This window comes from Protopterus annectens, chromosome 14.part0 (genome assembly GCF_019279795.1).
Source record: "Protopterus annectens isolate FY-2018-M chromosome 14.part0, PAN1.0, whole genome shotgun sequence".
NCBI classification, from domain to species: domain Eukaryota; kingdom Metazoa; phylum Chordata; order Ceratodontiformes; family Protopteridae; genus Protopterus; species Protopterus annectens.
Window position 1 is genome coordinate 309,814,206 of NC_056748.1, and position 72,089 is coordinate 309,886,294.

Consider the following 72,089-nt stretch of genomic DNA (forward strand, 5'->3'; position numbering starts at 1 on the left):
ATCCACACATGTAATATGTTTGTACACTGTGGAATATGACATGTGAGTGGATATTGCTAGTCATTCTGTCCTTGCTGTAGCTCTACAAAGTGTACTTCCATCTAAGTGATCCTGACATGTGTCCCCATGTTGTTTTCTTTCAGGGAAGATGTATGCATGATGCCATGCAGCCATACCTCTCAACCTGGAAACATCAAAAATCTGGACAAAGGCCATGAAAAATAGGTGCAAATCTGTGTGCTGATTAACATCTAATTTGCATACATAATTACATAACCCCACCCACTCCAGTGGATTTGTGGGATACCAACTTTCAAATGCAAACTGAATAATAGACAACCAAAATATGGTACCAGAGTCCCCCTGCAGCCATTCCAATGCCCCATTACCTGGCGATTTCGCCCCATTTACCATACACTAATGTGTGCATACTGCTTGACTTCTACAATGATTATTTGGATTTTATTTTTACATTTTGCAGCACAACAATGCACAAACACTAACAGGCATCTGCTAAACAAAGTAATACTGTCTCACAATGAAAATAGACTTGGCATTAAAACTTCTCTGGCCTTGAAACTCACATTCATTGAAATAGCATTGAAACTCAGGCACCACATCCAAAGAAAATGCATCTGGCCAGTGGTGGATAAAGATTACCTTTGGGCTGTTTTCAAATCATTTGCCCGTTGCACACAAAACAAGAAACATACATGTGTTCTTTTTTTTGATACACCTTCCTGACTGTATTAAGTTATATCCCTTGTATAATACAGCACACTTGTTAGACAGAGCACATTTTAAATTTATTGTTTGAACATTTTTCCAGTAGGCTGTACTGTAGACAATGAAACAAAATGCATGAACCAATAATGACAAAACTGCCCAATTCAGAACATTTCCATCATAAGTCTACTTCCACACCCACACTATAAATAGAATGACAGTAGTGTAAGCCATAGGCATCTTGCACAGCTTCTCGCACTTATTTTCAACTTCAGTTTTTTTTTCGAGGGGGCAAAAGGTCAAAAACCAGGGACACATTGGTCAAAAACCAGGGACACATTTTAAACATTACTTGTATAATTTTTAAAAGTTGCTAGAATAAAATGTTGTGTTACTACCATGCATGTCACTTGCACGTCTTGAACCTAGGACCCTATGCATTACAGTCAGAGCATACATAACACTATGCCAAATCAGCAGTTTCCTGAAAAAAAGGAAGACCAAAACTTAATGGCTATCATTTAGTGAATTAATTTCTCACTTCTCACCATCGCTCTCAACCTCTTAGCACAAAAAACCTAGACAAACAATGCCAATAATGGGGGAATACAAATTCGGTTCTCACTTCTCACCATAGCTCTCAACTCCTAGAACAAAAAACCTGGACAAAACTCACAAGTGGTGGTGGCTAGGGACTTACTAGGGACACATTTTAAACATTGCTTGTATAATTTTGGAAAGTTGCTAGAATAAAATGTTATGTTACCACCATGCATTTCACTGGTAAGTCTTGAGCCCAGGGCCCTATGCACTACAGTCAGAGCAACATACCACTATGCCAAATCAGCAGTTCCCTAAAAAAGAGGAAGACTGAAACTTAATGGCTATCATTTAGTGAATTCAGTTCTCACTTCTCACCATAGCTCTCAACCTCTTAGCACAAAAAACCTGGACAAAGCCAATAATGGGAGAATACAAATTCATTTCTCACTTCTCACTCACCATAGCACTCAACTCTTAGCACAAAAAACCTGGATAAACAACAAAGCCAATAATGGGGGGAATACAAATTATGTTCACTTCTCACCATAGCTCTCAACTCTTAGCACAAAAAAAATGGACAAAGCTCAGAAATGGTGGTGACTAGGGGCTTTATGCTCTTTTTACCCTGTAACAAAGGTACAGGGTTTGAGCCAGAATCCCTCTAGCCACAAGATGTATTACTTGGAGGGCATTCACACACACACACACACACACACACACACACACACACACACACACACACACACACACACACACACACACACACACACCTTGCCCACTTGTATCCGACTGGCTGATAGCCCTGACAGAGCTGACATCATTGTACGCATGATGACATCAGCTCCAACAGTGCAATATTCAAAAAAATAAAAAAAAAAAGAAAAAAATCAGAAATGAAGGGGTGCCACTCGGGAACCATGTCACCCCTTCATTTAGACCCCCAAACTCTGTAAAAAACAAGTAATTCAGTATGGTTGGGAGGTATGCATGCAGCTTTTATGGATGCAGAGAATTAATTAATTGCAGAAGTGCTCCATGAACACCTTGAAGTCCTACATTCCAGAGGGAGGCACAACAAGGAACAGTGGGAGGCATTGTGGGCTGACCTTGTCCATGATGTCAATTCCACTGGTCATCTGGGTAGAACATATGAGCAGGTTTGATGCTTTGCAATGGACATGATCAATGCTGCATGCAGAAGAGAGCAAATATAGCCAGGTATCATGGTGCCACCAGTGGAGGGCCTGCAATGGAACAACCAATCTCAGCCACTGAAGAATTCCTGGCAAATCTAGGAACAGCTCCCAGGCATCCATCACACCCTACATCATGGATGTGGCTGCCACACTGTCCACGGCACAGGTGCATGCAGGTAAGCTTAGTTTGATCAACATTGCAATACTGTAGCATTCTGTGTGTCAGGGCATACATAGTCTTATGTGGGTGACAGGTCTGTCTGCTTTTGGGGGATGGTTCACTGCAGTTTGACTGTCATGCCCAGATTTTTAACAATATAACAATTAACACAGTAACTACTGTAAATATGAGATACATGGAAGTATTACCTAGTGGTGATGTAACATGCAGTGGTACTGGCATGATTTCTCCCTTAACTTTTCACAGGTCCATCAGGTATTGGCCAAGCTCATGATCCTGCTCCTGGTAAGCATGACACTGTTTGTTATTGATGCATGCTTACAGCATTTTAATCCCTAGACTGTCATCCTAGGCCTGCTGCCTGCATTGCTGTACTGTTGGCATGAATGCCAAATGCACACATATTGTCTGATTGTACACATGTTAGACTCATACCTTTGTCTTGTAGGTGTGACCACACTGATAACTGTGACGCTATTGTCAGGACAGTACAGAGTGTCATATATGTCAACTGTGCAGAGTCTACACTAATGTCAGCAGTGTACCTCACTGTTGCTAATGAGATTGCAGTGTAATGAAAGTTTATTTACAAGCAACTACAGCTGTTAGTGGGAAGAGTGCATTCCTCAAGTCCTTCTATATGAGGTTGAGTTTTCAACAAGTCTGTCATAGTGACAACAGCGTAATATATCACAACATAGAACTGCAGAGTATAATAGTGCAGGTAGTAATGTACTGCTTTTCCCCTTCTTATCTCAGGTGACCAGGGGATGGTCTCTGCCCCCTAAACAACTTGATGTCAGTGTCTCCTCAGACTCTGATGGTGATGGTGGCCACAGCAAGGCACAGGTGGGGTTTCATGGGCTGAATCTTTCCCAGAGGTTGACATCAGTCATCTGCCCTCATTGTCACCACACACTGTCAGTATGCCCACACATACCCTGTCCCTGGACACCACAGATATTCGATAGTCAGAGGGTCAGGACATTGAACAGGAAAGTGTTGTGACTATGGCTGCAGTGAGTGTAGACACTGGCCATAGAAAAAGAACTGGCGAGGTCCCACACAGGTAGTTTGACAGGGGAGGCCTGCTGTCTGTCCATCACCTGTTGAAGGTGTCGCATCATGTCACTCTGCATATGTTTCAGGCCATCATGGAGGCACAGGCATGTTCTGAACAGAACACCAGATGTATGATTAGGCTTATGGATGGAGCACAGTGTGACATCCTTGACTGCCTTCACTGCACTGGGGACACCCTGGATCAGTTGACTGGTGCAGTGGACAGAAGTTAGGCTGAGACAATGCTTGTCTTGGCCCATGCATTGTGCTGCAACATGTGGTTGGAGTTGAGCACTGGACACCTGGATGTAGGTCAGCAACCCATCTGCTGAGAGTTCATGTGGCTTTGCACAATCATGCTCCTGTAGTGGCAGTACATCTGTCCACACCATGATGTGGCAGGCTATGAGCTCATGGTCAATGGCATTCTCTTGTGGGACATGGTCCCAGCAGACAGCAGTCACTATCAGGTACTAGCACCACTTCTGACCTTGGCCATAGAGGAGCCAGTGCAACTCCTGGCAGAGGCAGTTCCCATGTTCAAGGCCGGAGATTCTGAACTGTAAATTCTACAATGTACAGCCCAAAGCTGTCCATCATACACATGTGTAGAGCTAGCACTGAGCTTGACTGTGTACACGCACATACTCACACAACACTGTCACATGCAGGTCACCTACAGACACAGATGACACCTTTCCATGGTCCATCATACCTGCTTCCCTTACTGACTCACATACATGCTGTCAACCATTTGGGTTAGCATAAGCCTCCTTCACCCCCACACAACAGCTTGTACACGTGATGATATCTGTGTCACATCCCTGTTATGCTCACCATCGATGCAGGGAAATGAAGTTGTGTGTCTGATGCACAGGGTGACTATAACATGCACTTGTGTAATGCAGTGTTGTTTTTCTATGCCACTTGTAGTGGTTAATGACAGAAACTGTATGCTGAAATTTGTCATGAATACGCTACATACTTCTGTGTACTTTGTGTTTTGTGTACCTTATGTTGTATGATGGTGTAATGGCTGTATAGTTACACAATGACAGCTGTATCACAGACCTGTTTATTTTTTCTGTTTCAGAGGTCTGTTTTGATAATCTATGGATACACAGTGGCAATAAAGCAGCTCAGGAGAGCATGTCAAAACAGCAGACATATGTCTTCAGTAAGGTACAGCACTATAAGTGCATGACTCCATAGGTTTATATGTGTATAACAAGCTAACAAGTACAATGGCAGCATTCAGTGTAATCATGCATCCCTAATCTGTGAACAGGTCTCCTACCCATGATAAGTGTCACCAGGGTTTTGGGAACTCACACATCTACAAGCTGTGGTGATGGAGATGACTCATCTACAAATATCCTGTGTCCAGTATGGACAGTTACCTGACACCAGTTATGATTGTCATGTTCTGCATCACATTGTGAAACCTGCTCATGATGTGTATCACAGCAGATGTGTGCTTCACATGCATGGGGTCTGGTTCAGGTAGGATGGACTGTCTGTGTTACACACCTGTCTCACCAACATGTACTATGTATACCACAGTAATGTTGTAGGCATGTAGAACAGGTGAGACATGTGTTAGTCCTGTCATGGATATGCTAGAGGTACACAATAGGATTTGATGCCTCCCTGTGTGGAGCTATACACATCTCATCCAAAGCATGTAGGAGACAGACTACACATGTACAGTCATGACACAGGACTCCATAGTCCATGTTATTTACACTGCATACTGGTGTTTCATGGAACCTGTGTGGCTGCTACAGTTGTACAGTATGCCTATGTAATGACATAGCAAAGGTGCCATTGCACATGATAGGTGTGATGACTGCCACAGTCAGTATAGCAGTGACAGTCTGGGATTTACATCCCAAACCTGTTAGTATAGGTTATACAACAGTGAATGCATCCCCACATCTTACTGACCAGTGACAGTCAAAGGCTACATTGCTCTCTGTGTCCATAACTCCATGTATAATGGCTCAACTGTGTGTGATGTGCAGATACTACAATGTTTTGCAAGGGTGGATGATTTCCCACAGGATAGTATTATGCAGTCATTGGCATTTATTCTTTATCAGTGGCTCAAAGAAAAACTGTGTCTTAGGCCATCCTGGATAACTGCTGGTTTTGTGCGGAATTCTGTGACAGCTCTTGATATGCAATCACCTGCTAATGTACTCAGTAAGAGGTCACTGACAGTGGCTGTGGCTGCAGAGAGGGAATAGGTAGACAAGATATGCCAATAATGTACTCCACTGGTGACTTGCGTCATTGCAGCATAGGTCACCCAATGCTATCTTCCCAGAGTATGACTGTCAGACACTTGCCTATCCACCACCTGACATAACACTCTATATATGATATACACAGTTTCCAGCAAGGTTTGATGACCTAATATTGTCATACACCTTGTCAGGCCCCAGTTGGTGGAGTGAGACATATGTCTGACATCTTTTGTATAGTGTAGCCGTCAATGGGCTCCCCTGGTTATAGTCAGTAGGCATGATCTGGCCTTGAGCAAAAGTAACAGTGTTTGGTCCAGTGTCAGTAGGTGTACAACAGTGTTAGTGCTCGCATCCATATAACTCCTATCATGACATTTCAGGTGACATGACTCAGATCAGGTGACACCACTTGGCACTATATGCTAGTTGTCCTCTGTGCAAGTAACTATTGCAGTCACCTCCAGTGTGTTACAAGAAGAGAGTCATGCAAGTTGTCTGTACAGAGCACAGACAAACACATTAGGGAAGTGTAATATGTACACACTGCATTGCTTAGTCATGCTGCGGCTGACTTGCCCAAAGGATGGTCCAGGTCCCAACCTATAATCCCCTGCAGCAGTGCCATGACATCCCCACATGGGGAACCAATATATTGCATCATGTCTTTACCAATATGGGTGACCAGTACAGCTCCCCCAATGTCAGGTCCTCCCTGTTGGGATCTGACTACAGATCAGTCTCCTTAGAACTACTAGCATGTACCCCCGCTTGAAGACAATACAGACATATATGTCAAGAAAGCCATTTATTACCTCCTGTGGGATGGTTGACATAGCATGACTGCACCTCCATCTTCAGATGGGACAGGTATGTATGCAGAGGTCTACACTCATGCATTATGTGAGCAGCATTACAACTGAATGAACTCGGCTATATGTGACAGGAGGGACACAGGTTTGTCATTGCTCAGCAGACCTGACTGGCAGACAACTGCCATTAGCAGTCTGTACAATAACAGGTGGACAGTGCTGTGTGACAGTTGGGGTGAGGGTGCCCCCCCCAATATGGAGAGACTACCGCCTCAACAAAAAAAGTACATAGTGTTGTTGTGATGTTGTGTAGACATGGTAAGTGAAAACAGTAGCCACCCACACAAAGCAGATCCACAACACACAGTGTAGTTACATGCGTGACCTAAATGGACAGGCCCAGATTGTCGGTGACCTCATACATCATGATGCCACAAATGATGGGTCTGTATTCATACCTAACCTGTCCTCACAGCCTGTCTGTGTGAACTACACTCCCTTGTCCCCACCACATGTGACACATGACATTCCTAAAACCTGTCCAATAACTTCCATATTTACAGAGCAGTTCATAACTGGCCTCTCATTGGAAGATAACACAACATCTATTCCACATGCTAACATTCCAGGCTGCATCCCACATGTGATCTGACAAGGATTACTAACACCATTGGGAAAATGTTGCAATCATATTGACACCACTGGCTGCATGCCAGCTGAGTGGACAATGGCAACTGTGATACCCTTGCAGAGAGGTGGTGCATCCACTGGCCAACATAATGCACCTCTTTTTCTACATATCGATATCTGTATGCCCATAGGGGCAATCACATGGAGCAGATCAGCACACATATATATGTGATATGTACACAGTTGACTGTGCACAGTTTGCATGTGTGCCATGGAGATCATGACAGTTACACTTGGTAGACATTTCTAAGGTTGTCACCAAGGACCTAGGTGAGAGTACATCAGAGCATACAAACCCCCAGACTGAGCCAAGCCATCTGACTATATCCCCCACTCAGGCAACATTTATGAAGCACACACTTAGGCATCCAAGATACTGTGATTGTAGGGGTCACTAAATGGCCCATTGATGGCACACAAATGCAACATAGGGACATCTGGCTATAATAGCTGATCTGTGAGCAGCAGTGCTCAAAAGGGCACAGTCCTGGGTCCTCTACTTCTTGGAATCCATTTCACCACAATATATAACTACTGACTGACTGTGGCTAACAATGTTGGCTGATGCCTGCAAATTGTGAGGACTCATACAGTCTCTGTGGTATGTCACTATCCTTCAAGAGGGTATTGTGAAATCATGCCTGTTGACATACTAATGGTCATAAACTCCATGCAAATATATATGTAGTATCATTTCCATCAGTTAGACCTATGCACCTAGAAAGTAGCACATCAGTCACAACATTTGATGTACATACTTGGGGGTGAAAGAACTGGGCACACACACCTAACCACACAGGTTTACACCTAATGTGTCTCAGATCACCATGTCTCTGCAGTAGTATGGCATGAATCATATGGCATAGCTGAGGCCACAGTCACCTGTAAATGACATACTCATAACCTCCAAGTACTCTTCCTTCAGCATGCCAGTATCTGAGTGCAATGGCCATTTGTTAATGTACCTTTCCAAGAAGTACTGGCAAATGCACAGAACAGTATGGTCCCTCACAAGAACACTTCACATCTTCAGTATGTGTTCAGTGGGGAGCATCTACTATGAGTGTCATTGTCACCTATGGCAGATAGATTACTCAGAGGTGATCTGTGCCTTGCATATGGGGCAATGTTTGACCCTGATTGACTGCATATACAGCCTATCTTTAGGAGGCATAGTAGATGGATAACTCACTAAAGGACATTAACCTCATATGTGATGTTAGTACTACATGCTTGTGGGTGAGATTTGTCTAGCAGACTTAAACACACCCTTGAAACAGAACCCTGCCTAATGGCACACAGAGCACCTCAGCACATGCCATCTGTATAATTGACTGGGTGACCATCAACTCAATGCAGGGTGTCTGCCAGTGACTGTCATTGACTGGGGCAATATGTACTGATCCAGTAACTGTGGGTATAAAGATGCCTATGATTGTGAGGGCTGTATGGCCATTATGGTAGTAAAGTTCAAACATCCTATGGTTCCATAACATGATGTAAAATACTCTTAACAGGCTCATACACAAACATGGCAACATAGAGGTTATCTCCACTTCCAATCACTGCATACAGGAAACATCAAAGTATACACTTAGTGCAAGTTAGGTGTATGTAGATGAGAACATTTACCTATGTACTGGTACACACTACAGATAACAGTACATGATGTATGCAACACACCTCATGTTTGCTAGTAATATCAATTTAGGACATATTATGCTTGATGGCATCAGCAGGCCTTGCAGTGAACAGTCCTTCAGGGGCCCATATCACATGCTACAAATAAAATATTTAAAAACCCTACCTCTTTCTAAGTTAGCAAGGTGATCAGATTTATGCTATATGGACATACACACACACACCAAGTAGCCTGGAGTGCGATTAGAACCCCTACCTATATAGTATTATACACTGTAGCTCACAGTATTTATTGCATATGCCAGAGCTTAAGTCTGATGTAGCACTATCAGCTGGTAGTCTTAAGGTGGATGACATCATCAGGCCATGTAGAAGAGGGAAGTTTGGAAGCCCACAGCAAGTTACAGGGCCAAGAAGTGCATAATCATTGCAGCTGGATAGCCTATGATGGCATGTCAGTTATTTTGCAGGGGGGTACAGACACATGCACAAAGTAGCCTAGAGTGAGGTTAGACCCCTACCTCTCTAGTCTTACACACTGTAGCTCATAGTATTTATCACACACACCACGTCTTAAGTCTGATATGACACTGTCAGCTAGTAGTCTTACGGTGAATGACATCATCAGGCCTTGCAGAAGATGGCAGTTTGTAAGCCAGCATCAAATTACAGGGCAAAAAGTGCATAACTATTGCAGGTGGATAGCCAATGAGGGCATGTCATTTGTTTTTCAGGGGGATACACACACACACAGACAAGCAAGTAGCCTTGACTGAGATTAGAACCCCTACTATCTAGCCTTATATACTATAGAGCACAGCATCTATCACACACACTGCAGGTTAAGTCTGTTGTATATGTGATTGCAGGCACAGCACTTGAGCATTACACAAACTAGTCTTGTGTTGAACAGCAGCTGTGGCTGGCAGAGTTATATTGCTTCATACTATCTGCATCTAGAATCCTAGCAGGGAGATAACTGTTATTATCCTAGCTGTCTGCAGTTACCACAATGGCCATATGTGGCTGTTTCCACTCAGATAGGCAAACCTGAGGGCAGGAACAATGTACCCTGCCCATTCATGCATTGCCAATATTATACATTACACCACTTGCTCACCTGTGTCTATGTGGTGACATCCAGCAGGCACAGGTGTCTATTGGTAAGGGGATTATGTACTTCTGTGCCCTTAGTTTGGATCCTTTGAGCAACAGTATGGATGTGTGATAGTGCAGATTTATTCACCATTATTAAGGTGTGTTGGACAATGCAGGCATCCACACATATTTATGTATATAACAGGGAAGTATATATACATGTAGCTGTGTGTGTGCATGATATGTATATGTGTTATGCAGATATATGGGGAGAGTCTATATGTATCATTTTAATATATATAGCTATATATATATATATATATATATATATATATATATATATATATATATATATATATATATATATGTATATTGGTATATATGTATTTGACACTACATAGGGAGAGATATACTATGTATGTGGGAGAGAGATAGTGACAGACAGATATTGTATATGTATATGTCTGCATGCACAGAGATGTCTATACAGAACAGGTCATTTTAGTGACGGGGCAATGGAATTGCGCTCATTTTAACTGTGTGTTTGGGCATGCCCAGTGGGACTGTCAGAACTTACAAAGTGATTCCAGGGCACACCAACCTGTACTCCAGTCAGGGATTTTGTGTGTTACAAGCAATGACATCTGTCCCTGTTTATGCATTACTGCACTTCACTCAAAATGTCCATGGCATTCCCCAGCTGTGTGCTGTACTTAATATGTGACTGAGGGGACAAACAGCACATGACCTGCTGGGATAGACAGTAGTTAAAATATCACGTGAACCCACTGTTTAACATCTCCCTTGACTGATGTAGTGAATATTCCAACCATGTGGCATAGTGATTATTAGGGAACACATACTATTGGACTGGGTATCTGTAGTCCTATGTGGATGTTACTTCAGTCCACTTAGCTCACTTTATTTCCTTGTATAAATGCTGCAGATCCATATATACAATACCATATTATAGTAATCCTCACAAGTAGTTTGTAGGTTAGGGACTTACCTTGTGAATGCAGCAGTTGACAGAACTGTGTTCAAGGCTGACTCTGTCTGATGCAAGCAATACATAGCCAATACATCGATAGGCACAGGTTGTGTGTCTTGCCTTGCATCAACAATGTTAATATACGTATGTAAGTAGGAGTAAGGTGTCAGTCCCAAGGATCCTAGGTTGTCAGTGAATGTGCTATGCATTGTCTCTTGGCCAAAGCTAGGTTGTACTGGGCATGCCTACATCTGCCTATAGTGACATCATCAGGGGGGTCCTCTTTCGATTCCTCTTGTGACTGTGGTTGTGGTGACCTAGGGAGTGGTGGGGGGCTGTGTGTACCTTCCTTTAGCTGATCCTTCTGCAGCTGTTTACTCAGGATCATATTGTGTACCATGGGACATACTGTGAACATACATGCACATATGGCTGGGGAGTAATGCAGGTCTCCACCAGATATATCAAAGCACCAAAACTGTGACTTCAGAAGCCCAAATAGATGCTCTTTGATGTTCCTAGTTTGTGCATTTGCCTCATTATGGCATTCTTCCGTGGATGTGTGCGCATTTCTGATTGGTGTCATCAGCTATGGTTCCAGTGCATAGCCAACATCCTCCAGTAAATGGCCATGTCAGATATCCCCCCAGAAAACATCTTGAACAACTGTGATGCATGACAGATATGGGAGTCATAATAGCAGCCAGGGCTGCTAGCATACCAATTCATGACAATCTTCGGACATTGCACATGATCTTTCAGTTGATGGAGTGGTACCCTTAGTGATTGATGTAGAGTCTTCCCTCCTCACTGGATGGTGACTTGATGTGTACATGAGTGCAATCTATGAAGCCAGTACCTCAGGGTAGTGTGCTACATGGTAGAAGTGTTGCATATTGCTGGCCCTCAACTCAGGGGTGAGGGGAACAGATATGTACTCACTGGCATGTAGTAGCACGGCATCCAGGAAATGGTGGAGTACCCTGGATGCTGATGCCTGTGAGATCCCCATTATATCCCCAGTTGGTCTTTGGAAAGTCACTAAAGTAGCTAGTATCCTAAGGGCTACACATACCTTTGTTTCCAGTGTGATGGGTTCCCCTCTGTTGGCTCCGGGTCTGAGTTGAGGGTGGCAGAACTCTGTGAGTTCTTGTAGTATGTCTCTGTCCATCCTGTAGCACTCTACAATCTCCAGCTCATGTAGCTCCTGGAAGGTTATTGTGTACCTGAACACTCTTCTCCTTCTCTGTCTAGGCCTATTGTCAGATTCAGCATCAGCACTGACTCCAGCATCTAGCACATACAGATGTAGCAGACCTCCAGCAGCCCCTAGCATTCTCTCATTTAAAATTCCCAAGTCTGTACTCCAGTGGTGCAGACTATGGGGGGAAAATCAAATGGTAGTGTGTATACATACTTTATAGTGCTCTGCTGTAGGTGCTGACTATGTGACGCTTTCCACCTGCCTGGTATACTATTAACATCTTTTAATGGCCCTAGCTTAAATTAAGCAGGGGTCAAAAGTAATTAATATGTCATTGGCTTTTAGATACACTTAGCACTGTTGCGCACCACTCAAATACGTGCACCATAGGTAAACACAACTTAGGACTTAGTATTCACCCCCCCCAGATTTCCACAATCAGCAGAGCAGCACACTGCACAAACATGTGGAAACACACTCCCCTAAGCTAAAAAAATCTTAGAAGATAGTGCACATCCCCCCATGAAAGGGCACACTCAGCACGGTGGTAAGCAATGTAAACAGATGCAACTACCTCCTGTGTAAACACCAACATGGTTCTCTGCCTACAGAAAGGGGATATGCAGACACAAATACCCCTTTATGCTATTCAGTAACTCCACCTCATTTGCATAGGGATCATTGCTCACAGCCTGGAAACTACACGCCTGCTAGCTCTACCACATTAGTAACAGCACCAAATGCACCATTGTAGATACTTTATACAAAGTCCTGTAATACATTTCTGTCACATAATATTAATTTTATTTTTCCATTTTTTTTTTATTTTCATAAATCATGTCTGCACACTGTGGCCTGCCATGCAAACATGCCCAGATCATAAAAAAAAATTAAATCAATTTACCTTATTTCCTTTAATTTTTGAGACACACAGTAGGATAGTTTCGCTCATATCTATATGTGGTATGCCATTTCTGTTTGTCAGTCTACACTCCTGTACATGGAATTTTTCTGTGTACACTACAGAAACTGACATGGAGTCTGAAGGGCTATCTGCTTACTGGATCTCTCTACCTGACTCATTTGCATGAGATTCACCTGCTGATGAGGTGATTTGCATGCCGCAGATCTTCCCGTATTGGAGCTTGCTTGAACACTGCTCAGCAGTGTTACTGAAACTAAAAAATATATATAACCACAGTCTAAAGAAGAAGCCAGTGATTACCTTCAGTGTTTTATTAAAATACTCAATCAGCAACACAGAATCCAAAAAATAAAACTTCAGCAAATGCTCTGCCTGGTAATAAAAATTGTAATCCAAGTAAAACAGACACAATAATCGTCTCTCTAGTGCCTCAACTCAAAAGTCTTTACAGAGTATCTAAATCTGAATCTAAAACCTGTTTACTTTCATGTAAGCAGCAAGGCATGATCCCTACATGGTAAAAAAAGTGCAGGCTTTATTAAATTCCCCCTATGTTTTTTATTATTACTTTGATTTGTGCAAGATGTTTGAGTCAAAAAGTGTTCTTCTGGCTGACCAAATGTACATTTTTTAAAAAAGAATTATGAATGCAGGATATGCCAGTCAGCTGACCTAGATGCAATGTCATCGTATGCCAGAGCTGAAAGGAATAGAATCTCCACTGCAGCTGTTTTGTTTACTTTTTAAAGTCTAATATAAGAGAGCAGAATTCTCATAACAGCTTTCTGTGACTTTTAAAAAGTTCTGCTATAAAAGCAGGTGCTAAGTTAGTTAAGTTCAATTTGTAATAGTTGTAGTAGTAGTGGGAGTAGTAGTTGCTGTTTTCCAGATCAGTTGTTATTGCTCAGTTTGCTTTCCTGAGCTGTTCAGCAATAATAGTAAGAATTATTACTCAATTCATTGAGGACCAAACAACACTGAAGAGTGGACATAAATTCTTATCTTGCCTGGCAGAAGAAAGAGTATCATCATGCCTTTGCTGATTTAATTAGACTAGACAGGGACAGTTCATCTTTAGACAGGTAAGGAACTACAGTTAGATAGAGTTTTCCTACAGTCAGTGTGAAATATATCCTTCAGTGTTATTTTCATAATTCCTGTGTGTGAAACTCTGTGGTTTATTGAAATCAGTTATTCAGTATATATATATATATATATATATATATATATTTTTTTTTTTTAACATTTTATGTATTAAATATTTTACTAGCTTTTATTGTAGCCATTTATTTAGAAAGTATCCTGAGAGTGTTTATGCTTATTATGATAATATCAGGGCCACTCCAAAAAGCCTTATTGCTTGGATACATGCTATCATTTAAATCAATATTTATTTTTTCCAATGTAATTGAACAGTCCTTTTGAAGGGTATTGTGGTATTTGACTGGTGGCAGCCATTACCCTGTAATTTGGGAGAGGACTTAGCAGGTAAATCTGTGTCCATCTTTCCCAAGAGTGTTTGTATGTGTGAATATCAAATATTTAAGAGGGTGTAAAACTGAGACACTGTGCTCTGCGGTGGTTAGTGTGAAGACTAATTTGGAACCTGGAGTGAAGCATATAGTCCATTCCCAGGTTTGGAGTCTGTTCCATGTGTACACCTAGGGAAAATTGTGTATTTCTTTCTCTCCTTACCAGAGACAATGGTGAGGACTGAGGGTACTTAGTTACTGCCTCGGGTTTAAGTGGGGGCATCACAGCATGTGTAAAGATAAAACACCCAGTGTCGATTTAGCTAATGATTTGGAATAAATATTTCTGAATGTTGGTTTGGTCTCTAATCACCATGACAGGAAAAAGTGCAATCATTATTGCAATATTATCTTCACAGGTGTGCTATAACACATTCCTGCAGGGAACAAAAATAATGTATGGAATCAGTCCTGGTCTAATTCCAGTTCATTGTGCAATGCAAGCACAGACACACAGACACACACACACACACACACACACACACACACACACACACACACACACTGTACAGACATCTACAGCCAGCACGGCTGGTCATCAGTCCTGCTTATCAGCATGCCACTGGGATGTGGAAGGAAAATGAATACACTCAGTCATAGGAAGAAAATAAAGGCTTCATAAAGAAATAATTCCCACTGGGAAGTGAACCATAACATGTGGAAGCAATGCTAACTGCTGTATCACTTAGCTTCCCCAGCGAGAAAAAAAATCTTGTAAAGTCGTGTTTTTACAATATTAAAAAAACACCTTATGCTTATAATGTCTGTATGAAAAAGTGTAATGATTAACAGTGATACTGAAAAGTTAAATGCATTAAATTTATACCTGCTAATAAACCTCCTGCCATACATTTACAAAATTGATTTTAGCAAGATTCTCAAACAAATAAACTCAAGCAGCTGAAACTAAAATGCTGTTTTCCCACTGAAATAAATATACCTTTTATATAGGAAAATAATATCTGGTCAGAAATTCAAAAATGGAAGTTTTTTTTCTGAGATAATATACAGAATTTGACACCCTGCACATTTAGAGATGAAGTCAGAACTATAAAGGATAGAATGGTGTATTTATATACCACATTAAACATTTATACACTCCCTGTTACTTAAATATTTTGTAACATTTTATCATGTTTTCTGAGCCCAGGCTGTTCCTAGCCCAAGCCCTAGTTCCTTCCCAAATGAAGACTTCTAAATGTGGCTACATAATTTATTATTCTGACACATCTCTGATATCTTTTACACTATCCTTATCATCGAGTCTCTAAAACAACATTTTAAAGCATTTGCAGTCAAAATGATATATAGATACTTTTTTCAATTCTCTCTGATAGCTGTGTCACTTTTTATCAAATTACAGCCCTCCTACACATGCATGCACACATACCCCCCCCCCCCCACACACACACACACACATACAAGGTGCATGTCTTGTTTATATTTCTTGCAGTGCTGATACTGGTCATTTGATCACATATCATTGTCACTGCTCTAGGAACTTTCTGGAATATCTATATATTCCTTATTTCCTATGGGAATTAATAAAAAGTTGAATACTGGTGTGCACTAATAGTGAGGAGGGGATTTTGGATACCTCAGATAAGCACAGATGCTAGGTTATTTGGGTGTGCAAAACCAAAGCTCAGGTTTAAGACAGCAATAAGATCAAATAACCTGTGTAATGAGTACAACACATGATTGCTTCATTCAGCAAGTCAGGACAATGACTTTTGTTGCTGTATTACAAAATAGAACAGAGTACACTTAGTTTTAAACCCTTTGCTCTTACAGGCCATTTTAAATACTACTAAGTGGGTTATGAGGGGACAGCTATGATGTAGTCTGCAGACTACATTTATTCTCCATTTCTTTATTCCATTTTCCTTTGTTACACAGTATGACAGCTTTCTAACAATATGAAAGTCTGATAAGTTTCTGATGGCCATCGTCAGGAAAATGATGATCTCAAAGCATGTCTGACTGTATCAGCTTTGATCTTTTCAAATACAAAAGAATACATACTTGCAAAGAAATGAGAAACATAAAACCCCATGTCTATGGCTCTGATAATGTACTGCTGAGCTTATGATATTGTAATCTGCAATGCGCTCTGAAATTCTTCTTACAAAATCTTTGAAAAACCAATGCCTATCAATCATCTAAGGAAGAAGAAATGTAGAACATTCAATGTGCACTCACACAGTTATTGCTGAAGCAGGCGACACACTTCACTGGTGTTATTAGCACATACAGGTGGCTTTCTGCCATGTATGAATCATTAATTTTGATAACTTCTAGTAATACATTTTGATTATTTATCAAGAGAATTTGATTAAATGAAACAGATGATTTTTTGTGGTTTAAATATTATGAATGGGATTACTACTGTTAAAAAACAGTACTTCTATAAGGCAGATTTGTGGAAATGTCACAGATTGCAAACCAAGCAAAATAACTTTTGGTTCATTTTGCCTTATGCATTTGTCTGCAAGGCAGAGAGATGTACAAATCAGTAATAGAAAATTATATAAGATCACAATCTATTTTTGTTAAAAGCATTACTTCAACAAAGAAATACATATCAAGTAGGTATTCTCTATAAAGCATGGATTTTGTATATGAGATAATTTAAAGAACAAGCATATTAGCTTAAGGCATTTTGTACATTAATAAACTGGTGATGGAAACTCTATCATTAATAACGGGGATTTGTTGCCTTTGACAAATTCTGCCAATGCAATTCCCACCTTTCGAGGTATGTTTCTCAGCCACCACCCCTATCAAATGGGACAACTTTCATTCATTTCATCCTGTAGCTGTTGTACCTTCCCTACCCCACTGTTCATTGTGCCTGCACAGTAATTTGCACAGGTTTCTTTCCTGAGTGACCCCCCCCCCCCACCTGGGATTCACTGCAAAATGCAATTTCTACCTCCTCCACTGAAGCCGGCTATCTTAACTAAGTAAAACCTCTGGGAACAAAGAACCTGACTCCCTCCAGCTTTTCAATTGTAATAGTTTGCACGGGTTTCTTTCTTGAGTGACCCTCCCCCCATCTGGGATTCACTGCATAAAGTAATTTCTACTTTCTCCACTGAAACTGGCTCTGGGAAGCAAGAACCTGACTTCCTCCAGCTTTTCAATTGTAATAGGTGAACTACAATTTCATTGTTGTAAACTGTTGAGGCTTAATGGTGTATGCACAACAACAGTGAAGGGATCTAGCCAATTGTCACTAGATTGGGCTATACTGCTTTGAATCAGCCATACACTCACACAGTATTCCAGTCCTAAGCATTTACTTTTTAATTTGGTAAAGTAATTTTGCTCCCTCATTATTGACTACATTTGCTAGTTTTCCCCTAAGATCCAATTAAAATTAAGCTGAAAACTGGTGTAAAATTAAAAAAAGAATAAAACAAATTAAAGTACAGCCAACAACACTGCTTACATACAATCATACAAACCAAACCAAAAGCCCAAGGTAACTCTCAGAGTCAGTGTTAGCCCTGCTCCGCTCCCCTCCCTGCCCCCAAATCTCACCCGCCCCCACTAGTGCTAAATTTAAACCAGACTTTGCCAATCCCTTGCCACTTCCTTCCTGCTAAGTACCAATCAGCACCTCACACATCATTGAGCAACCCTGTCCCCTTAACCCATTTCCTTCTCGCTCATACTTCCACACCCTGTTAGCACAGTCAGCCATCAAATTTGGCTCACCTCCTATCAAAATGCAAACAAGTAAAAAAACACTAATTACCCAAATGCCTGTACTGTTTCTATTTTACCATCTCACTGCCTATGAACAAACACTTGACGATGGTATTCACTACCCAACAGACACCCACGACTTCACATATAACACCAAACACTTTACCTTCCCCTGCACACCGAATATACCACCCTGTATAAAATACCACCCCTGTACAGCCACAAAACATAATCCTAAAGACAAAGACTATATAAAGCTTATAAACAAACTCCTAAAGCTCAGAATATCCTGTCACTATAATCTTATAACACATAGAGACCTTCATCCCAACCCTGGCCCACCCACACCCAATAACCTCTACTCCCCTACCACAACCCCCACATTCAAGCTACCCATGAATACTCCCACTAGTTTCCTCCTAGCATTTCACCTAAATATTAGAAGTATTAACAATAAGATTCCCAACCTGCATGCCCTCCTAGCAACCCACTCCCCAGACATTATGTGTCTTACGGAAACCTGGCTAAAACCCAGTACTACTGACAATGAGATACTACCTCCAGGATACAATATTCACCAGTTAGACCATGCTACAAGGAAAGGAGGTGGGATAGCAGTCCTTTACAAAAATACTCTAACCGTTAATAGAGACACCATTCAACCTCCCCAATTCAATAAAGCAGAACTCCTCTTAACCAAGCTACAGATTAAACAAAACAAACACTTGAACATCGTCTGTGCATACATTCCACCAGGCAACAACCTAAATACCCTAGAAGATCTCCTTTACTGATTATCCACTACCTATCCCCGAGAAACCATAGTTCTTTATGATTTTAACACCGACTGACACCCCCTGCTCCTCTGACCCCCCCCCCTCACTCATATAAACTTATCTGGGTTTAAACAGACCACAACCTCTCCCACTAGAATAAACAAACCAACCAACAAGGAAAGTATTCTAGACTGGATCCTAGTTAATAACCAACCCCAACTGTACACAGCTTGTACTCTCCCTGATGACCTCAGCGACCATTGTCTAACCTATATCATAAAACATAAGGCAGGAAACCCTCACCAGCCCAAATATAAAACATTTAGAAACAGGAAAAACTTCGATGCTGCTATATTCCAAAATGAATTAAAAGCAGTTGACTTGTCAAAACTAAAAAATCTAACATTAGAGGAGGCCATATATCACTTTAACCCTAAATTCCTACATATCCTTGATTCCCATGCTCCAGCACGTACAATAAAAACTAAATCAAATACAGCACCATGGCTCACAAAAGATACCAAAGCAAAACTCAAAACCAGAAACAGAGCCTGGGCCAGCTGGAGAACAACCAAAGCCCCACTTGACCATCTAAAATATCGTCAAATCAGGAATGATACAAAAAAAATCTATTTCACTGGATAAAAAAAGCTTCTGCCAAAATCTCCGACAAAAACACCACAACAACCCTCAGAAGTTCTGGGCAGGCTTAAATCAACTACTTTGTCCAGGTCACTCCACCACCCCATCGCCAGCTAACTACACCCATAGTTCCCCAGAGACAATAGCTAGCACCTTTAATAACTTTTTCACTGAAACAATCCAATCCCTAGCAAATCAACTAACCCCCTCTAACTTAAACCACATGCCTAATCTACCTAAAAATCACCCAGAATTTGGCTTCCAACCAATATCCACTAATTTTATCAAAACACTTCTAAAAATCTAAAACCTACCACCCTCGCTGCTGACCTCCTCCCTGCAGAGTACCTGCAAATAGCTGCAGATGCCATTGCATATTCCATATCTATCCTCATCAACAGAACCTTATCCGAAAATGCTATCCCCTCCCTCTGGAAAATATCTCACATCATCCCACTCCATAAAGGTGGTATCTCCTCAGACATATCCAACTATAGACCCATTGCCTTTCTTTCCTCACTAGCCAAAATAATGGAGAAATGTGTACACAAGCAACTAATGCAATACCTTTCACAGAATAACTTACTATCCGTCTCCCAGCATGGTTTCAGGCCATACCACAGCACCACCTTAGCCCTCCTTTCCTTTACTACTGCCATAAACCAAAACAGGAATGACAATAGGCTAACCTCTGCCCTCTTTCTTGACCTATCAAAAGCCTTTGACATGGTCAGCCATGAACTTCTCATTCTTTCACTAAAATCTGTTTCCCTCAACAAGCCTGCTATCCAGTGGTTCCAGTCCCAGCTGACTGTTAGACAGCAGGCAGTACTATGGCAGGAAAAACTCTCCAGCCAGTTACCTCTCACACTTGGTGTCCCTCAGGGGTCCATACTAGGTCCACTACTCTTCGCTATTTTTATCAACATCCTCCACACTGCTATCCCTAAAGCCACCTGCATCCAATACACAGATGATTCCACTCTCATCTGCTCAGCCCCTCCCCATCCGACTTGCAAATCTTAACCCAAAATACATTTAACACTATCGAGAACTGGCTCACCAATCAACACCTACTTCTGAACCCCAATAAAACTAAACTTCTACTCTACTCTCCTACTAGTAGATCCACCACACTTTCATTCTCTGTCACATCTAACAATGGTACCACTATTTCCCCAGATAATCACACCAAACTGCTAGGGGTTATCATAGACAATAATCTCAAATTTGACCTACAGGTCAACATAACCATACAGACCATCAATAAGAAGCTTGGATCACTGTATAGAAACAAGACATTTTAACCCCACTGGCTAGGACTGCAATCACCCGATCACACCTACTCTCTACTCTCTTATATGCCTTGCCTGTACTCTCAAACCTCAACAAATCTGAACTAGGTAAGCTGTCCCATAGCTACAATCATATTGCCAGATTCACCACTGGCTCCACCCATAGAACTCACCACTGCCAGAACCTTAAACAACTAGAGTGGCTAGAACTGCCCAGCTTAATTCATTTCAATCAACTCTTAATAGCGCCCAAAATTTGTACCACCCTGAGGATACCCCCTCACTTAAAAATATTATTAAGCCATATAGCAATCTAAGATCCCTACAGTCAGCCGATAAACTACTGGTCCAAACCCACAAAGCTAATAACTATGCTGGTGAATCCGTTTGCCAACTTCATAGGCAAAACCTGGAATTCATTGCCAAACTATATAACCCTACAATCCTCCAAAAGTCTCTTAAAAAAAAAACTCAAACAGTATCTCAAAGTGAATTGGCTATGCCCATGTACCAACCCTGATTAAGTTATAAACTAAAAGCATATTCTGCAATTATCATAACTTGTAACTACATCACCAAGCTCTGCTTCCATTCTGATGTCTCTTACTTTTAGTTGTCTGTCCATGACAATTGTGAGTCCCTACTAGGGAACACTACTAACCCATTGTATATAATCACTTTGTTTTTATAATTGTTTTACTAACTTCTGTGTAATCTATGTAAGTTTGTCTTTGTGGAGCTTTTCTCCCCGGGCCTCCGCTGAAAATGGACATGTATCCAGTCGGACTATCCCAGTAAACAAATGTAAAATAAATAAATAAATAATAACTTTCTCAAATACCTGGGACACAATTTTTTTTTAACTCTGCGCAGCTGTTAGAACATTTAGCTAGAGTATTATTGGTATCCATTTCCCTAATTGCATTGTCATGTTGGTAAATCCTTTGTCTTAGAGCATTTTCTGTCTCCCCAATATATAATGCTGGTTAGGTACAGCACTGGCCCAGGTAAACACACTTCGGGTATTGTAACTGAATTTCCCATTGGGGAAATGGTTCGGGCATAATTACCCACAGTGAAACTGGAGCCCTCCTTTATAAATCTACATTGATGCATGCTATACATTTAAACATGCCTTTTGCAGCCATGTGTTTCTCCCATTTTCTATGAGGAACCTTTTCAAAGGTGTTATTTAAGTTAACACCCTTCTTGTAAACCACAGTGGGATTCTGCCCCAGTTTCCTATCCAACCCCTGTGTTTTAATATATGTGGTCCAGTTACATGACAGGATGTTCTTCACATCCTTACTTGCAAACTGTTGTATATTACTATTGGGAAGATGCATGCTGAGCAAGACCTGGCAACATCCAGCCAATACTTTAATACTAGTTTGTATCAACTTGTTCTTTCTTTGACAACATTGACAACTGATCCCTCTATGAAACTCAGTGGGTAATCTCTCTCACAAAACATCCTAATTAAAGTCTTAACTTCATAATCAAATATGTTACCTGCAGGTACCAACTAGGATAACCTTATAAATTGTGTTTTGACCACATTTTTCTTCTGACAAATCAGATGGTAGCTGTTAAAATGTAATAAGCTGAGAGTATGTTGAAAATAGTGGACATAAAACATTCCTGATCAACATCCTTTGAGAATTTTGTGTCTAAAAAAATCAATGGTTTCTCTGTTGTATTGATCTTTAATCTGATTCTGTTAAAAATGAGGTGGTGGAGAAGTTATGGTCATTTAAACCAATTAACAACTACACCCAAATTGTATCTAGTTGTTCTTTCCTACAACAAAATTTAGTCACATTTGATATACAACTAAATAGTATTAATTGGTCACCTCTGTATCTACAACAACTCTACCTTTCTTCATTAACACTTAACATTTACTATTATCAAGCAAACACAGAAGGCTAAAAAGAAATAATTTCCATTGGTTGTCAAACAACATCAAGAACTTTATAAAATAGAAGGACAATACTTGGTCAGATTGTCACCTACATCAAGAGTTCCTCTCCTTGCAAAACAAAACAGAACATTCAATTCTGAAAAAGCCTTTTACTTAAGAAATAAACAAATGTCTGCCACTAGTGACGTAAACTACTTTGGAAAGAGATATAGTATTTAACTGGTCAAATCACTATGCCGTCTTACTTTTTAAAATCCCATCACCTCTTGCAATAACCCAGCTGTGAACTATAAATCATTTCTCACCTTCACCATTTGGTATATTACCACCTCATTTTTCATCAAAACTCCCAATCACTTATCCTCTGATGACACCCCACATTCCAAGCTGAATCCACTAGAAGACTAAGCAAACCAAACTGAGAGTGCTACAGCACTCAGGTTTGACTGCAAAGGCAATACCAGCTTTTAAAAGCAGGTATTGCATTAAAGGGAGATTGAGATCAGCTGTTGGGTGATTGCACCCCTCATCAGTTTGGGCCCTCTGGAGTCCTCTCTCACCTCGCCTTAGCTATTCTACTGACTGGGATCATGCCATGTATAATTTGAGGGGACTGATGCATGGGTTAAATAATTTAAGGATCTGACTCTTGCCACTGATGCTGATGGCTTTCTTCTCTCTCAAAAAATAAACACATTTCTGACCTTCAGTGCTAGCTACAACAGCTCTTCTCAGATTTTTGTATTTGGGCCTAAGTAAACAATCAGCTGATCAACAACAACAAAAACAAAAACAAAAATGTATGCTATTTGCTCCCCCCCACAAGCCCTTCAGCAGCCTATCATTTCCATTATAAACATTCAAAACAATATAATTTGCTTTGTCTCCAAATATAATACCTTGCCCTCACCCTAGGTTATTTCTTATCCTTTTCATTCCACACTGTCAATCTTTTTAATTAGGTACTCTCCCAACTAAAACTCTGTTATCACAAATCATGAGGATTAGAAGCTACCTCATAGTAAAGCATTTCTTCATTTCTTTTTGTTCTTACCTACTAGCATTTTCATACTAGCAGAGGCTGAAAATTCTGGTTTAATTTTTGATAGTTATATTTATTACCAGACAATTATACACTCCCAAATCAACAAAACAAGCAAAGGACAACACTGTACCACTGTCAGTCTTCAAATTAAACCTGATCTTATTAACCCAACCCCAGCTGGGCATTCAACAGCAGCAACTATTATGACTATTATAACAAACAGTTTGAGTAATATGCAGAGCATAAAACTGCAACAATAATAATAGCAAACAAGCTACTAGTACAATGACAGGATTTTTTTAATTAAATATTGTTACTGAAGTAAGAAAACTATAATTTTAACAGTAATATGAACATCATGGATACAATTTTAGAACATAAAAAATGAAAATAGATATACTACAGCTATATACACTATTTACAGAGGCCCAAAATTGATGAAATTATAAAACAATAGCAAAAGGTTTGCATAATAAACATCAGAAAGAGACTCCTTACGAAAATTTCAATAAGAAAAGAAACCTTTAACTAAGGATTATTAACAATATTTCTCGGATTTATTCTCACTTTTTTCATTTTGGTTTCTCTGGAAATCACTTCTTCAAGGAGGGTCAGGAAATCTTCCACAGTTGGAGAGGTCATTGACTTCCATTTTCTTGTTATACACATTCTAGCAATTGCTAGTATTGTCCATAAGAGGTGTGAGTTGGCATTGCTCATTATAAAACCTTCATTTACATTAAACAATATTATTGATTTAGTTAGAGAAAAATATTTGTAAATAATGCTTTTAAAAAACTTCAATATTATCCCAAAACTGTTTCAAACAGGCACATTCATAAAAAATGTAAATCCAATCTGCTTTGCATGGGGAATAACATCTTCAACAAATAATGTTCTCAGTTTTATTAAACTTTGCAACCCTCTCAGGAGTTAAAAAGGCTCTACGCAGGAACTTCCATATAAAAATATTCCAGTACTGTCAACAGGATGTTAATTTTATAGAAGATAATAATTTGGATATCTCAAATGAAGTATAACTGAGAGAGAAACCATTAGTTATTGAGTTCCAGTGTTTATTTGTTAGTGTAATTTTATATCCTATTAGTATACCAAACAGTTTGGAAATTCTATTGTTAAAGTTACTAATAATTCTTTTCAAATTGTTTGAATAGTTCACTATACTTTTTAATAGTAACCAATCTTGTGTCTGTAGATTGAATTCCTTAATAATGTGTTGCATAGATACAACTTCTAAGTCTCTTATGCAATGGTTCCAGCATACAAATTTATTGTTCTCGCATTCATTGAAAAGATTAAAGTGAAACTTATCCAGAATGTTTTTTGTGGTTTTGAAGGGAACCAAGTAAATCAAACCAAATTGTAATGTCTGCATTGGAGTTTATTATCCTTTTGAAGTTATTTAAGGTGTTATTTCTGATACTAGACTTTGTATGTTTTGCAACATTGTATTGCATGGAGTGGCAAATAAAATACCAAAATTTATTAGAAGATTCACTAATAAAAACTTTTGATAATAGTGTATTTTCATTACAAAATAGAGATAAGTGTAAAGATGTCCAATTAGAACTATAATTTGGGAGGAAATGTGGTTCTGTCTATTAATGAGACTTTTAGCTTTGCAAAAGCAAGACTACAAATAGGAAAAGGGCTTGTGTTTTAATGTAGTGCCTGCCAGGCAAGTTTTGTGGGATGCACAAGGCATAATGATCCTGCCATAGCCTAGTGTGGGGGTCCCATGAGGGTTTGGGGCTCTTCTGGGTGAAAAAGGTTCGATGGGCCTAAGTTTGGCCATAGTCAAATGTGACTAGAGGTATGTTGGAATGACACTTAAAGATGAACCCTTCACATCTGAAAGTGTTCAACATTCTACTGAGAAAGAGCAGAGGCCAAGTAAGAATAGTTTTAGAGTTTATAGGTTCATAGCTCAGTACAAGGCTGTTGATCCAGAGGACCATTCATAGCCTAGCCACAATACTCCACCTTATTGGTTCCCATTTTCATGACTAGTTGCAATCTCTTTCAATGAAGGCTTAAAAGGCCAGACCAGTGGTGTACTTATAATTGCCCATCTATCCATTAAAGAGGGTCAAGGAGCTACTACGCTTTACTTCCAAAGGAAGTCTAGTCCATTAAAGAGGGATTCTGTGAGATATATATCTATTTCGCCAGCAGGTATTATGTTTGTTTTGGAGAACCCAAAGAAAACGGGTGAAAGCAAAACTAGTAGCACGCCAGTAAAATCCAAAAAGTTTAATGTAGTAAAGTGCTTTTCGTTTGCTCTGTCAGCAAACTTCATCAGACAACATTAATACTCAGTGTAGGTATATATACCTTCCACTCTAAATTCATTAACTAATTAATTAACATTCACAGGTAGCAGGTTTTTTTTAGTTAAAGTACCATCCACTGAAGATTAAAAACATTCATAAATATAATAAAAATCACTAATTTTGATACCAATAGGATAGCCTATTTGGATATCAGTTTAACAAAATTTTTTACCTTGAAATGTTATAAGGATAAAATACACAGGAAGGAAACATACTCTAATACTTTCCTTCATTTCATGAGCTTCCACCCCTTCCACCAGAAACGCTCAGTAGTTAAGGGCCAATTAGTGAGAGCAGCTCGTATTCTCACCACTGAGCATGATTTTCAAGAGGAATGCCAACTTTTGGAAACAATGTTTACACATAGAGGTTACCCCTTAGAATTAATTACTGAATTAATTTTTGAGATTGGTTATAAACGTGCAAAAGGAATGTACAAACCTATCTTGTCTACAGAAAGAAATTCTATTACACAAGAGTCTGTACTAGACAACATAGGAAGTACTACCCCAGTGGAACTGAGCGGCCCAGCCACATCTAATTTATTAGGAACTAAGTTTATTACCACCTATAATATATTTAGTTACCACTGTACAGGTATATTACGTAAAAATTGGGGTATTTTTGCAAGTAATCCAGGTGTATTAAACAAGTTAGGAGAATATCCTGGCACTACATTCAGGAAAGGTAGGAATTTGAAAGCATTATATGAACAACGTAAGAGGAAGCAACCAAAAACTGCTGGAATGTACAAATGCCAGAATTGTAACTACTGCAAATTAGTAATAGAATCTAATAGATTTAAAATACACAACTCTCAATATAAATTAAAGTGTAGGGCTAATTGTAACACCAAGATGGTAGTCTACTTAGCTCAATGCCAGGGATGCTTGGCATTTTACATCGGTAAGACAGAGAGGAGACTCCGCGACCGTATGTACGAGCACCTTTATACCATCAATAAAAATAAACAAGATAATGCCCTAGCTAAACACATTGCAGGATTTCCTGGACATCATTTCAGATTTCTAGTTATTGATCAGCCAGTATTTGATGAAAGAGGTGGCTCTGTACCACTACGACTGGAAGAATTGGAGTTATTCTGGCAGATCAGACTTAATGCTTATAGTCCACCAGGCATTAATGAAACATGTAACCTGAGCAGTGTGTTAAAACTTAAAAGTCTTATGAGATGACCTCATTATGGTTTAGTTGAAATGTGTAAAAGAATATCCTAATTGATTACTTAACTTGTTTTTATGTGTAATCGCATTCTAATATAGATTGTGAATAACATTATTAGACAATATAAGGAGCAATAAAGTGAATATTAGTATTTGCCTAGTTAGTTTTTTTATTTATTTATTTGTATTAAAACTTATTACAGAATAAGCTCATACATATTTACTAAGTTTATAATTTGTAGCACATTCATTCTAATATGTTTTTTAGAGTGATTTTTATTATATTTATGAATGTTTTTAATCTTCAGTGGATGGTACTTTAACTAAAAAAAAACTACTACCTGTGAATGTTAATTAAATAATTCATTATTTGATTAATTTAGAGTGGAAGGTATATATACCTACACTGAGTATTAATGTCGTCTGATGAAGTTTGCTGACAGAGCAAACAAAAAGCGCTTTACTACATTAAACTTTTTGGATTTTACTGGCATGCTACTAGTTTTGCTTTCACCCATTTTCTTTGGGTTTTCAGTTTGTTTTGTTTAACATTTTTTGTTTTGGAGAAATTTAATATCTCTGGAGTCAGTGATGAGGATGGTATTTTTTTTTATAGATGTGTAGGAAGTTGCATAGGACTGGATTCTTTGAGCCTTTGTTGGCTAGACAGAGCTCACCTCTCTAGAGTCCATAGAAAACATAAGAGAGACAGAAAAATACTTAAGGATGGTCTTAATAACTTAGCATAGTAATGCCTTTGATTATCTCAGTGAGAAAGTATTGTGGTCTTTCAAGCTGGGTCATATGTTTATACAGGTACATACCAAAGTGGCTGTTGTACTGTACTATGGGCCTAATGAGGGAAGAGTAGAGATAACTTCCTTGAATCTGAATGGAATATCTAAAGTAAGTAGCCTGACATGATAAAAAGCATTGCTTAACAACAGCAGATACATAATAATAGTGAAGTAAGTACTGAAAGGGGTGTCCCGTATGTGGTAGGTGCCTGGTGAGCTTTTTTTCCCTAAGGTCACAATGCTAAATTTCTTGGTATTTAGTTTTAGACCATGATCCAGCAACCACTTTTTGGTGCATGTTAGTCCCTTATGAAGAATCTGGAAATTAGATAGGGAGTTGATGACTGCTCCACGTTTGTAGTTATCTGCAAATTTAGTTAATCACAAGTCCTTGATGTTAGACTTGACAGGAGAGAAGTTAATACCACCGAGAAGTGGTCTTAGGACACCACTAGTAATTACACTTTTTGAAGAGAGGGTGCCTCCCACACTAATAGTTCAGTTTATTTCATGATGTTACATTTAAAATTGATTAAAACCAGTAGGATGTCCATCTGCTGAGGTGTTTAGAAGTGAAAGAAAGTCTTCTGCTGCAAAGAACTGTAAATGTTGTAACTAGGAATTGAAGAACAAGGAACAGTGGTAAAATAGAGCTAGTTAAGTATGATATAACTAAAATAAACAATGCCATCTTGGGGGCTAGTGAACTAAAATGGACCAGAATGATTTACAGCAAATACTCATCAGGCCTTCTACAGTGATCAAATATTGTGCCGGACAGAGGGGTAACCCTCATAGTTAATAAAACTGTGTCAAAATCAGTGCTTAGCTACAATATAAGAAATGATAGAATAACCAGTATCAGTCTGTAAGGTAAGCCATTCAGCATTGCAGTCAAATAACTTTTATGATGCAAGTGCTAATGCTAAACAGTAGGATTTTTAACCAGTTTTATGATGATCTCTATCAGCTTTTTGATACATCATAGATAAATGGCATGCTAAATTTGGTAGGCAAATTACAAACTGAATAATGGGCAAGTTTCAGTTTGGGGAACAAAATTAATTCGGATATAGACTAGTAAAATTCAGTCAAATTAATGTATTGTTCATAACAAACACTCTCATTATACAACCTAAGAGATGGCTTTATACATGGCTATCACCAAATGGTCAATACTGAAACCAGAGAGACTATATATTTTGCAGACAGAGAGAGAAATGTTCTATGCAGTCAACAAAAATAAGATCTGGATCTGACTGCAGCTTAAACCATCACATTTATATTGTAAAATATAGCATTAAACTAAAGAAAAAGAAATACATCTGCACCATTGAGATAATAGCTCAGCAATATTACAAGTGAATGCATGGTCATGGTATAGAATAGCTTAAAGAGATTACACTTGGTAGATACAGTACCTGAAGAAGTAAAGACAGAGGTTTCTGGTATTTTCCAGGAGGTGGCATAAAAACATACCACATAAAAATAATATTAAGAAATAAAATGTCTGTCTATCTCTGGAAAGCTTAAAGTGGCTGAGAAAGAAAAAAAATGAATGCAATAATTGTAAAAATTATGCAGGGAGAGAGAAGAATATATATTCAAATGAGCAATGCAGAGAATTGGATGAAGGCAATAGAAAGGGATGGATGAGTGAGCTGCTCAACAAGATTAGTGAGGAATGTTTCTGCAAAAATGGACTTGTTAAAAGACACAGATTGAGAGGTCAAACAAACCAAGTAGTACACAAAAACACAATGACAAACCCCAAAAAAGGCTAAAGTTAAAACGCCTGAGCTCTATAACTCTGTGACAAGTATAGAGTAGCAAAATAGGATGATTTTGTTAACAAATTAAAAACCTTTTGTTCCACCTAAATTGTGAACTTCTTCAGTTATTAGATTGTTGGTCAGGCTTACATTAAATGCCATCACATTAATTATAATTGATTCATGTAGACAACACCCACATTTCTCCTTAACCGAACCCAAACCAAAACCTATATATTCAATCTAAATAAAACATTTTCAATCTATCATATATAAGAAACAAAACAAATATAAAACCCTCCAGACAGGTGAAAAGGAAAAATGGACACAAAATAGAAAACATCTTTGGAAGTCCACAATGGTATAAAAATATATCTTTTAAAACCATTAGCCCTCCATATTATAAAAAACAAATGATTGATAGTACTACACATCAGACCCTGATAGGCAAATAAATATTTAAAACGTTTAAAATACATGTATAAATATTCTAGAAAAAATTAAAAAAATAACCCACACACACACACACACACACATACATATATATATATATATATATATATATATATATATATATGCGTGTGTGTGTGTGTGTGTGTGTGTGTGTATATATATATATATATATATATATATATATATATATATATATATATATATATATATATATGGATCACCTTCAGTTGACCAAAATGCCGATTCGCCGACACGCGGAAGAGGAACGCGAAAGGACCGACAATGCAGTTGACCGACATGCTGGAATCCCGACAGCTGGAAGATCGACAAGGGGAATGTGTAAGCGTGACTTGGTAAGTATGCGATAGTGAGGGATTTAGGATTAGGGAGCAGACAGGTAAGTGTGCAATAGTGAGGGATGTAGGGTTAGGGTGTGTGAAAGGTGAGTGTACGGTAGTGTCGGAGTTAGGGTTTGGGTAATGTAAGTGTGTGTTAGTGACGGGTTTATGTTTTAGGGTGAGTTAAGTGAGTTAGGGTTAGGGTGCAGGTAGGGTAAGTGTGCGGTAGTGTCGGACCTTGGGGTTAGGGGTGGGTAAGTGAGTTAGGGTTAGGGTGCAGGTAGGGTAAGTGTGCGGTAGTGTCGGACCTTGGGGTTAGGGGTAGGTAAGTGAGTTAGGGTTAGGGTGCAGGTAGGGTAAGTGTGCGGTAGTGTCGGACCTTAGGGTTAGGGTTAGGGCTAGTGGATATGTTATGTAGTGTACTGTGTTGTTTACGTGTAGTGTGTCGGTGTAATGGTGTTCGGTGTTTTGCGTTGTCGGTATTTTTTGTTGTCGGTCTTTTGGTGTCGGTGATTTGTGTTTCGGCGTTTTGGCATTTCGGTAAATCGAAGGTGATCCATATATATATATATATATATATATATATATATATATATATATATATATATATATATATATATATATATATATAGATATATTTATTTGGGTCTACTTTACATTACCGACACGACACTTCACCGACACACAAAACACCGACCCCAAATAACCGAAACCACACAACACTGACAACTCACAAAGCCGAACACAATTACACCGACACAAACAACGTAAACTACACATGACACACAATGACATATCCACTAACCCTAACCCAAACCCTAACCCTAAGGTCCGACACTACCGCACAGTTACCCTACCCGCACCCTAACCCTAACTCACTTAACCCACCCCTACACCTAAAGACTGTCACTATCGTGCACTTAACCTACCTGCACCCTAACCCTAACTCACTTAACCCACCCTAAAACATAAAGCCCGTCACTATTGCACACTCACCCTACCCGCACTCTAAACCTAACTCACTTACCCCATCCCTAAACTACAGTCCGTCACTATCACACACTTACCTTACCCAAACCCTAACTCCGTTACTACCACACACTCACCTTTTCCACACCCTAACCCAAAATCCCACAATATCGCACACTTACCTGACCGCTCCTAACTCCGTCACTATCGCACACTTACCGAGTTGCGCTCACACGTTACCCTTGTCGGTCTTTCGGCTGTCGGCAAATCACCTTTTCAGTCAACTTACCTGTCGGTCGTTTCGTCTCGGTCTTCCACGTGTCGGTGAACTGTCGTTTCGGTAATGTAAAGGGGACCCATTTATTTATACATACGGTTTCACTTCATATGCCCAAAATGCTGAAATCTTGAATTTCAGCATTTCGAGTCCATGAAACCGAAACCATCACAACACCGAAACCCCACAAAGCCGAAATCACAAACCCGAACACACAGCATACACTATACCATACACGAACCACAACACCTACACCACAAAAAACATAAGCACAAAACATCATGCATATACATACCTACACTAAACAAAAGCAAGGCCCCCTGCACCCCCCACGGGGGGGACTGTGCCCCCACACCCCCTACTTATATATACTAACTCCAAGATCGCACAACCAGAGAAAACAAAAAAAATCACACACATACACACACACACACACACACACACACACACACACGCACATTACAAAAATGCTCACATGCACTCACTCACCTGAAAGTCTGAACACAAACATCCCAAACAAACACTTCCCATAAAGTAGCGTTACTGCATAAGCATGGATTTGACATATTTGCATTTGCGCTTATGCACTTTTGCTATTCTAAAGTTCGGCTTTATGGACTCAAAATGCTGAAATTCGAGATTTCAGCATTTCGGGTATATGAAGTGAAACCATACGTACATCAATCTATATTCTTTCTTGCCCACATAGAAACATGGGCAGTCACTACATAAGGCAACAAAGACCACTGTCTTGGTTTCACAGTTAAATTGGTCATGAAGTTTATATTCAGTGCCCCTCACTCTGAAACAATTACCTGTAAAGATGCATTTACAATAATTGCAAAACACACATTTTTGTTTTCATTTCTGGGAAGTGACGACAGTTTTTTTCTTTTTTCCTCTTCCAGTAGGTCCTTAAAATTAGACCCTCTATAGAACACTACCATTGGTTTGTCCCCTACTTTGTTCCTAATAAAAATATCTTTCCTTAGGGTAGGCCAGTTGTTATTCAAAATCGACTTCAAAGTACTATGATCCTGGTTATATGCAGTAATAAAACTTATTTGAAATCTATATTTGTGATAGATTGAGTAACGATCCCATTGACAGTTGGGATAATGTTGCTGGCATTATCATTTCTGTATTCATTACTCAGAATTGGTTTAAAATGCCCATTATTTATTTTAGTTTGTATCTCCTTAACTAGTTAATTTAAATGATCCATTGGGTAACCCCTATTCCTAAACATTTTCTTCATTACCTTGCATTCTTCCCAGAAATGTCTGTCAAGGGATACCATTCTGGCCATCCTGAAAATAATGACCGATCTCTTCTGGTGGAATAGATGGCAAATAGTGAAGTGAAGGAAGGTGTTAGAATAAGTATTCTTTCTATATATATATATATATATATATATATATATATATATATATGTGAAAGATATATCTATTATTTATTCAATTCTTCATTAAAAGAACATCAAGATAGGCAGTTTTATCTAAATAACGTAGATATGTTAATTTCAAAAATTGGTAGTACTACACAAATAGTTAATAAATTTCTCCAGACAATCCATCTGCCTTTTCCAAATGATGCATATGTCATTCAAAAACTGAACATAAAAATGCAACTGATCAGTAAACCTACTATGCAGTACATATTTGTGTTCTCAATATGCCATTACCATATTTGCAAATACAATCCCCACCGGGTACCCATAGCCACCCTACTTTTTTGTAGATAATATTTAACCTCAAAGAGTATGTACTTGTTACCCAAAACCATTTCTAAAAATTCTTCACATCACAACATAAATATAATTTAAATGAGGATGAAAGATTAATTCTGAATTTCCTTAGATAGCAACATACCCAAATTATGATACCAGACAGGGGAGGGGGGGGTGGTATTAATGGATACACAGGATTACAACAACAAAATGGAGGGAATATTAGGAACAAACATCTATGACATAGTGACTATAAATGAACTAAATGGTGCATACCATAGGATTTACCAGCAACTTGATAACCTGATTATAGAAAAATGCATTCATTGAGATGTATTTAATTATTTGAATATAAAAACACCAGTCATGCAGGTAATCTTTGGGGGTCCCTAAAATTCATAAAAATGGATGCAACTCTATTACCTCTGCTTGTACCAAATTCTCAACAGGGAACTAAAGAACATGTTGGGGGAGGAGAAGCAAATTGCAGGGATTCATGAATTTTTTGGGACTTAGTGAATGATTTAGAATTTAATCCTGATTGCATTCTTTTAACTATTGATGTCAAGGACCTTTATACAGTTCTCCCCAAGAAATTGGCACTCAATGGGTGATTGCATTTTTACAAGCAAAGGGTGTCCCACAGAAAGCATTAAATTTGTATGAAGAATTATTAGAAATGGTTTTGGGTAACAACTACATACTCTTTGAGGGTAAATATTATTTATTTTTTTTTAATTTTTTAATAAAATCATCCTATCTTAATATTATATACTTGCAGCAGAATTATTGAGCTCTGGCACCATAACATTATCCTTTTTTTTGGTTAGTCAGTGTGTTTTTGTGCACTATTTGGTTTATTTGATCTCTCCATCTATGATAATATCTAAATATCGTCAAGCACCTGAACCACTAACTGATCTTAGATTACCTGGACCATGGTAAAGGCTTTATCCCTGTACACCACCAAGCTGGCTAAATGCCTGAATCAAATTATTGTAAGAAATATTAACAATCTCAGATACACATATGATACTGCTCTAATGACTGAAAGCGAGGAACAGCTGAAATGCTTGTTGATGAAAGTGAAAATAGAAAGTGAAAACATTGTTATTAAATATAACAAAAAATAAAATAAAATTATATCATCTAACTCAATTGGTCCTTTGCATACAGGGTATCCCTAAATAAGTACCTACAAATGCACTGGCTTTGTCCTTGTACAAAACCTGACTAACCCCACTCAAACAGAAACTATATATGACAACCTTGCTACAAGTATAAAACTCTGATCCTTTAACTGGTCATAATTTGTCTCTCACCTGCTGGTAATATTTGACAAAGTTGATATTAAGTATGTTAGCGACCTTAAGGTTATGTGTTTTCCCCTTTTCAGATGAAATCTCTATTTCTTTCTCATCTATTAACTTCCATCCATTTCCTGTCTGTGCTTCAGAGAAACATGTACCTGTGTGTATATATTGTTAAACAAAAATCTATGCTGTTACAATACAATGTAAGAATTTCACTGTATTTACACTTGTAATGTACATTTAGAGCTTTTCTCCCTGGGCCTCTGCTGAAAATGGACATGTATCCAGTTGTACTTTCCCGGTTAACAAATGTAAAATAAAATAAATAAAATAGTGACCAATTTATTTTCTCTGAGTTCAAGGATACCTACCAAAGGTGACTACAGCTATGAAATTAAATGATGGTTACTTTTTTTTGGAAGGAAAACTATGGCAAATCTGGATAAGATTATAAAGAGGAAAGACACTCCATAGTCAGCAAAGCCTATATAAGTAAACCTGTGGTTTTCCCAGCAGCAAAACATATCTGTGACAGTTGAACTGTAAGTAAGGCTATGTTCTAGAAATTAATGCTTTTGAACTCTTATCTTCTAAGTATCTTTTTAGAATTCCATGGACAAAAAGAAGTTTGATTCATTCAATACTTAAGGAAATAAATCTAGACTCTTTACTGGAAAGCCACAAAGTAAATCTAAAAGTCAAATTATTTGGCCACATAATGTGAAGACAGGATTCACTAATGAAAACAGTGACACTGGTAATGATTAAAGGCAAAAAAAGAGATCAGCAGAAGTAATGAATATGAATTTGCAAGAACCTTTACAAGCAGTTCTTAGCAGACAGGCTCGACATGCTAAAGTCCATGAGGTAATGAAGGGTCAGTTTTGACTTGACAACTAAACAACAGCAACAAACACTTAGTTACAGATTTTTGTGTTGTTATTCATAAACAGACCAAACAAGCACTGGATTATGAGAGGTGTTTAATACAGTTGGTGTTAAACATGTAATTTTGTTTAAAACTATTAGTAATATTTTATGGTTCTAATCAAACAGTGAATGTCTTGGGAGTAAACATCTGTGTGTAGTTAATGGCACAATTATACCACAAAATGAGATGACAGAGAATCACATGCATCTACGCATATTAAGCTTGACCTCTGGTGACAGATTGCCATTGATTATATAGTCCTTATTAAGGCTTTTAAGATACAGTTAGTGCTGGGAATTGTAGTTTAATTTGAAGCCATGGCTTATAAATGGTAGTAAGCACACTACTAATGTTGTTTTACTCTACTGTGAGTTATACTTGGTAAGTAATTCAGTAAAATAAACTTTTCTGTATTTCATGAACAAAGAGACATAGCTTCTATTTGATGCATGATTAAGATTTGTAAGACATTTAGCACCACAAACCAGTTTTTGGTCTATATAATTTTGAATTAATGTTTTGGAAACCAGAGCCACCATTTTGCTGGAACAACTTCTCCCACAACCCTTTACATCCTGCCCTAACAGCTACCACTCATTCATTACCTGACTGTTCAGGTCAAATTCTCCAACTAACATCTATACTAAGGAAAAATTGTCAAATGAAATTGAACTTTGTTCTCTTTATTTATTGATCAGAACTCCTCCCAGCTACTGTTTCTTTCCATAGCAAAGTAATCCCACACAATTTGTCCATTACTGACTTAATTACCATAGTGTATCCCTTCTATATTTCCTTTCTTACCTGTACAGAAAAAGACTTAATTCACCTTAGCCTTTCATTTTTCAACCCAACCATTTCCTTTTCCATTCTATTTACCTTCTTCTGAGACTTCTGCAACTTTATAATTTATTTTTTCTATAAGGTCTACAAAATTGCATTTATGATTTCATCAGCAGTAGCCTAAACAGTTCCTGATATAGAGGTATTGCCATCCCTCTATCTCTTAACTCCAGGAAAAAGAAGTACAGCTGTATTTATATTTGATGTTGATGCTGTCTTTTAACCCTTAGTTGGATAGTTTAGGTTTTCCATTGTAATAAGCAAAGGCCTGATGCGTATTTTTTTGGCTGATTTATTTTATTCTACATCACACCCTTTGAATGTTTCAATGTCAGTTCCTAGGTAGGCAGCATACATTTGAATAGATTGAAGAAAAGCTGACATTATTGAGTTTCTTTGGTCTCATTTTATGCATATTTGTTTCTCCATCTACAACATTCCCTGAACTATTATATTATCTGTAAATGGATTGAGTAAGTTTTTCATTCTCTCTGTAAGGTCAGGGATGAACACAGTAAATAAGGCTGGAATCAAGACTAATTCCAGGTGAAATAACATTAGTCAGTTTCTAATCCATTTAGTGCTCTCAATATTTATTATTCTCAGTTCTTCCTTACCAAGGTAGCTGTCAGGTTATCTACCAACATATTAGCCATAGCTATGTTTAGTTTTTGCCAGGATTTTGCAATGCATGAATGAAACAAAGGCCCTGCTAAAGTGTAGAATGATCATATCCAGTGTATTAACTATATCAGCATCCATGGTAATTCACTCATGGAGCTGGATACGAGTTAGTTTAAAGGGGTCTTCTTGCTTTGAATCAGAACTAGAGTTTTATAAGCAGCCAGATTGCCTCATATTATAACAGCTGTTATTCAGCTTGGCCAAAAATAATGACATTAACAGATGCTGCTTGCAGTCAGATTCATCAGCCTTTACTTTACACCTGGGAAAAACATTTGTTGATTTAACATTTGATGAAGGGAAGTTTGATGATGTCAGTTCGATGAATAGTAGTTAGATGTAAGTAGATTTTGACAAACTGATATAGACCCATCTTAGAGTTGCCATATATAATTAACAAAGGTTGTTGGAAGTGCAAGGGAGTTTATACCCAAACATTTTTTGTTTTTATCATTTTAGATTCACTCTAAAATAATTGCCCTCTTTACATGCATTTGATAGAATCATATATAATAGAGACGCTCTCCTCCAAAAAAAGGAAGCCAATCTGGTGTTCCCCAGCCATCAATAAACTCTGCAACAGAAGGAAGAAACTGTTGCAGAAAAAAAACGAAGTCACAAGACTGGAAAACCTCCCTTATCAGTCTCAACAAAAACATCCTCTAAAGCCAGCTATGAAGGCAGAATTGTGGCTGACACCAAAAACAACCAAAAAGCCTTCTATAGCTATATCAAAAGCCTCCAAGGCAATACCCAGATTTGTGGCAATTGCAGTTCTAGCAAGTGGGGTAAGGAAAGGTTTGATTCTGTAAAGAGAGCCAATTTTTTTATTAATGGTTTTGATAGTTTGATTGATATGCACATCAAACTTCAGGTTATCAACTATGACACCCAGTAGTTTAGTTTGGGCTTCTATGGAGATGATAGTGCCATTGTTAGTGGTTTATGTTGAAGGATGGCGGGGGTCATGTATGTGGGGGAGAAGAGGAGCAGCTAAGTTTTGTTGGGGTTTAGGATTAGATGTTGATTGCAGAGCCGCTTTTCCACTGTATTCAAGGTATTTTGGGTTAATGTGAATAAAGTAGCTGGTGAGGTGTCAGAACAAAATAGAGGTGGAGTCATCTGCATATTGAATGCAGGTAGCATCTGGGATGACTGAATGAAGGTCGTTGATAAAGATGGAGAAAAGAAGTGGTCTTAGCATCGAGCCCTGGAGGACTCCTAATGTGATGGGTAGATGAGATGATAGCTTGTCCTGCCATAGGACTGCCTGTTGCCTGCCCTGCAGGTAGGATTGAAACCTTTGGAGTGCATCTCTTGTTTAAGGAGAAGGCCTTCAAGGTATTTATAAGCATTTTGTGGTCAACCATGTCAAAAGCCTTGGATAGATCTAGAAAAAGTGCTGAGGATAGTTTGTTATTATTGTGGTTGTGGTTAATGATGTTACAGAAAGAGAGGAGGGCCGAAGTAGTACTGTGGTGTGGCTTAAAGCCATGCTGAAAGTTGGACAACAGCTTATTCTGTGTAATGTAGTGCATGAGCTATGTGTGTACGGGTCTACCCGACAACACCAACGCACTACAACACTGACAACGAAATCACCGACACCACATAACCGAAAGTTCACAAACATGAAACCTCACATGCCTGACACACCACAATCCTGACAATCAAGAAACAAAACAAATCCCCTGCCCAAAAAGCACATGCACACAACACAAGCACACCAAAATCCTTACAAACCCACACGAAACCTTACATACACAACTATCTATTACCTTAACCCAAACCCTAACCCTAAGGTCCGTCACTATCGCACACTCACCTAACCCGCGCCGTAACCCTAACTCACTTAACCCACCCCTAACCCTAAAGACTGTCACTATCGCACACTCACCTAACCCGCACCCTAACTCACTTAACCCACCCATAACCCTAAAGACTGTCACTATCGCACACTCACCTAACCTGCTCCCTAACCCTAACTCACTTAACCCACCCCTATCCCTAGAGTCCGTCAATATCACACACTTACCTTACTCACACCCTAACCCTAACGTCCGTCACTACTGCATACTTACACAGCCTTTTCACATGTCGGTGTTCTCAGCATCGGGGTTTTCATCCATCGGTCATCTCAGTTTTCCATCTTCTGGTGCCGGTGTTCTCATCGTCGGCGTTGTCAGCTTTCGGCGTTGTCAGGTAGACCCATGTGTACACACTTCTCCATAATTTTAGCTAGAAGTGACAGAATAGCTATAGGTCTAAAGTTTGACAGTTCAGTGGAACTGCCTCCTTTATGGAGAGGTATGACATGGAAGATTTTCCATAATGCAAGCTCATACTGTGCTAATACATGACAGGGGTATGATGTGGTTGTAAGCGGTGGCTAATGATAATCAATGTTGATGTGTAGGTTCTGTAAATAACTTTGACCACTGTATGAAGTCCTCTAATGTGTTTTCCTGTTTATGTCTTCCAGGTGACATGCAGCGGCTAAGAGAGCCAGCTTATACTGCAGCTGAAAATGCAGCCATCACAGATGCCATCATCCAGCACCATGGGGTGATGTTTGGCCGTAACCAACAAAATCTGTAGGACCGGACCACCCAGTGAGATGAACTTGCCCACAGAGTTAACAACGTAGGCCACCATGGATGCACATATGATCAGGTCAGGCATCAGGCGACTGACCTGATACGCTGTGCCTGGCAAAGGGCTACTGCCATGGCCAGGGACCATACCACTACAGGTGGGGGTCCTGCCACACAGGCCCCACTTACACCAACAGAGGAGCTCATTGCCAACCTTGGGGCAGCTGCCACACACCAGCAAAGCCAACAGACACAAGTCGTGGAGGTGGGTGGCACCCAGGCAACAGGTGAGCAGCATCCAGGTAAGGCCCTAGTGCACATCACTTGAATACTGTAGCAGTCATACTGTCTTCTGTAGAGTATCTAGATGCATGTGTCAGGTCAAACTACATTTGTGGGTGGGGTTTTGTAATGCACACAAGTGCACAGGTATGGTGAAAGACAACAGATTGTGTAGTATCAGAGCTTGTACTGTGCATGTGCAGAAAAGTAGCATTCATCTTATACCAATGTCAAATGTGAGTCTGCTGACAATACTTCTCCCCCACAAATACATAGGTACCACTAGTCTGGATGTGGGACAGCAACCTGAAGCCAGTGAGTTTGAGATTGCCCTCTTGTGGCTCACCAGTAACCCAGACATGTTAAGGTCATGCATTTTACCATGCACGCAACTGTTACTCTTAGCCATATTGTGATATGTGCATGTTCCGTTGTGGTGGGGTTAACTGCATTGCATCACAATGGTCGTCACAGGGGCCTATTTGCAGAAGATGTAACATATCTGTAGCATATCTCACAACCTGTCATTGCAAGACATCTGGACCAAGGCTGACAAAATGGGTGGACAAAGGCCCAAAACTAGGGATATATTTTAAAAATTAGTCTTATACAGAGCATATACAAGGTGTACACACCCCTGTTAAAACACCAGGTATTTATGATATACAAGAATGAGACCGCAATTAAACATTTCTAAACTCTTCCAACCTTTAATGTGACTTATAACCTGTACAATTCAATTGGCAAACAGACAAATCTGTTAGGGGAACAATTATGAAAAAACAAAATGTACAATAAGCTAGATGCATAAGTGTGCACAGGCTGAAGCTAATACTGTGTTGAAGCATCTTTTGATATAATTACAGCATTACATCTTCTTGGGTACACACCTGCCATCAATCACAGAGACTCTTTGATTATCCCCAAATAATGGTCAGCTGTCCCAGTCAGCTGTCCTACTAGGATTTTCCTGACATTTACTCAGTTGCTGCTACAGCAACAGCCATGTTTTGCATAGAGCTTACAAAGCATCAAAGGGATCACATTGTTGAAAGGTATCAGCCCAGAGAAGGGTGCAAAAATATTTCCACAGCATTGCATATACCATGGAACACAGTGAAGACAGTCATCGAAAGGTGGTGAAAATATGGGGCAACAGTGACATTGCAAAGAAGTGAACATCCCTCCAAATGTGATAAAAAGACAAGACCAAAACTGGTCAGGGAGGCTGCCAGGAGACATGCAGCAACACTAAAGGAATTGCAGGAATCTCTGGCAAGTTCTGGTTGTGTAATACATGTGACAACATTCTCCTGTATTGTCCACATGTCTGGCCTATGGGGTAGGGTTGGCAGATGGAAGCCATTTCTCACACAGAACAACATCCAGGTCTGGCTAAATTTTCAGGAACAATACATCAGGTCTCCCAAAAGATTGTAGGAAAATGTGTTATGATGTAATGAGACCAAGGTTGCACTTTTTGGCCACAATTCCAAAAGGTTTGTTTGGCGCAATAACAACATTGTGCATCGCCAAAAGAACACCATCCCCATGGTGAAGCATGATGATGGCAGTGTCCTGCTTTGGGGTTGCTGTTCATAAGCTGGAAGTGGGCCTTTAGCCAAGGTGGAGAGAATTATGAACAGTTTCAAATACCAGTCCGTTTTGGCCCAAAATCTTCAGATGTCTGCTAGAAAGCTGTAGATGAAGGGGAATTTCATCTTTCCACACAACAATGACCCAAACCATACATCCAAATCAATAAAATAATGGCTTCACCAGAAGACAATTAACGTTTTGGAATGGGCCAGCAAGAGTCTACACCTACATCCAACAGGAAATATGTGGGGTGTCCTGATGAGAGCTGTGCACAAGAAATGTCCTCACAATCTGACAGAGTTGGAGGGCTTCTGCAAGGGAAAGTGTGCAAATATTAAGTCAAGATGTGCCATACTGATAGACACCTTCCGAAGAGGACTGACTGCTGTAATTAAATCAAAACATGCTTTAACAAAGTGTTAGTGTAAGTGTGTGCACACTCATGCAACCAGCCTATTGTACGTATTGTACTTTCTATATGTTACCCCTAACCAATGTGTTTATTTTTCAATTGGAATGCACAGATTATAGGTCACATTAAAGGTGGGAAATGTTATGACATGATTTATGTGGTCTCATGTCATATATCAGAAAAACCTGGTATGTTAACAGGGGTGTGTACACTTATTATATCCACTGTAAGCTTAGAAGGTTGTTAGAATAACCGCTTTTCTTTTAACATACATTTACTGCAGATTTTGAAATATTAAACTCAAATTATGTCATTAATTATTGATTCCAATCTTCAGAACATCCCAGTAATGATTTATGAGGAACAGACCAACAATATGAGCATAACTCTGTACAGTTCAGATGTATGTTCTGTAGGGGTTGCCACTGTGCTATTCAGGTGAACAGCAATAATGTGCACATGGCTGCAGTGTGTGCTAGGTGAAGACCCATCACCTACTAACACTACTCACGTATCCCAGTGGTGTATATTAGTAGTAAAATTGAGTGGAAAGGGCTACACTGCATGATGTTGAGGGCCTGTCCAGGGTGTGTATGTTGTGGTCTGACTGTGTCATGTATGTCACCAGTTGGCTATTGTAAGGTCTGTGTAATGCCTTTGTGCCACCTCACCTGTATGTGTGTGTGTGTGTGTGTGTGTGTGTGTGTGTGTGTGTGTGTGTGTGTGCATGTGTGCGCATCCGCATGTGTGTGTGTGTGTGTGTGCATGTGTGCGTGTGTGTGTGTGTGTGTATACCAGCAAACCTTTTAGTGCAGGTATAAATTTACATATGTTGTCTTCCCCTCGCAGGTGGACATGGTGGTCGTGATCCCTCCCACTCAGAATCTGATGTCACTGTCTCTGCAGACTCTGACAATGATAGTGGTCATAGTGGGCCACAAGTGGGGTTGTCAGGGGCTGAATCTGTGCCATCAGTTGGCATCCCACAGTCATCCACAATGTCCCCACACACAGTCACAATGCCCACACATACCCCATCCCCAGCAGCCACAGATAATGGACAGTTGCCAGGTGGTGGCGTGGAACAGACTAGTGTGGTGACTATGGCAAGTGTGAGTGTAGACACTAGCCATAGTAAGAGTGCAGGCAAGGTCCCACACTGGCAGATGGACAGGGGCACTCAGAGGAGGACTGCTGCCTGTCAAGCTGCTGTCGCAAGTGCCACAGCAGGTGTCACCAGACACATGTTTCAAGCTGTCATGGATGCAGAGGCATGTAGTGAATGCAACATCAGACAAATACTCAGGGTCTTGTATGCAACTCTTCCTGGCAACATACATGACCTTGTTGAGGCCACACATCAAAATAATGAGGTCATAAACAGATGGGGGGTTGAGACCTTGGCAATCCTCGACCGTGGTGTGTCTGTGCTAGAGCATGTGGTGGGAGATGGGCATTGGCTATGTGGACATAGGTCAGCACCTACATCAGCTGAGAGTCTACGGGGCCATGCACCTTCACACTCTAATAGTGGCAGTTCCACCAGCACTACTGAAGGGGGTGCTGTCCACACCACAATGAAGCAGACCATGGGCATGTGGTCCTGGCTGGTCCCATCAAGAACATGGATCCAGCAGACAGCAGTCACCTATCGGGAAGCAGTACTGCATTTGGCCTTGGGCCTGGTGGTGCCAGTGAAACCCCTGGCAGGACCAGTTCCCATGTCTGTAGCCAGAGATGGTGAATGGTACACCCTGCCATGTACGGTCCACAGCTGTCCAACATACCACTATGTAGGGTAGCCACATGGCATGACTGTGTGCATACAAACACACACACATCACCTTCACAGCCAGGTCACCTCCAGACACACACACATACCACCTCTGCATGGCCCATTCATAGAACATCCCTTCAAACACACACACATGATGTCAACTGTATGGCCCAGCTTAGCACAACACCCTGTTCATATGATGATACCTTTGCCACATCCCTGTCATCTATACCACCGTTGCAGGGACATGCAGATATGGTTCTGATGCACAGGGTGAATTAAGTACAGTTCAGCTATGTAATGCTGTGTAAGGTGCTGTCAGCTGGCATTTGTAATGGGTACACTTCAGAGTGTATTTACCTTTTCAGCAATGATGCATTATTGGTGTTAGTAACACTGACTGAATGTAGTCTCACATGCTGTGTTCTGTTTGTATTCTAGGTGTCTGTGTTTCAGCAGGATGTGGCCCTACAGACACTGGCAGTAAGGGGTATGACAGAGTGTTGACACATTGATCCTGTCAGAGCTAAGATAAAGCTGTATATGTACACATTTACCAGGTCTGTGTAGCAGTTATTGCATGTGCCACAGAGCTTACAGGTCTGAGGGGTGTATGCAGGTAAGTCTATGGTGGTTGACATCAGCAACCCTTGTACAATGGACAATGGTAAGTGTAGCGGGTGGAACAGAGGATACTGTGTGTAAATCCCACACTCCCAGAGGATACTGTGTTGACCAAACACACACACACACACACACACACACACACACACACACACACACACACACACACACACACACACACACACACACACACACCACACACACACACACACACACACACACACACACACACACACACACACACACACACACACACACACACACACACACACACAGGATCACAGTTGCTAGTGTTGGGTTTGGATCCCCTACCTATGTAGTTGTAGTTAATGGTACTACAGTGTTATGCAGTTATCACAGGTGGCATGGAACTAATAGTGTGATGACTGTTCCAAGGTACATGTAAAGGGAATAACATCACATGCCCTTGTGAGGTATGGCAGTGGGGGGTGTACTGGGTATGGGAGGACTCATTAGACTGTCACCTACTAGGTCTACAAACTCACAAACACTGCTATACACACCAATGTACACACAATTGCCAGTAGTGACATTAGCAGCCCTGCCTATCATGTTATTCATTCCATACTGTTACATAGCTGTTGCACATGGCACAGGACTTATAGGGCTGAAGAGTGTCCACATATACCTCTATGGTGGATGTGAACAGTGGCCTTTGTAAACTGGACCTTGGAACATGTACTGTGAATACCATGGACTAAAAATGTAATGGATGCACAGTAGTTCTCACTTACACACATACAAACACTTCTCACACACACACACACACACACACACACACACACACACACACACACACACACACACACACACACACACACACACACACACACACATTTGCCAGTACTGAGATTAGAACGCCTACCTATCAAGTTATTGCTAATCTAATGTTATGCATTTATCGCACATGCCACAGAGCTTATAGTGTGAAGAGTGTCCCACAGTTCTAAGGTGAACAACATCACCAGCCCTTGTAAAGTATGCCAATGGATATTGTACTGGGAGAGTGATGCCTCAAAATGCTGTATCTTACAAATATACACATTTACACTTACTTACACACATTTGCTAGGGCTCAGATTAGAACCCCTACCTATGTAGTAATTGGTACTATAGTGTTATGAAGTTACTGCATGCACCACGGAGCTTATAGGATGAAGAGTGTCCCAAGGTACCTATATAGTGAATAACAGAAAGATGCCTACATAAACAGACATTAAACCACCTCCTCACATATAACCTGTTATCCTCTACCTGTCATGGCTTCCAACCCAATCATAGTACTAACATCGCACTATTAAATTTCACCAGTACTATAAACCTCAAAAATAATAACCACCTTGTCTCTGCCACCTTCCTTGACATGTCAAAAGCTTTTGACACTGTACTTCATCCAATACTCCTTCACAAACTTGCCTCTCTCAATTCCAGCTCCAATACCCTACAATGGTTCCACAGCTACCTCTCCAACCGTGAACAAGTCACCATATGGGAACACAAACTATCAACCCTTTTACCCATCACTGTCAGCATCTCACAAGGCTCTATCTTAGACCTACTTCTCTTTGATATCTTTACTAATGATATTTTTACTGCAACCTCACCTGCCTCTATCATCCAGTATGCAAATGATGCTTCTCTTATTTGCTCAGCCCCCTCCTTAAATGAACTCCATGTAAAGTCTCAGACTGCCCTTCAAAACATTGAAAAATACCTCTCAGACCACCAACTCATTCTTAACCCTAACAAGACCAAACGTATGGTATTTTCTAATCCCTCCAATAAAAACCTACAAATCCATCTCTCTATCTTTGCCTCTAATAGTACAAAAAATTAACCAGTTGAACATACTAAACTCCCTGGTGTTACCCTAGACTGCAACCTAAAATTTGACAGGCATATTGCTTTAACAATCAAAAAAGTCCATGCAAAACTAGGGACTCTTTACAGAGCTAAACCACATCTCTTTAATCATGCAAGAATAGCTACTGCCAGAACTCACCTAATTTCCACCCTTCTCTATTGTTCTCTAGTCTTTACAAACCTTCGTAAATCTGAATTATATAATCTAGAAGCTTGCTATAATAAAATCGCCAGATTTTCTGCTAATCTTCCGCACAGAGCTCACCATTGTATTGCCCTAAAAAAACTAAACTGGATTGAACTCTTTAACTTATTAGCCCTAAACCAGCTAACAGTAGTTCCCTCTGTTATCTATAATCCCGACTACTGCCCAGCCTTATCTAAACTTGTACAACCCTATTCTAATCTAATCTCACTCAGGTCATCCAATAAATACCTGGTCAAAGTTATCAAAACCAACAACTCCTATGGTGATTTTTTATACAGCTACTCCATAGCCAAAACCTTGAATTCCCTTCCCTAGAAATTACTATCCATACCTAATACTCATAGCTTCAAACAAGTCCTTACACATTATTTCTCCAATCACTGGCTATGCTCCTGTACTTCCCCTGGCTAACCCAACACACTACACTACTTTCTGTCTTTCTGCCATTTTAACTCTATATTGATTGTTTTTTTCTATTTGGTTTATTGATGTCATTTGATTTTTGTTTGCTATATTTTTCTTTGATTTTAACCAGCTATTAACCTTGATTTATACTGTACTATGTAATTATGTATATTTCTTAGTAATCATTTTGTACTGTCACTTGCATAACTGACTACAAATATTGTAACCTTTACTTTGGGAGCTTTTCTCCCTGGGTCTCCACTGAAAAAGGGCTTGTTTTGCCGAGTCGGTTACTACCCAGTTACCAAATGTAAATAAATAAAATAAATAAACATCACCAGCCCTTGTAAAGTATGGCAATGGTAGGTGTTCTGGGTGAGAAGGGCCTCAAACCTCTTTCACCCATATGGTTACACACTCACAAACACTTTTATACACACTAATGCACACACACATTTGCCATTACTGAGATCCATAGGTTCATAGGTGTGTACTAGGCAAATGGCCATGGACCCTTTACAAGCCTAGCCCATAGGACTGCCCTGGCATCGTGCCACCTGACGATAGTCCCCAGTGTGTCTAACAAGTATAACCACTGTAGTGATCCCCGGGGTGGGATTTCTATTCCCCATCCACTCATCCAGATTTCTCCTGAAGAGGGCCAGTGAGGTGCTCTGCTTGACATGTATGTGAAGTCTATTCCATAGCGTAGGCAGTCTCCGGGTTATGAACCTGTCCCTCCAGCATGTTCTGTTGATTGAGGAAATGGGTTTGAGGTCTCTGGGCATGTGGTGCATACAGGTTGGGTTCTTTACATGTAGCATTCCTGACAGAGCTGGGTCAGACATGGCTAAATTACAGGTAATGTGATGTGTGTGTCATCCATTTTACTGTCTGTGTGAGTCAGAGAGAGGTGTCAGTCCATGGTTCCATACAGTGTCAGTGTGTGTGTGCTATGCGTTGCCTCTTTGCCAACGCATAGGCATACTGGGCACACCTCTGTCTGCCTAAAGGAGCAGGCTCATGGGCTTCCTCCTCTGAGTCCCTCTGTGCCTGCAGGGACTTTAGCAATGGTGGGAGACTGTGTGGCCCTTCCCCATGCTGTTCCTGCTGCAGCTGTTTCCACAGGATCATATTGTGTAACATGGCACATACTATGAACATGTATGCACATGTGGCTGGAGAGTACTGCAAGACTCCACCAGATATGTCAAGGCAGAAGAACCATGACTTGAGCATCTGAAACACATGCTCTATAATGATCCTGGTTCGTGCGTGTGCCTCATTATGGCATTCTTGAGTGGGTGTGTGTGCATTTCTGATGGGTGTCATCATCCACAGCTCCAGTGCATAGCCAGCATCCCCCACTAGATGGCCATAGGGGATGTCCCCCCTGGCAAATACCTGGTACAGCTGTGATGAATGCCAGATGTGGGAGTCATGATAGCTTCCAGGGCTGCCAGCACACACATTCATGATAATGTCCTTTTCAAGTCTGCTTCTCCTCCTGTTTACACCACTGCCTTATAGCAGCTACTTGGTTAGGTGCAGTTTAGCACTTTGATTCTTTTTGTGATTCAGTAAATTTCCCTCATTAGCATACCCCACTGCCTTAGTCCCTAGTTACAGCACTACCCCAGAGCCTTTCCCCTTAGGATCCACTGCTCCCTACAATTGTTTTGATTCTGCATGCCATAGACTATAATGGGAAAATACAGATTTCACTTAAAATTGCCTTTTGACATTTTTTTTATTTTCAATATGATCCCGTTTGCGAGCCGCTGCCCTATGCTTATACTTATGAGATCAGCCAAACAAAAACTTTTATTTTTATAATTTTGCAACACTTTTTTATGCCAATGGCCATATATTTGGCCATTGGCATGCCTAAGGATTAGAATACATGCTTTACTTTGAGCTGTCATGCCTCCATTTGGATTTTTGCAGAAATGTATTCAGCTAGTAGCCGGATACATTTCTGCATGCTACACTATTCTACCACGGATACCTGCCTGCTTACTGGATCACTGATTTACCTCATCTGCATGGTTTTCAACAACAAATGAGATCTTTAGCATAATCCAGTTGTGTCTGTGGCAGAATAGTGTTGCCAGGCTTGTGCACGTCCCTAGGCTTATTTTCTGGATTGCTCGGCAGCCATATTTTATGAAGGAACAGCTACACTATTCCTGCATGGACATTTTAGGTTATTGAATCCTGAGAAAAGTTTAGTACTATCTGTTGAACAACATTTATACCTCACAAAGTAACACAAAAGGAAGTTTTGTTTCAGAACACTGCAAGTCACTGCAAAGGACACTTCAAAATAATAGGCACTTGGAAATTCAATTTCAGTGTCAATGGCTACAATACAAATACGCCAAATTAAAAGATATGATCTTATTCTATAATTTGGCATTGCATTCCACAAATACCTTGGAAAAGTACTAGTGTGGTTTACTTGTTTTGCAGAACTGTTTATTTGCCATGTTATGATGCAGTATTGTTTAGAAATTTGTATCAGTCTTATGATACACGCATATTCTGGAAAGATAAATCCATGAAAAAAGACAGAGAGAGAGAGAGAGAGAGAGAGTTAAAAATAACAAAGCAGATCACATGACATAATTCATCTTTCCTTGCATTGCTGAGTACTACATCACTGAAAACCAGGGAGTTTTCATGTTTGTCTCTCATTTCCTTTTGTCAATCCAAATGTTTTCAACATTAGTTTTTGAGAATAATTTACAAGCTAATTGGTATTTTAGAGTCACATACAAATGAAAATTATCATGCAAATGTGTGAAAGGAACCTCTGTTCACTGAAAGATCCTTTTAGAAAAGGGTGCTGGCTTTACGTGAATTAACCAGTGGCATGGTAGGGTTGCCAAAGACACAGAGATGAAGTGATATTTCAAGATACAAATATGCCTCTAAGTTTCTGCCAAAATGCAAACAAGTATTATTTTTGTATTTTTCTTCCATGGGAATTAGTTCTTTAATGAGTTATTTTAGCCCTTCTGTCAAAAGTATGGATAAGAAAAGTGTTCATGCATAGCTACTGAAAGTACAGTTGTGTAAGATCTCACCATAACAGTAGACATAATTCTCACTTCTGTAGTATTCTTTATACTTGGGATATCCTGCCAAGGATAACCTAATGTTTGGCCAGCATACCAAAGTCTTTATATCTTCCCAGCATTGTACATAAGATGTATGTCTTACACATAAGGCGTAAGGTACATATGTGACGCATGGATGCCTAATCTTCAGAACTGAAGTGCCCCAGCAGAACAAGAGCAACCCCAGATAAACAATAACATGTCCATCTAGGAAGGGAAACAAAAGGAGATAAGAATATAAGAGAAAACTCCTCGGCCAGCAGGATGGCAACTGAAAATAAAAAGCGGCATGAGGGAGGGACTGGATACTGCAACAATGCGAAGTAGGACATCTACTGTTATGTTAAGATCTTGTACAACTATACTACGTCCTTCCTTATCACTGTTGCAGTATTCTTTATACTTGGGAGAGTACAAAAGCTCTGTAAAGTATGGGAAGAGGAAGGAAGAGAAAAACCCTCCACAAACCCATTAGCCATAGTCCTGGCAAATCCTGCCCTGACACTAGAAATTACATCCAACTTATAATGCTTGGTAAAAGTGCAGACAGAAGACCGAGCAGTAGCTTCCAAGATAAAAAAAAAAAAAAAAAAAAAAAAAACAGCAGAAGAGGCTACTAACTGAGTAGAATGAGTACAGCCTAAAGAGGAAAGCTGTTTGCCATGCAATTAACAACAAAAGGAATTTGCCTTAGAGATCCAGGAGCAGATGGTTTGGCCACTGCAAAATCCAATTTTCTGGCATGAAAGGAAACATAAAGTTGCTTATATTTTCTAATGTGTTTTGTCTTATCTAAGTAGTGTATCTGCTATGTAAATTTAAGGTATATTACATTCTTACTAGCAGATCGAGGAGAAGAAAAAAAGGAGGGAAGATGAATAGACCGATTCAAGGACAAATCATTAACCATCTTGGGCATAAAGCAGGATTAGTATGTAGGGAAACCCTGTCTTTGTGAAACACCAAAGAAAGAGGAACAGCCATGAAGGCTTGAAGTTCAGAAACTGTCTTGACAGAAGAAAGAGCCATCAAAAATACAGTCTGCCAAGTAAAATGTTGCAGGGAAGAAAAAATGGCAGGATCAAAAGGAGACTGAGTCAATTTTTCAAGAACATAATTAAGGTCCCTAAAAGGAGTAATTGCCTTTCTTGGGGGGCCTAATCTGAAGGACACCTTTTAAGAACTGTTTGACTTCAAAACTAGAAGCCAAATGTCAACTCTTCATTCTAACAAAGTTCCAAGTTTATGGGAGTAATATTTAAAATTTGCCCCTATTTTGGGGCCTTTGTCCCCACAGTATTTTAGGCCTTGTTCAGATTTCTTCTGCTTAGAAGTTGAGAGCTATGTCTCATACCTCTCCATAGCATGGTTGTCCTTACCAGAAGGCAGAAGCTTAGAAAAGGAAAGCAGTTTGGTTGGCTTGTCTGTGGGTATGGAAACCTCTGCAGGATCCAATGATAGACTTTTATATAAGTATTTATGAGTCTCAGTTACCTTAAGAAATCTGTCTGGCCTCTTAGGGACCAGAGTTTGAGAATCAAGAGGCTGAGACACTGCATGTAAATGTGTCCAACAGGGCAGCTAAGACTTGAATGACTGCAGAAGGTCTGGGTGAGCCCATTTCAAAAAAAGTTCATAATGTTTCTTTTGAACCTCTGATATTTGGGAATAATCCCACTAAAGTGTTCCATCATATGAACCACCATATCCCCAAAGGATAATTCCTCAAAAGAAGATTTAGCGGACAAAGAATCCTTTTTATCAGTCCCCAACATGAAAGGAGAGCATATGTTTGAGGAATTTGCTAAGAATCTTTCACCAGAGCTCAACTTTTTATCAAAGAATCAGAATTCCTTGTTCTTTTAGATGGGGTAGATTACCAGAGATCAGCAGCTGTAGTGTTAGACAATCTCTGTAGTAGTTTCAAAAGCCATAAGGGCATTAAACAACCCTTGAGGAAAGTCATGCCACTCTTTGTGAGGATCCATAGCTACAGTAGCCACATGTTTGGTATTCTGTTTCTGTTTTGAAGAAACATCTGCCTTTTCAAGTTTAGGAGATTTAGAGGTCTGCTTGGATTCAATGAGAGAACCAGGCACCTCTTCCCTGACTAAAATTTGGGGAATCCCTCCAGGGTCTTCAGATATAATCAACCATGGTTCATCTTCTACATCTGTACTAGATGTATGCACAGCTTCAGCTGATGTGTAAGCAGGCAGCTCTGTGTCAGCCCCAACTGGATTTCTGCAGAGGAAACTGCTGTCAGCATCTGATGGTCCTAGGGGTCTTAATCCAACCTGATGGAGATGTGCCATGAAATCAAGAGATAGCTGGATTTCAGGGCAGGTGGAATTGGCCTTTTATGTGGGGCAGGCGTCGAGATATTTGCTTTGTCCCATGTCTGAATATTTAAGTGACATAGGAAACCACAGAATTTCAAATCTCCTATACAGACATTCTCAAGTACACATATGGCCAGGTATACTTTTGCAGTAACTGATAAGGTCATTGGCAATAGAGCCTTTAAAACAGGATGGCACTCTATTTTGAATCAAAAAGAAAGGAAATGGATTATTAAATTAGGGGAATTATTCTCACCTGGTTTGAATGACAAAATGTGATGTATTCATTTATCTTTCTTTCTGCATTTTTAAAGTTTTTTGCACTAATTATGGTGGAAGTGATGTCAGAGGAAATGATGGGACACCCTGTGTATTTAAACCATTCAATATGTTTATGGATATCACTGATGAAGGCTATTTGTCGAAACCAGTCTGGAATGTGATATTATTAAAATACTATTTTGGTCCTTATGGTGCTGGCTTTCTTTAATGAGTATCTACTAAGTTTGTTTGGCTGATCACACCAGACGCACTTGCTAGCTTACTTGTGGGACGGTAGAATCTACTTCACCTGCAAGGGTTACCACTCCATCAATTGCCAGACCATGTGCAATGCATAGGGGATCATCCTAAATGTGTGTGTGCTGGAAGTCCTGGCAGTTATCATGACCTCCATATCTGGTATGCATCACAGCTGTACCAGATGTTTGCTAGGGGGGACATCCCAAATGGCCATTTACTGGGGGATGCTGGCTATATCCTGAAACCATGGATGATGACACCTTTCAAAAATGCACACCCACTGATGGAAGAATGCCATAATGAGGCACACACACAAACTAGGAACATCATACAGCATGTATTTGGGCTTCTGAAGTCACGGTTCTGGTGCCTAGATATTTTTCTGGTGGAGCCCTGACATATTCTCCAGTCACATGTGTACATATATTCATGGCTATGCTACGCAATCTGATCCTGCAGAAACAGCTTCATCAGGATCAGCAAAGGGAAGGGATACACAGCACACCACCAGTGCCTATGTCACCACAGCCACGGTGACAGGTGGACTCGAAGGAGGAACCCACTGCTGATGTCCCTGTAGGCAGACATAGGTATGCTCAGTATGACCCGGCTTTGGCAAAGAGACAATGCATAGCACATTCACTGACAGCCTAGGGACCTATGGACTGACACCTTACTCCTACTCACATGCATATATTAAAATCAATGCCAGGCAACCCACACAACCTGTACCTATCCATGTATTGGCTGTGTACTGCTTGGATCAGACAGAGTCAGCTCTGAAGTACAGTAAGTCTTTAACCTACACAGTGCTTGTAAGGATTATTATGATATGGCATTGTATGCATAGCTCACATACAGTTATGCAAGTAAATATAGTGGGCTATTTGAAAAGAAGTAATATCCACATGGGGCTACAGATAAGCAGTCCACTGTCATGTGTACTTTAATTTTCACTAGGTCTCATGCATGTAATATTCACTAAATTAGTCAAGGGAGATGTTACACAGTGGGGTTACATGATATTTAGATCACTGTGTATCCCAGCAGAACATGTAGTGTTGTTTCCCCATCCCCAACACAGCAGTGTTCCCATATAACTGTTTTAACAATAACTCAATGGTATATCAGCAGCCAGGCAATCTCAGGGCAGTAACATTATTGCTCATACATTGTATGTCTTTAACGCAGAAATAACAACATACATATATATATATATATATATATATATATATATATATATATATATATACACTGTTAATTGTGTGATGAATGACTTCTCTCTGTCAGGCAGCTTGTGTGGCTCAGTGGACTCAGGAAATTAGCATATGTGATGGCATTGATGGTTCTAATCTGGATGTATCCACGTCTTCTGGATGTGAGGTATTATTATCTTGTTTTATTTACAGACTGTCAGACTATGTGTGGTGTAACGTTATTAACCTCTGTCACATATTAATTACATCAGACAGCTGAAGAATGCTGTGGACAATTTGAGTGAAGTGCAGTACTGCAGAAACAGAAACAGATGACATTGTCTGTAACACACAAAATCCCGGACTGGAGTATAGGTAGACGTGGGCTGGAGTCAATTTATAAGTACTGACAGTCCCACTGGGCATGCTCATAGGCTTAGTTAAACAGAGTGCAATTCTATTGCTCCTTGCTCAAAATAGAGCTGTTATGTATAGATACACAATTCTGTTTCTCCTTGCTCAAAATGAGCTGTTATGTATAGATATGTCTATACATACAAACATACATATATGTATACATATCTATCTGTCACTATCTTTCTCTCCTATAGATAATATATCTATCTCTATGTATATACAAGTAGATATACAGCTATATATACCTATATATACCTATGTGTACAAATATATATATATATATATCAACATACATGTCAGTCCCTCCCCATATAGCTACATAACACATATAGCTGTCATGTATACACACAGCTGTAGTTATATATACATCCCTGTTATATACATAAATATGTGTGTGGATGTCAGTATCATCCTACATACCCTGATAATGGTGAGTAAAGCTGCACTATGACATATCTATAATGTTGCTCAAAGGATCCAAAGTAAGGGCTCAACAGTACATAATGCACTTACCTACAGACCTCTGTGCCCGCTTGATGTCATCACACATACAGCAACAGGTGAGCAGGTGGTGTAACATATAATACTCTCTATGCATGCATGGATAGGGCAGTTTGTTCCTGCCCACAGGCTTGCCCAGCCAAATGCAAACAGCCACATATAGCCAAACTGTTAACTCTAGCCACATAGGATAAATAGCAGTTATCTGACTGCTACGCTACTAGATGCAGATAACAATATGAAGCATTATCACTCTGCAGGCCACAGATGCTGTTCAACATAAGCGTAGTTTATGTAATCCACACGTAGTTTGCTTGCAGTCATGTATAAAACAGATGTCAGCTGTGGTGCATGTGATAAGTACTGCGATCTATCATGTGAAAGACTAGATAGGAGGTCTAATATCACTCTAGGTCACCTGGTGTGTTTGTGTGTGTGTGCTTATCTATCCCCCTGCAAAACAACTGAGAATCCCTCATTGACTATCAGACTGCAATGGTTTTGCATGTTTTGGTCCTGTACATTACTGTCAGTTTCCAAACTGCCCTCTTCTCAAGGGATGCTGATGTCATCTACCTTAAGACTACCAGCTGCCATTGCAATGTCAGACTTCAGCCATGGCATGTCCAATAAGTACTGTGATTGATAGTGTTAAAGACTAGATAGGCAGGGATTCTAATCTCATTCTAGGCCACTCTGTGTGTATCTCCATATGACATAAATATGATCAGGTCAGAAACTTAGAAAAAGGTAGGGTTTTGCAGTATTTTGGTTATAGCAGGTGATGTGGGCCTCCAAATGCCTGACCACAACTAGTACTGCTGATGTCATCAAGCATAATATGTCCTAAAGAAATAGTAATAGCAGACCTGAGATGTAGCACGTGCATCACGCACTGTCATCAGTAGTGTGTAGCATTAGAGATGTAAGTGTTCTAATCTACAGATCAATATTTTAACATCGAAGTCTGAAAACTTCAAATGTTATAATACTGACCCCAATTCAGCGAATGCTTGAAATAGCGAAGCTGCAGAACATTGAATATTTTCCTAGGGAAAGTATTCAGTGGGCCGTTTCTATGGCTTTGCTATTTCCTCGACTGTGGTGCGAAGGTAACAGACCGAGTTAAGGTAAATGTGCGAATGGACCGAGGTAAGATGAGTGTGTGATAGGGACCTCAGGGATAGGGAGCGGGTAAGGTGAATGTGCGATAGTTAGGGACTTTAGGGTTAGGGAGCGGGTAAGGTGAGTGTACGATAATTAGGGACCTTAATGTTAGGGAGCAGGTAAAGTGAGTGTGCAATAGTTAGGGACCTTAGGGTTAGGGAGCAGGTAAAGTGAGTGTGATTAGTTAGGGACCTTGGGGTTATTGTTGGGTTAAGGTAAGTGGATAGCTAGTAGTGTATGTATGGTTTAGTGTAGGGTTCCATGAAGTGTGTATGTGTGGATTATGTATTTTGGTGTACTTGTGCTGTGTGTGTGTATTCTCGGAACAGCAAATTTTTTCCAAGGGAAAAAATTTGCTGTTCTGAGCATTCAAGTATATCACATTTCGAGATTCCAAGGTTGAGCTTATGGTGTTCGACATTTTGGAATTTTGATAATGTGATATGGACCCCTAATCTACATGCAGCCAACTTGGAGTGTTCATGTGCTGTGCTGTGTCCTGTAAACAGTAATTGGAAGTGGTACTTTCCTCAATGTAGCCAGGTTTGTGTGGCTGTTACATCAGCTTATGGAATCCTAGGATCTTTGAACTTTAGTAGACTAATGGCCCTACAGCCCTCACAATCCTAGCCAAGTTTTTACCCTTATTTACATGATCAGCACATATTGTCCCTGTCCACAAGGGACACAGAGAGAAGTCCTGTGATGAAATGGCAGTCACCCAACCAATCATAGAGATGGCATCTGACAAGGTTCAAGGAGATGCTCTGTTTACCATTAGGCAGGTTTCTGTTTCAAAGGTGTGTTAAAGTCTGCTAAACGGATCTCTATCACCAGCATGTATTACTAATGTCACATACCAGGTTAATGTCCGTACAGTGAGTAATCATGTACCATGACTCCTACAGATATGCAACATTTCCAGTCAAGCAGGGTTACACCTTGCCCCATATGCGAGCAGAGATCACCTCTAAATAGTCTGTATGCCACAGGCTACAACGACAGTGATTTCAGATGATCCCCATTGAACAGATACTGAAGATGTGAATCTCCCTTGAGAGGGACCATTGTGTTGTGTGCAAATGCCAGCAGTTATTGGAAAGGTACATTTCCAAATAGCCAGTGCACTCAAATACTGGCATGGAGTACATGGTGGTTATGAGTATGTCAATTTCAGGTGACTGTGCCCTCATTTATGACATATGATTCCCATCTACCACTGGGGAGACATGGTGATCTCAGGTACATTAGGTGTAAACCTGTGGCCAGGCCTATGTGCCCAGGTCCATCACCCCTGAGTATGTACACCACATGTTACTACTGATGTGCTACTTACCAGGAACATATGTGTTACCGATGGGAATGATACTACATATATATTTACATGGAGTTTACAACCATTAGTATGTCAACAGGCATCTGTTCATCAATACCCTCTTGTAGGATATTAACATAACTCACAGATTCTATGACCACTCACAGTTTGAAGGCATCAGCCAATGTTGTCAGCCACAGACATTCAGTTTTTGCTTGTATCATTGTTAAATGGATTCCTAGCAGTAGAGGACCCAGGACTGAGCTCTGTTGAACACTGCTGCTTACAGCTCAACTGTTGGAGGGGTATCCCCCTATTTTGAGTGTGTGTTCCATCAGTGAGCCACTCAGTGATCCCTATAATGATATTACCATATATGCCTAAGTGGGTGCTTTTGTCAATGATGCCTGAGTGGGGGATAGTTTCACATGGCTTGGCTAAGTCCAGGGGGTTGTATGCCCTGATATCCCCTCACCCAGGTCCTTGGTGATTGACTCGGACATGTCCACCAGGTTTACCAGGCATGATACCACTGTCAGAAATCCAAACTGTGTAAAGTTAACTGTTTGCAGATTACATGTTTGATGATCAGCTCCATGATGATTTGCCATTTTTAATTTCTCCAAGTCTTTTGAGTTTCTAATACCATGACGGTAATGGACCCCATTCCTAAGTCAAAGTACAATTAAAGTTCATGAAATTAGTATAGTTTCACTCTTTGATGTCAGCCAAAAGTGCTCTGCACAGTAACCGTAATGTGCCCAGTAATGACTCCTTCTGCAATTCGTATGGTGTTATATGAATTGGTAACATATCTAAATACAATTGTAAATTCTTTTTTATAAGACCAGTTGCTCCTACTACTATTGGAACTGTCTGAGTATCTTTCTTCCACATGGCTCTCTTTTCTGCCTGCAGATCAAGGTATTTTATGAATTTGTGTCTCTCTGTACGCAAGACACTGTAGTCACTAGGTGTGCCGATTTCAGTAATCAATGATACTTTTGTCTTCTTTGCTTGGACCACTATATTCAGTTTTCTAGCATCTGTCTTTTAAACTGTTGGTATTGGGTGATCCCATGTGATATAAACCATCATTTTCTATGATTCTTTGTGGCTCATGTTTCCAGTGTTTTTCAGCCACTTCAATACCATAATGTTTGCACAATCTCCAGTATAACAGTCTCGCCACATTATTATGCCTTTCAGTAGACAGTCCCTCTGCCATTAGTGCATTGCAACCAGCAACAAGGTGTGTGACTGTTTCCAATTTGGTTTTACAAAACCTACATATGTCTGCTTCTCCCACATGTTCAATGGACTTTGTAAACTAGTGTGTAGGTAGCCCACTGTCTTGGGCTGCCAATATTAACCTTTCATTTCTTGATGTGAATTCACCTTTCCTTAACCATTCCTGCATTTCTTCTTGATCAGCATGAGTCTCTTCCAGAAGTTTTTTATACTTGCAACTATATTTATGTTTTTTCCACATTTCCTGCCTTCTCATCTGATCTTTCACCTTATATTCTTTCTTTTGTTTTTTAGCACATTCATTTGCTGCCTGGCTTTTACCTGCTTCTGGTTTGATTTCCATTCTTGCTTGACATCAATATACTTCTGCTAAATTAAGCAGAGATGTTATCTTAGATTTATTCTCTTCATGTTTCAAAACTTTCACTATATTTGCATCTTGTGAGGTCAGTAGATATGTGCGGAGTCCTACAATTGCACGGAGTCCCATGATGATTTGCCCCATGGGTGTACAGATATGGCTACTCAGGCAAATGGGTCTATAATTCTGATGGTCAGTGGATGCACCACCTCTGTGCAAGGGTACAAATGTTGCCATTGTTCAGTCAGCTGGGATGTAGCCAGTGGTTACAGTATGATTGCAAGGAGTTTCTGATGGTGTTAGTAATCCTTGTTGGATCCCATGTAAGACGCAGCCTGGGATGTTAGCATATCCATTAGATGCTGTGTATCCCTCATAGAGAGGACAGTTATGATCTGCTCTGTAAATATAGAAGGTATGGGACAGGTTGTAGGAATGTCATGTAGCACATGTGGTGGGGACAAGGGAGTAAAGTTGATGCACAACCTGTGGGACAACAGGTTAGATATGAGTACAAACTCATTATATGTGGTGTCACTAAGTATGAGTTCACCAACAATCTATGCCTTTCCTCTGAGGTTACATGTGTAACTACACTGTGCCTTGTGGTTCTGCTTTGTTGGGGAGGATAATTTTGTCACATACCATGTCTGCACGATATCACAACAACACTATGTGCTTGTGTTAGCTGAGGACATTGGGTCTGCATTTTAGGGAGCACCCTCACCCCAACTGTCACACAGCAATGTCCACCTCTTATTGTACAGCCTGCTAATGACATTTGTCCAACAAGCAGATTTGCTGTGCCATGAGGATCTCGTTTTTCCTCCTGTAAGGTACAGCCAAGTCTATGCAGTTGTACTGCTGCTTGCATAAAGCATGGGTGTAAAACTCTGCATACTTGCCTGTGCCATCCGAAGTGGGTGGTGAGTCAAGATATGTAAACCATCCCATAGGAGGTAATAAATTGCTTTGTTGAACTATATTTCTGTATTTTCTGCAAGGGGGATTAGGTCTGATACTTATTTTTAATGAGACTAATCTGTGGTCACATCTCACCAGGGAGGAACCCACAGTGAGGGGCTGCAGTGGTCACACATATTTGTAAACATATGATGCACTAAGTTGGCTCCCTTTGTGGGGATGTCATGCCACTGGTCCAGGGCATTGTAGTTGAGGCTGTGGACTAACCTTTGGGCAAGTGAGCTTCAGCACAACTAAGCAACACAGTTGGTGGTTACTTAATGTCACCCCAAACCATGGTGTACTGATATATTTTGATAGAGAGAAATACGTTCAAATAAGCACAACAGGTTTCTGGATTCATGGAGCTGCTCCTGTAGTTGGCAACTGCTTGATTAGATACCATTTCAGTAGTGAATAGCACCTGCAGTGTCTCTTGGAAATCACTGTGTTTCACCAAATCTGGATGTGTATCTATCCTTAATGAATATGTATACACCACCTGCTTTACCCTGCATGCTGTCACTTTAAGGTATGAACACGTGGAAGGACATGTAGCCTGGTATGGTTGTGGTGATGTCCACAGCCTTGACCCAGGTGTCTGTGACTGCACAAATGTCAGCATATTCTCAGCATGTAGCAGCATAACCATGATGTTGTATGAAGATGGCATTCTCAATGGAAAGTTTCCCTCCAGACAGTGCCTGTAAGATGCACTGTGGAGGTGTCAGCAGCATTAGTCAATACTCAACTTCCCATGTGTGAGAAGTGAAGACCATATTTGGCAAAGCTTTGACATCTGTTCAGCAACTCATCCCAGGTGGACATGTAGTGGATCCCTTTTCAATGACACCGCACACTAAGGCAATTATTGATGTCCATCATTTTCTGTGTGTATTGAGACATCATCCTAGGTGAGGGCCAAATGCAGCTGAAAGCTATGGGCATATCTGTGAGAGACACATCGTGTCTAAGCTCAGTCATGCATCTGCATACAGTCTGGTGATGTATGTCCCTAGTCATACATACCTGCAGGAACTATGATGTTATCTTTATGTTACCTGATATTCCTTGAGTTGCAGCAATGTGTGGTTTGCATATTGTTTCATCCCACTAACAGCTAACTGTGACATTTCCCATATGTAGCCTGGTGACACATACATCGGTGTGTCTCATGATGTAATTACCTATGAATAATAGGTTTGATTTTGTGTATTGACCCAAGTGTTTGACAAGTGAGACAGTGGTGCATGAACTATTATGTGTACTGTGCTCTCCAGAGGTATGATTTTATGAGGAATCTTTTGCTTGTGAATGTGTCTGGTAAGGAGTATCCACACATGCAGGTGCGTGTGATGTGGGTGTGTGTGGAGCAGGAGGTGAGGTGTGCATGTTGGCAAAATGATCATTGCCGTAAGTACTGACTGCTGTTTGAGACACCATGGAATCAAGGCTTGAAATACAGTCACATTTGTCACACATTGTGTTGATGTGGCATAAGAGTAGAGGGGTGGGAACACTTTCCACATCTCATCAGCAGTCATTGATAGTGCCATTAGCAATACAGTCATGCTTGTGTGTATGTCACAGCATGCCATCATTAGGCAGTGTCATGACAGATGGTGAAATATAAAATGTCACCATTATGTAGGCCAACTAAGGTAACACAGCACCTGACAATGTGCCATACAATGCTTTGCCAGCCATGTGGACCTTGGACTGACCATAACCCTGTTATTAGGCTTGGTCCCAATATCCTATATACAAATCTGATACTGTGAAAGTCCAGCAAATTTAGGGTTATGCTGCCACACCCTTGGGGTTGACAGCCTGAAACACATTGTTTGTAGGCACTCCTTGCGGTGAAGATGTGGATGTCCATGCATGCACAGAAGACTTGTTCACCTTTGCTGACATTATGTTGGCCTTACAAACAATGCATGTCAAGCAACCACACAGCAAGCTGGTTGATGTGTGGCATGATGAGGGAACACAGCCATGTGTTTGAGGTACATAATTGTACAATATGACATACCTAAGACATGTGGCAGATGGACACACTTTGGCTAAAGGTTGCCAGTCCTCTGCAGTAGGCCTCAGAGACATATCATGCAACTATCCACCATTAATCTGTTAAAGGGAAGGATGCATGAATTGCTGTGAATTTGTCACCTAGCATGGATCACCGTCGCTGTGCTGCTTGCTGCAGCAAGCTTGGACATCTACGTCACCTAACATTGCACATTATATCATGATGCTGCAGCTGAGCTCCTAATCACCATCTGGTCAGTTCTCTAGTGACATACCAGCAACCCTGGCACAGAAGGCATATTACATGCAAAAGCCAACTGATTGCTCAGGTAGCTAATCAAGGCATCTACCTGGTGAAGGGAATGTAAAGCCTACAGAGCCATTCATGCTGTGGGACAACTATGTGGATAAACAAACAGGCTGTGTCCTGCTCCTTATCATAAGCTTTGTAGTAACATTTTGTTGTGATGACAGAAAAAGTATCGGAGCATGGTATCGTATGAGAGAGTGGCTGAGGTGAGACCAGCATTAGTAGTAGCCACGAACCAGCAATTCAGGAGTCTCCCCTGCTTTCCACTTTTTTCACCAAGTAATTTGTCCTTTCAGTACACACCACTTGAGTAATGTCCAACTGCAGAATACCTGTGTAAAACCGCCCGCCTTACCTTCACAGGGTATACATATTACCCTTCCCTCCATTGTTTATCTGTGCTCTGTACAGACACCTTGGATGACTCTTTTCTTGGAACATGATGGAAGTAACTGCAATACTTAGTTGCATAGAGGACAACTGGCATGCAGTGCTAAGCAGTGTCTCCAGATTTCTCAGTCATCTGATATGTAAAGCCATTAAAGGAGCTAGCATGGATATGATCAGTAACAATGCCATACATCTACTGACAGTGGACCATAAACAGTTTATTTTGGTCAAGTACAGATCATGCCTACCTACCCTAACCAGTGGATCTCACTGAGTGTTAAACTATGCGATGGATGAGGGGAATATGACTCATTCCACCTACCATGGCTTGACAAGGTGTTTGACAATATTAAGCCAGCAGGCCTTGCTGAAAACTGTCTAGGTTATTTACATAGTGGTATGTCATCTGGTGGATAGCCAAGTGTCTGATAGTTATAATCTTGGAAGGTAGCATTGGGTAGTCCTACACTACAATGACACCAGTCTCTGACTGACTACATTAGAAGGTGATTGCATATTAGGAGCTGTCACTGAATCCCACACAGCACCAACAGTTATCCAGGATAGCCTGAGACCCACATTAAGTTGTTGTCAGAGCCACTGACAAATAGTAAATGCCAAGAACTGCACAATACTATCCTTTTGGAAGTCATCCACCCCTGGAAAATATAGTAGTGTCTACACACCACACATAGGTGAGTCATTACTCATGGACTTATGGACACAGAGTGTAATGTAGCCTTTGACTTTCACTGGTCAATAAGATGTGGGGATCCATTCAATTTTGTAGAAACCTATACAGAAAAGTATGTCATGCAAATCCCAGACTGACACTGTTATACTGTATTTGGCACTCATTATAGCTATCATTGAGTGCAGTGGTACCTTTGCTATGTAACTACACAGGCATATCTTACAACTGTAGCAGCCACATAGATTCCATGGTAAACCAATACATATTGTAGATAACATATCCTATGCAGACTGTGTCAAGACCATACATGTGTAGTCTGTCTCCTACATGCTTTGGAGGTGATGTGTTTGGCTGCCATACAGGGAGGTGTCAGATCCCACTGTGTACCTCCCACTTATCCAAGACAGGAACAACATATGTATTACCTGTTCTACACACCTACACACTGCTGGAGAGAAAGGTATGTAACACAGACACTCCCATGCATATGAAGCACACATTTGCTGTAACACACATCATGTGCAAGTTACACAACAAGATGCAGAACAAGACAATCATAAGTGGTGCAGGACTAATGTCTGTAATGGACACAGGAAATTTGTAGATGGGTCATCTCCATCACTGCAGCTCGTAGATGTGTTAGCTCCCAAAACCCTGGTGACACTTATCAAGGGTATCAGACCTTTACATAGATTAGGGATGCATGAGTAGGCTGAGTGATGCAATTGTCCTTGTTAGCCCGTTATACACATATAAACCTATGGAGCCATGCACTTATAGTGCTGTACCTTGCTGAACACATATTTCTTCTGTGCTGACATTCCATCCTGTGCTGTGATGTCTATGGATTTTTTGCCAGTGTGTATCCTTAGGTGTACCCTACAGACACCTGAAAATGAACCATAAACAGGTCTGTGACACACATTTCATTGTGTAAGTATACAGCCATCACAACATCATACAATGTAAGGTATGCAACATAATGTGGCTTATTCATTACAAATGTCAGCATACAGTATCCATCAGTGACCAGTACAAGTGGCATGGCAATGCAACACTGGATTGCACAATTACATATTAATTTATATAGTCACCATCAGACACATAGCTTTATTTCTCTGCATTGATGACAAGGATGACACGGATGTGGCACAAATATCATCACTTGTAAAGGGTATTGTGTGGGGGAGCAGGAGGCCTAGGCTGACTGAATAGATTGAAAGCATGTGTGTGAGTCAGGAAGGGAAGCAGGCAAGATGGACCATGGAAATGTGTAGTGTGTGTCTGTAGGTGACCTGAATTTGACAGTGATGTGTGAGTGTGTGCTTGAACACAGTCAAACTCAGTGTTAGCCATACATGTGTGTATGTTGGACAGCTATGAAGCATGCATGGTAGAGCTGACAGTTCACTGTCTCCATACCCGGACACGGGAACTGGCTCTGCCAGGAGATGCACTGGCAATGTCATGCCCAAGCCCAGAAGTGGTGTTAGAACCTGACAGTGACTGCTGTCTGCTGGGACCATGTCCTCCATGAGAAAAACAAGGACCATGAGCTCATGGCTTGCCACTTCTTGGTGTGGATAGCAAATTCCCCTCTGGAGTGCTGGATGTACTGCCACTACAGGAATGTGATTGTGCATGGCCACATGAACTCTCAGCAGATGGAGTTGCTAACCTGCATCCACGAGTCTGACGCTCAACTTCAACCATGCATTCCATCACAGACAATTTGTATTCCAAGACAGATATTCTGTGATCTGTCTCAGACCAACGTCATTCCACTTCATCAGTGAACAGATCCAGGGTATCAGCAAAGTGATGGAGGCAGTCATGGATGTCAGACTGTGCTGCATCCATAACCCTGAGCATTCATCTGGAGTTCTTTTAGGAACATGGCTATGTCTCCATGATGGCCTGAAACATATGCGGAGTGACCCATAATGAGAAATCTGCAACAGGAGGTGGAAGGACAGCAGGCATCCTATGAGCACTCCTATCAATCCGCCTGTGTGGAACTTCACCAGCTCTGTAGCTATGGCTGTTGTTGACACTTACTAGAACCATAGTTGCCACACTTTCTAGGTCAATGTCCACACCCTCTGACTGTACAATATCTGTGGCCTCCTGGGCACTGGGTATGTGTAGGCATACTGACTGTGTGCAGAGATAATGAGAGCAGAAGAGGGATGCAAACCTCTGGGACAGATTCAGCCCCTGAAACTTCCACCTATGCCTCACTTCCATCATCATCCGAGTTTGAAGAGACACTGACATCAGGCTGTGTAGGAGATAGAGACCAGCACCCCTGATCAACTGTGATAAAAAAGGGAAACACAGTACATTAATACCTGAACTATTATGCTCTGCAGTACTATGTTACAATATATGTAAAGCTGTATACACTGTTGTCACAATTACAGCCCTGTTTAACTCCCAATCTCATATAGTAGGACATGAGGACATTACTTTTCACATAAACATTTGTAGTTACATGTAAATAAAAGCTCTTTACACAGCAATCTCATCAGCAACAATGAGGTACACTGTTGACATTTGTGACGACTCTGCACAGTTGACACATATGACAATCTGTAATGTCCTGACAATACTATCACATCTTTCAGTGTGATCACACCTACAAGGCATAGGTATCACTCTAAAGTGTGTACATTCAGAAAATATCTGTGTAGTTAGCAATCATGCTGACAGTACATCAATCCAGCCAGCAGGCCTGGGATAACACTTTAGGAAGTGCATTGTAGTAAATCTATGTCTGTAACAAAACAATGTTGTGCTTAACAGGAGCAGGACCACAGCCTTGTCTGATTCCTGACATACCTGTGAAAAGTTGAGGAAGAGGTAATGTAAACACCACCGCATGTTACACTATAACAGAGTAATATGTCATATATCTCATATTTACAGTAGCTACTTTGTAAAGTATGTTGGTCAAAATCTGAGCATGAGATTCAAACTAAAGTTAAACTCCTCCCCCCAAAAACAAACACCTGACATCCACATGAAAGTATGTACACCCTAACACACTGAATGCTACAGTATTCCAATGCTAATCAAACTAAGCCTACCTGGACTCTCCTCTGATGTGGAAACTGTGGCACCCACATCCACGATATACAGTGTGATGGATGCTCGGGAGCTGTCTTGTGTTCTTAGGTTCACCAGGAATTCCTCAGTGGCTGAGAGAGGTTGTTCCTCTATTGCAGGCCCTTCAGTGATGACATCACGATCCCTGGCCACATCTGCTGCTGTTCTGCTTGCAGCATTTATCATATCTGTTGCATGGTATCAAACCCACACATATGTCCTTCTCTGGTGACCTGTGGACAAAGTCAGCCCACAATGTTACCCACTGTTCTATGTTTTGCCTCCTCCTGGACAGTAGGAGTTCATGGTGTTGATGGAGGCCTTCCAGGATTATATTATTCTCAGCATCTTTAAAAGGGGCATGGGGTCTTGTATACATGTTTCCTGAAAGACAACAAAATGGGAACACGTCAGGATCACATACGTGGGAGTACACTATGTAGAGATACAGCAAGAACAGAATGGCTGGGAGTATCCACTGTTTGATCACACATCTCATATTCCAGTGTGCAAACATAGTAAGTGTGTGGATACAAGTAAGATACTAGCAATAGTCTGCTATTCTTGTTTGTGCAATGACAGATACTGCTGTATGATCACACATCCAACACAGGAGTCCGTTGCAGTGTGTCCCCTAGGGGCAAACCACCTGATAGTATGTCAAAACAACAGTGCCAAACAAAAAGCAGTGTGCTATTACAACCACTACAAATGGACATTCCCATGAGACCAGTGTGCCACATTGACAGAAAACATTCCATCCTTGATGCATTGTGCATCCTCTGTAGGTGTAACAAATCTGGAGATCAATGACATGACATCATTACAGTTCTCAGAAAGGCTTAATGCTGTAATCCCCATTCCCTCTAAGTATATTCACACATATGCATCATGTTGTAAACAAAAAAGTTTACATACCTGAAGGAGTACAATACTCCTCTGTCGATATGTGCAGATATATAAGGGTTTTGGCAATGTATTTACTGTGTGAAAAAAGTCTCATGCAGACTGGTTCCCCTAGCCAGCTATTTGCCTTTTTAACATGGTTCTCATTACCAGATGATTTGCTCTTAACCAATCTGTGGTTCTGAAATTCTAATTGTAGCCAACACAGCTAATTTCCAGTATAATCAGCCAATGACATACAAACACTGAACGAGATATAAGGCCTTCATGTAGATTAGAAGCCCTTTCTGATATGTTTTGCTGGACATTACTGGAGTTAATATACTATGTCATCACAGAGAGTACATCCGTAGCAGCTACTTTTACATAGAGATGTGTGTGCTACAGGCTGCAGCTGATGCTGCAGGCAATTGCCATAGGTAGAGAGTGTGAATAGTATGGAGGACAACAAGCTGTAAGAATAACTGTGGGAGTTGTGGCAGCCTTGTTGTAGAAGCAGAGCCAGATCAGGGGTTCCCATTCCACTTCAAATTAAGGCATGTGTGTAAGGAATGTATGTTAGGCAACTGTACCACTAGCAGAGCACTAGGCAACATGTTTGTTGTATCCTTGACTAACATAGGGGGTAAATATACCATTATGTCAACTATTTGGGCAACTGCCAGGCCATGTGTTACATTATGGTAGTCATTTGGAATGTGTGTGCTGGCAGTCCTTGTTAGTAGCAGGACCTCCATATGTGTATGTTAGTTGTGCAGCTGTGCTAATCTGTAATATCATTATGAAATGATTGTGTGCTGCACTCTGATATTAGTTGTTCTTATTTGCATTACCTACATTAAACTCCTCTGTGAATGCATATTAATGCATGACCTGACACTTTATGCAATTTATAGTGTTGCTATAGGGATATGTCAAGTGTGTTGCTATCTGCAGCTCTTTGACTTCCATCACTGAAAAGCAGACATTGCATTTGAAATACATTGTGTGGATAAAGAGGGAATGATTCAGTCATTCATTAATGTCTTCACAATAATGTAATTTAAATGCTACGCACCACTGGATTTGACCCCAGGACCTTGTGTGGCAAAACATACTGCTTGCAAAGCATTTACCAGACTGAGCTACTGAGTTACTGTTACAGCACATGTATTTGTGAAGATGTAAGTGCACACATACAAGCTGTGACATACCTCCATTACATCCATTATTATGTGCTTGGCTTTATAGGGATATATTTCTCCACCAGAGTCCCAGCTGAACATGTATTTTCCCATTAATGTTTTAGCAGGTGTACTTCTACATGCTGCTGATAAAAAGTGCACATTTACCTGCCATTAGAGACCTCACTTACATACGTTATTTCATGTCTGGTTTTCTAGTGGTGTAGTCACGTACCAGACTCCAAGTTACACTCCCAGTTTTTCAATTACTCTTTCAGCAAGTTTGCACAACTCGGCATGATGTGCAGCTCTGCTTAAACATGCTTAATGATGGTAACTTGCAATTACTATGTTTTGCCTAAACCACCTGTTTTAATTAATAGCTGTGTGGCATGGTAGGTCAATGCAGTGGTCTGCAGGTGTGACAGTCTTGGGTTCAAAATAGGTGGCAGGTGTTTATTTTTTATGACTTTATTATCATTTAAAGCACATATATCAATATAGCTTCATTTAGCTGAGCTGAGCAATGCTGTGCGATACACTGCTTCATGCAGCATCGTGCAGAAAGTCTTTAAAGAAAAGAAAAATGAGGAGATAAAGCATTGGTGAAATGGGGTGCAAACATGAGGAAAAACATAGTTAAGGCAGGTAGGGATGTGCCAGAAGAGTGTAGGTGAGAACCATAGCGATCCATTTCTTCATCAGCAATAACTGTGCACAAAATTTGTAGATGAAATTGGACTGTCAACCTCAGAGACAGGTGTGGTGACAACATAACTGTGATGTCAAGCCAATTGGACCGAATTACGTGTGTTCAGTGGACATGGGTGCAAAATGGAGAGTTATGTGTGGGATGATATATACATATTTTTTTTGGGACTGGGTCCATTATTTTTTTAAGGTGGAGTGGAATGTTGGGGACATGACATAAGTACATGTGGGGGAGGTAAGTTGGGAAGGTAAGGAAGCTTTTGAAGACAGATAAGACAGACAAGACAGCAGACAGGGGTAGTGTGTGACACAATAGGGGGGTGAACACCTTGAATGGAGAGGGTGTTATGAAATCCCAGTCTCAGGTGCATCTGCAAGGTAGCAGCTTGACTCAAGTCCCCACCCATAGGACTGTCAGCACTGTTCCTTCACTGCCCTCAGAGTGGCAGTGGTGGAGACTGGGGTCTAGTGCAAAGCTGCCCCACCAGGGTGACAAGCATGCCCTCCATCTGGTGCAGGCACTGTCTAAAAGTTTAGAAGAACATCCTGTGCACCAATCCTGGTAGTTCACTACGCATGACAACACCACTACCTTCACCACCATTCCCAGAGGGGGGCACAGCACCAGCCTGTGGGGTGAAACTACCTGATGCTCCAGGTAGTGCAGGGGCAGTAGAGAGGGCACCATCAAGCTGAGGCACAGATGTGCTGGACCCTGGTGTCACAGCCATTGGACCCAAGGCAGGTGGATCACCTGGAACTGGCTTACCTTGTTGCTCTGTAGTAAATTAGATGTAATGATAAGTTCAGGTTAGTAACAACCAAATCAGTGTTAGTATCAACATAATGGAGCATTATATTGATTAAACTAAATACATATTAAGGTCTATTATGTGGAACACAGTGATAAATAACATAATAGTGTGTTAACAGCAAGCAAGTATGAAATAACCCATAAGGCCAACATAACATTCAATTTGGCAGAATATATTAATATTAAATCATAATAATAAATAACATTAATAAATTAAAGAAGATAAAGGTGGGGAGGGACAGAAAAACATACCATTAGTGAATTCACAGATCATATTAATACACAGACTACTAATATGTAATTCTACAGGTGTGCAGTGTCAGCTGTGAGTACAGTGACTCAGATTCTTCTATAGATGATGTAGCACATACATATCCCTCAAGCTGTTAGCATGGGACAGTATGGGCCAAGCACTAACAAATGCAGGTACACAAATACACAGAACTGTTTCACATACTATGCATGTACATAACTACCAAGGTGTTCTGTAAATGGATTTGCAAATACATTGCTTCCCAGGTAATCATTTATCTGCTAATCATGGACCAGACAGATTGGGCAGTTGTCATTACATTATGAAAAATCATGACAGTTGAAAGGTATGTTTGTGTACATTAAGTAGATTAGACACTCATCATGTCTTAGTTTGCTGGCATGGGAGTAGAAGCCAAAACCTGAGACCCCAGGGGAGATGTGCAACTTAATGTATCAATTGACTGTGGTGACATTAGAACACACATGCAATGAATACAGCCCTACTGCACTTATTTGAACACATTACCTACCAAACCACAATACTGCTTTACACTTTATTGTTATTGCTCCTTAGAATCTGTGAAGTATACACATGATATTAACCCAGAATGTGGGCTACCTTACCCATATACATTGTTCCTGGAGTGGGAGGAATAGAGAGCATTATTTGACTGAAAGTGACCTGAAGACAGCCTTGAACCGTGCTGTGGGTTGTGCAATGAAATTAGCAGGGAATTACTTTTGCATTGTTTATTTATTTCATTTTTATAGTTGACTGTAGTGACATTAGAACACACATGGAGTGAATACAGCCCTACCACAATTATTTGCACACTTTAGTTATTGAACCACAATCCTGCTTTAAGCCTTATCGCTTA